At 46.8% G+C, this 71,586-nt stretch overlaps 2 protein-coding genes across 5 annotated transcripts; one reads left to right on the top strand and one right to left on the bottom strand.

The window, feature by feature from the left end:
• Positions 1-12,030: 12,030 nt before the first annotated feature.
• Positions 12,031-52,668, top strand: LOC149360490 (uncharacterized). Its single transcript, XM_089572346.1, has 9 exons — positions 12,031-12,191; positions 21,222-21,342; positions 22,673-22,800; positions 23,995-24,133; positions 30,448-30,602; positions 32,176-32,341; positions 39,713-39,861; positions 41,289-41,415; positions 51,996-52,668. Exons 1-9 carry the CDS (start codon positions 12,143-12,145, stop codon positions 52,213-52,215), a joined length of 1,254 nt encoding a protein of 417 aa, XP_089428472.1. The 5' UTR covers positions 12,031-12,142; the 3' UTR covers positions 52,216-52,668.
• A 1,665-nt stretch (positions 52,669-54,333) lies between these two features.
• Positions 54,334-68,791, bottom strand: LOC149360489 (thiol S-methyltransferase TMT1B-like). 4 transcript variants are annotated; one of them, XM_089572348.1, is made up of 5 exons: positions 68,552-68,777; positions 65,525-65,589; positions 64,694-65,356; positions 61,671-61,820; positions 54,373-55,977 (listed from the first exon to the last, which is right to left on the bottom strand). In XM_089572348.1, exons 3-5 carry the CDS (start codon positions 65,066-65,068, stop codon positions 55,744-55,746), a joined length of 759 nt encoding a protein of 252 aa, XP_089428474.1. In that variant the 5' UTR covers positions 65,069-65,356; positions 65,525-65,589; positions 68,552-68,777; the 3' UTR covers positions 54,373-55,743. The 4 variants fall into 4 exon arrangements, with proteins under 4 accessions (XP_089428477.1, XP_089428474.1, XP_089428473.1 ...); XM_089572347.1 differs by lacking the exon at positions 65,525-65,589; XM_089572350.1 differs by lacking the exon at positions 65,525-65,589 and having other exon boundaries at positions 55,845-55,977; positions 61,654-61,820; positions 68,552-68,791.
• Between the last annotated feature and the right edge of the window lie 2,795 nt (positions 68,792-71,586).

Here is a 71,586-nt window from a genome sequence, read left to right as displayed (position 1 = left end):
AATGACACACAATGGAGGGCGAATACTTTACGCCACATGATGTGGGCAAGGTATTCCATAACAGTGATAAACTTTCTTTCGTTCACATTAACGCTCAGTCAGCATGCAATAAAGAAGACCAGATTTGTGCACTTATCGCTAGCTTTGGTTATGAACCTGATGTTGTAATGATGACCGAAACTTGGTACAGAGATGACGCTCATGTGCTTTGAACGAGTGGCTACACCAGCTATTATTTGAATCGGCCTTCTAAAAGAGGAGGCGGTGTGATGATAATGGCAAAAAATTCCATACGTTGCACTTTTGTCGAATCTTATTCCTCCATAACGGATGATTTTGAGTTACTTACTGTTCAAACTGCTAATGCTATTTTCTGTGTGATGTATCGACCCCCGGCAGGATGCATCACAAATTTTTTCACATTTCTTGACAGGTTTCTCTGCTGGGTAAATGAAAACTCCTATATGTTAGTACTGGCAGGAGATTTGAATATAGATTTACTTAAGATGTCAGCACAACAAACGAAACTGTGCCAATTGCTTGAAATGAATGGTTTTACACACTTAATACACACTCCTACGCGCATTCAAAGTGATGTATCAACACTGTTAGACATTTTTGTTACTAACATTGATGATCCAGATCTGCTGTCGGGAGGCATATGGGCACATATCAGCGATCATCTTCCCATATTTCTGGTTATTAAGCTGCACACCCACAAACCAAAATTTGCACCTATAGAACCGATAACTATCCGCAACATAGATACAGTCAGTTTGGAATCATTTCGCCATGAAATGAACCTTGTCGACTGGACTGAAGTCCTATCGATTACAGATCCAGAAACAGCTTACGACTGCTTCCATGCAAAGTTCAAACATGTTTATGGTAAATGTTTTCCTCTCACGACACGTACACCTACACGCAAAGGGAAAAAGCCATGGATAACAAAGAGATGCTTAAAAGAAATTCGTAAAAAGAACATATTATACAAAAAATTCCTCATACACAAAGGCAATGATGCACTACGGCAATTTAAAATACAAAGAAACAAAGTTAATAGCCTCATGCGGTATGAAAAAAAGCGGTATCTGCAGCAATTGTTCAATGACAGTGTTATTAAGAAATCAGAATTAACTTGGAAGCGTATAAATTTCATTTTGGGTCGGGGGCCAAATGACCAGTCTCGAATAAATGAAATAACTGTGGCCGGCGAAATCATTTCCGATACAAAATTAGCAAACTGCTTCAATGAACACTTTGTGTCCCTAACAAATAGCACTCATGATCAAAACTGCATGCGTTACTTGAAACATGAAACTACATCCAAAAGCGCGTTTTGTTCTCCCACTACGGCAAACGAAGTAATCAGCATTTTTGCATCTATAAAAAACAGCAACTGTTGCGATGCATACGGTCTGCAGATTACACCAGTAAAACACGTGTTAGATATAATTTCCTCTGTGCTAGAACATCTGTTTAATCTTATCATCAGCTGCGGGACCTTTCCAACGAAACTTAAAATTGCAAAAGTCACAGTTTTACACAAAGGTGGGGATCTAAATGATCTTTCGAATTACAGGCCGATCTCAATACTCCCGGTTTTCTCAAAGGGCTTAGAAAAACTAATACATTGCCGGATGACATCTTTCGTGACAAAACATAATATCATTACTAGCGCTCAGTTTGGTTTTATAAAAGGCTTGTCGACAGAAACTGCTCTTTTAACACAAAAGGAAATTATTCTAGATTCATTTGAGAAACAATTGTGCACATTAGGTGTATTTATTGATTACTCTAAAGCATTTGACCATATTAATCATATCACTCTCTTGGAAAAACTAGGTCATTATGGCTTTCGTGGCACTTTTCTACAACTGTTGAAGTCTTACCTGCAGAACCGTAAACAGATGGTGGTCATTAATAATAAAAATTCTGATTTGAAGTTAATTACTGCAGGTGTACCACAAGGAAGTATCCTGGGGCCTCTATTATTTTGCATTTACATTAATGACCTCATCAACATTAGCAGTGTAGTAAAGTTTGTCATGTATGCTGACGACACCACCATGCTTCTTACCGGATCAAACCCCGCTGACATAATTAAAGACGCCAACCAAGCACTCGTAGAATTATCATCCTGGAGTTGTTCAAATTCACTAAATATAAATACAAAAAAAACTAAAGCTGTTTTCTTCAGATCAAAAAACCGTATATTGGGCAAGTTACCTGCTTTAAAGCTGAATGATTCAGTAATTGACATCGTGCCTGCAGTCAAGTGTCTAGGAGTATTCTTCGATGAACACATGTCATGGAACTTGCAAGTGGAATCAGTTGCTACAAAGGTCTCTCGCGTGTCTGGTATTCTTTTAAAATTACGATCATATTTACCAAAATGCATTAAACTTCTAATATATAATTCATTATTTCTATCAAGTCTAAACTACTGTCACCTGGTATGGGGCACTACTACTGTTTCAAATAAAAATAAACTCTACATTCCTCAAAAGAAAGCAATTCGCGCCATCATGAACACTCCATTTGACAGTCACACACAACCACTTTTTACTGAATTAAACTTACTTCCTATCCCGGACATGTACGATGCTAACTTGTTCAGGCGCTATGAAGCTGGCATAAAAAAGAATAATACCACATTAGTTAAGATTGCAAACCTAAAGCTAAAAACTAGTATTCGTACTACACGACAAGCTGAAACCTGGGAAATTCCATACTCACGAACAAATTATGGACTTCAAATGTTGCGTCATCTCCTTCCCTCATACTTAAACAAATGTAGGTAGAAGTTTCTTTCTTTTTTTTTCGGTTTTTCTTTTTGTTACGAATTTTATATTTCTTTAGTCATTGTTTAGTTTTTTATTGCAGTCATTCTCTTGTTGACATTTCATGCAATATTTCTATGCTATTAAGAACTGCCTTCATAGTAGATTTGTTTCATACATGCCTGTATTTATATTCCTAACAACTGTACCAAGTCGCTTACCTTCTGTGAACTTCCATTTGTGTTCCTTTTCTTTCTTTTTTTTTCTTTTTTCTCTTTTTTTCTGAGAGCTGTGTACAATTAACTTAGAACAATTTTCTCTTGCTGTATGCCATGCTGCCATGTAGAAAAGGGCCGTGGGCCTAGTCAAGCCCATAAAGAGGCTTTTTGTCCACGACCCTCAGCATTTTTGCGGTGCTGAAATAAAGATTTGATTTGATTTGATTTAATCCGCCCTCCTCACACTACCTCTCCCTCCAGACACCTCCCCAGAAGCTGCAGAGGAAGCCGCCATTGCACTTGCTATCACCCGCAGGGAAGCCCGGTACATTTTAAGTGATTCTAAAACTGCGATTCTAAATTTTGCTCGAGGCCGAGTCCATGTTCCTGCTTTTGGCATACTTGACTCGCCCGATGCACCCCCGCCCCGCCAAGTGGAACTGATATGGGTGCCCGCGCACTCCGGGAATCCCGGAAATGAGGCCGCCAACCTTTTAGCCCGAGGTTCTTTAAACCGGGCTCAGGTGCCCTCGGATCGGGGATTCACGAAGGAGCGCATGCACTCATTCAGCGAGCTGACGCAGGCCTACAGAGCCTCACGCCAGCTCTACCCCCCGCCCCACCCCTCCCTAGATAACAAACACGCAATGCTCTGGCGCAGACTACAGACACACTCTCTTCCCTCACCTCTTACCCTAGACCACTATCATCCCTCCTTCCCCACTCCAGCATGCGGCCTATGCCCAGAACCCTTCGCCTCTTCCCTCCAAATCCTTTCCCTCTGCCCCCTCTTCCCCCGCGGGACCTAGAGAACCTCAAGACCTGGGAGGACTGGGAGACCCTGCTGCGCTCGGAGGATCCGGCCGTGCAGACCATCGCAATCGGCCGGGCTGCCAGTGTTATGGACCTTAGGAACATAAACACTAGAGTACAGTGGGGTCGTGCGTGGACCCTGGGGCGTGCCCCGAATTCCTTGTACAATAAAGTTTTCTCTCTCCCTCTCTCGCCCCGACCACTGAAGCTCCACATCTATCTATCCCCGACCCCCTACTCCCTAACTCTTCCTTTTGTGACAATAAATGTTTTTCCTACTACTACTCAGGTGTCCAAAAAATATGCGAGACAGTTACTGAGTCATTTCCTGTCCTCAAAACCAATTTTTATATTTATTCTAAAGCTGCACCTCTCTTGTTGCCCGCTAAAGGTATCCTCTCTGACTGAACACCGGGTGTTGGTGCCGTTAACGCATTTACCGCCCATAAGCTCATGCAGAAGAAAAGCATCCATCATGCCTAAAGGAAATATTTCTAATAACAACTAAATGCAGTCCACTGAGGGTAACGTCACGAATGGCCAGAGGGACAATATTTTTTATATTTCTTCTAAACGCGGGAAATAGGTCTACACAGAGCAATGAGATCGTTGTGCGTTGCCTATGAAAGGAAGGGACTACCGGGGCATTGAAGTAGCGGTTTGGAAATCTGTGGAACGTTTTTGCTCTTGTAGCGTTTGTACGGCTTTTTTCCAGTTACAGCGAGCTGTCCGGCGCCCTCCTCAACAGGGGCAAGAGCAAGGCTCTGCGTTTCGGGGCCTTCGCGTCGGACCTGCTGGGCGAGGTGGAGTGGGTCCCGGCTTGTAAGGTGCTTGGAGTCGTGTTCCTCTCCTCGGGGGAGGTAGCCCGCGACTCGTGGACCGAGTTGAGAGCGACCGCTGAGCGACGCCTGACGGTAGCAGCGCGTTTCCGCCTGTCGCTGTCGGAACGCGCGTTTATCATCAGGTCATCGGTGTGCGCGCCGCTCTATTATATAGCTCGCGTCGCTTGTCCGCCGCGAACCTTTACGCGCCGCTTGGCCACTCTCTGTGGCAGTTTTTTCTGGGCGGGAAAAACGGAGACCGTCGCTCGCGCGCTCCTCCGTCTTCCCACGCGCATGGGCGGGTTCAGCCTGCCCAACCTGCGCACAATGTGCAGCGTGCTTGCTGTTAGAGGCGTCCGCGACCTGGTCGACGCCACCGACTACCCGGGAAGAGGGCTCCTCGCCTACCTTCTCGGGACTTCGCGGCGCCTCTTTTTTGGTGAACTCGTAGGTCCTTCAGCCGAACGGCAGCCGGCGTTCTTCCGGTATGTCTGTCGGACGGCCGAGTCTCTCACCGCCACCCTGCCCGAGGTCGACGTCTCTCAGACGCAGGACTCCCGCGTTTGCGAGCTCCTTGCCATCCAGGAGGCTACAGCTGAACAGCTAGAGCGGAGCAGGCGGGTACGGTGGCGAGACTTGACGTCGCACTCGATACCACCAGACGTCCGCGACTTCGGCTGGCTGCGAGGCTGGAGAGTCCTCCCAACGGGGGTCCGCATCGCCGCGTGGGGCATCGCTCCTTCTTCTCGGTGTCCCCAGTGCGGTGCGACAGAGACCCTCGAACACGCGCTTTTTGAGTGCGTCGTAGCGCGCACTTTTTGGAGGCTGATGTCGCGCATGCTTTTTGTTAGCCTCGACTCGCACACCAGGCCGCGCGACGCATTTGTGCGACTCTTGCTGTGTGCCGGGGCCTTTGTTTTGTGGCGCCAGAGAGGCGTCGCTTCCTTGCAGGGCCGGCCTCAACGCGCCATGTTCCCCATGCTGCAGAGGGTTCGGGCGCGCCTGTTTCAACAGGCGTGTTTAGATCATGTGACCCTCCCAGAAGACGAGTTCCTGCGGCGGTGGAGCACCCGCTTCATCGCCGCCAGCGGGGGCCGCGTGACGGTGCGGCTCCTACCGTATTGAGTGTGTGGTGCGCGGTGTCGGTGCGCGTTCATCGTATTTAGTGAGCGTGCTTCCCCCCGCGATGCCTGGACATTATGGACCCTTTGAACATTCTGTGCTGTGAATGATTTTGTGTGAACGGCGACAGCAGTCGCCATCGTGTTCTTGTTTCATAGCTTGTTTGTACCGAGCGACACTAGTCGCTGCCTTGTTGTTTTTGTCTTTGTGAGGGACTATGGTCCCTTTGTATGAATAATCAGTCCAATAAACTTCTCTTCAAGGAGAAAGTGCATTTAGGCCAGGTGGACCTGGTGTGGGCCCCAGGTGGGAGCTACTTGCTGAGCCCACGAAACGAGTACAAGTTGGGAGTTCTTGTCTGGCCTTTTGAGGAGTTCGTTCCATCCCTCATCGGAGTGAGCTGGCAGTAAGGTTCATGGGGAGGATTTTCCGGGGCAACCCCAGAGGATGTGCGCCGAGGTGACGATTTCTCCCTGGTTCCAATTTTGGCAGACAGGGTCGTATTCCCCATCTGGGATGAGTCTAGAATGCCTAAGGATTGAGTGTGCCTGCAACCTGCGGAGCAAGGTAGCTTGAGTGGGGAGGCAGGAATCTCAGGGGGGGTCGGTGTTCGTGGGGCCACTCGGTTAGTTAGTCCGTGGGCTAGTCGCTCGACCCCTTCGTTCCCAGAGTTTCCTGCGTGGACGGGTATCCAGACCTGGTTGACCTTATGGTCGGCAGTGCATCCGCGAAGGATGCGTGCAGCGGGGTGCAAGATAAAACCTGCGGAGTAATTTCGGTTCGCTCTTTTGCAGCTGCTTAGGACTGTGCGCGTACATGAGTCAGCGATGGCAGTGCGATGGCGGTTTATTCCGCCGCTGTGGGAGAATGGGCTCGTAGTGTGGCGGTGGCGACGAGAGCGCATTCTGGGGTGGTTGCAAAAGCAACGCATGTGTTTGCATTTTGCCGTGCATTGTCCACGCATACTGCGTGCTTGTCGGGAAGGTATGCGGCACCTAATGCTCGGGCTTTCAGCTGGCGGCGCTTACCATGGCGGCCAGGTAGCATGTTTTTAGGAATTGGTTTTATGACAAGGTGGCTATGGACCCGTATCGGAATGGGGGCCGTGGTGGGGACGTCGCATATGGGGTTGATGTTGAGACGGTCAAGTATGAGCCGGCCGTGTTTGGTGCGGGAGAGGCGGGGAAGTTTGTGGTCTTGCGAGCCTCTATGAGTTTTGTGAGCGTATTGTAGACGCCTACTTCGAGGTGATGCTGTGTGCCGGCGTACGCAAAGGCGCCTATGTGTTGTGCGAAGTTAGTGCGCATTAAAGATCCCAAGGTGGTCGAAATTTTTCCGGGGACCACTACGGCACACATACATGTGGCAGTTCTTGCGTCGTTTCCTTTCTTCAAAAACCAATTTTCATTTTCCTTCCTCTCTACACGACACCACTGCGGTGTCTGTGTGGTTGGAATCACCCGCTGTGGCCCCTGCGGCGGATAATGATGACCATTTTTTATGCGAAGCATACTACTTTAGCTGCCACTTCAGCCCTTCACCGTGGTTATGCGCCTCCAAATCACGTGATACATGACGTCACACCACGTGACACGATGACGTCACGACAGTAGAGAAACGGGGGCCCACCTCGCGCCGTCGCTGTGGTTGTGCGCCTCCAAATCACGTGATACATGACGTCACACCATGTGACACGATAACGTCACGACAGTGGAGAAACGGGGGCCCAGCTCGCGCCGTCGCTGTGGTTGCGCGCCTCCAAATTACGCGACACGATGATGCTTCGCATTCTCCAGGCTTAACCAAGTTAGGCCTCAGCCATTTTTTTTGTCTAGCTGTGAGAAATCTGCAAAATGAGGCAAGTAAAACAGAATGCAGGCTGAAAGTTGATGCACCCTAAACAGGTATTCTAAGGGCTACAAAAGCAGACATGCACACGCAAAAGCAAACGAATGTAATGAGCAACTTGGGCGTCAAAAGAAAAGACGAGATGGGCGTAAGCTGCAGACACAGTTTCAGGTCACGGATTTTCTCCAAGCTGAACCCCCCCCCCTCTCAGACACTCAGGCAAGCTTTAGCGACGTGTTATCAGAACAGAAAAAAAAATAGTTCTACTAGGCTAAAATAAAAAAAAGTGCTAAGGCCCTGCAATATGTTTAAATAAATAAATAAAATAAACCAACATACCCTGACGACGTTGCCTACGGAAACCCAGAGATCAAATAGAAGGCTGCAACAGCTGAAACCATGAAATAAACGTAGCCTTCTGTCCTGCGCCTTCTCACAGCACAGCGAACGCTCAAACATACGCGTTACACCTTCGTAACGATCCTGGGAGTTTTATTTTCTTGCGACTATGTATGGGGATAAGACTGCTTGAAGCCAGGCGGGAGGAGGTACTACATCTTGAGGTGGTGCGGTGGCGCGCCGCACCCATGGTGAAGCAGACAGCGCATGCGGCACAGTCCGGCTTGGGAGTCGAGATCAAGGCACGATTAATCCCTTGGGGGAGAGTCAATAAGCCACGCGAGCAATGCACAAACTACACCGCTGCGACAGAATGCCTGGGAAGCGGCGAAGTAGGTAGTGCAGGCTGATCCATGGCTACTCGCAGAAAAAGAGTGGTGGGTCTCCGAAGGCCCTTTCCGCGTATGACCATAGTAGACGGCCTCGCTTCCACCACCAACGTGCTGCAGTCGTCGGAGGCGCTGAGGAATGCAGGGTGCGTGCGAGGAGTCACCTATTGCCGCGAACTCCGCCGCCGCGAACGCCGCCTCGAACAGCGGCATCAGTAGGGCCGTGGAGCCGCGCAAAGGACTTGCGATGCGCCGCAGATGCATCAGTTCCAGAAGGAATGGTATGGGCACGCCGAGGTGCGCGGGACAAGTGCCATGAATCCGTAGCTACGAAGTCCACGACAGCCCAGTTGGCGCAGTTACGAGAGCAAGAACCGCCGCGCGCTGGGGCTTGTACTCGAACGGCTGGGGCAGCGCAAACAAGAGCGCGCAAAATGGCTTCCGTCCAGCGAGGAAGCCCGGCGAGCGAACGGAGGCCATTACTGCACTTCTGCTAGACAGCGGCGCAGCGAGGAGCGCCGATAGTCGGAGATGCCTGGAGGGACCACCACACAATGTTGAAGTTTAACGGCAGCAGGGAAAACGCTAGAAGACGGGAAAGCTGGCGACCGCCGCTTCTGGCGGCGCGATGAAAATGCAGGCCGCCGTGCCTGCCTGCAGCATGGAGCCGACGGGCCACGTGCGAGAAACGCATGCGCCGAGAGAGAAGCGGGGTTAACCGTTTCCTTCGGCTGTTCGAATGAAACCGCTGTTTCATCTCTCAAAACGACGAGTGCGAAAGCAAAACCTTCTCTCCCCGCAGCTTGTGGCTCGAGGGAGAGACAAAAGAGAGCGAGCAGTGGATTTTTATTTCTTGTTGAAAACCAATGGTCCCGAAAACGTTATACCCAGTTACCTTTCTGGGACCAAAAACCGCTAATTCGTTTTTGTTGCTGCTTAAAACTTCCGAAAAAACGTTTCTAGACCTTTAGTGGGAGCACTGCCTTTTTGCTTGTGTTTCTATGTCTTGCCTTTATGGTCTGGAAACGTTTGATAAACGTTGTACTGGGACTGGGACATTCCATCCTTTTTGGGCGCACATGGGGAGGTGCGTTGCTTGCTGGGACCTATTCGGACGGCATTGCCGAGGCGTCTGAAAGATTAAGCAAGCGTTCAGTTTTGTTCCTATTTCATGTTCTCTCATGTGTCGCATCCTCTCAAAGTGGACGGGCCGTTTCGGTTCGAAGCCAAGGAAGCACTCTCGGGGGAGCGCATATTCTGCGCCGAAGCTTGGTTTCAAGTTGCAACGGAACTGCCGTAGCCAGGCGGGACCCTTTGAGAGATTTAAGCAAATCACTCTGGGTATGTCTGCGTATTTTCTTTCTACTTTTTAACGTGAAAACGGTTGTACTCCCATCTGGGAAAAACTTGTCCTGCGTCGGCAAGGCCTCTTTGTTGTTAGCGAACAGGACGCTTCCATCGGAGGTCATGGGATCGGATCTCACCGACGACGTGTGGTTGTTTTTTCTTCTGATTTCTAATTACCCTATTAATCGCTCACTGATGAACACCACTAACAAAAAAAAAAATACGTCTCCTATGCTTCTTGGTAACGGAGAGTGTTGGCTTGCGTCATAAATATGCAGCATGCGTAACACTTGAGGGAACACGAGGAATGATTAAACAGGCTCTTAACGCAGAGAAAAGTAGGCTTCACCGCGCAGCGAAAACCGGGATTCAGGCTGCTCTTGTCGAACACTCTGGCTTTTTTACGCTTCAAGGCGAAGCCTACCTTTTTTGACCACACAGCCAGTTTAACCATTCCTCTTCTTCCCTCTAATTATGACCCACATGGTACCTTTGGGAAGAAAACATTATTTTTCTATTGGCACTAGCTGCAATGCAGCACTTGTGAGTGAATACGTCGATCTCTGAGCGGTCTATTTTTCCGGACGAAAAGGGCCAATATGCATGCGAAGGGATGTTTACTAACGAATATCGTTCAGCACGGTAACTAACAGGCCCAAGCTAGTGTGAGAACATTTTTGTGCATGAGTGCTTGAAATAGCGGCCGCGCTTATTACGGAGGCTTCAGAAGTCTGTGACCACCGTTGCCTGTATGGTATGCCTCTGCACCATCGAAAAGCTAAAGATTATTTGACTCATAAGAGGCTGCCCTAATCGACAACCAAGCACGAGTTAATCCTGCAGTCTAAATGCAATCGCAGATATGCCTAGGCTGACCACAGTCGCAATCCTCCTTAACGCCGCCATATTGAATCGACAACGTGCCTCTCCTAGTTCGCGAACATCGCCAGTAGAAACCATGGGTTCTGGTAGAATGCAACCGTCTCCACAGCCGCCGTTCTCGCTCGTGATTTCAAGCCTTCAAGAAGTTATGGGGATGCTTACGTAACCCTAAGAGTGGAATGCTACAGTGTGCTGCTACACATTCCTGTGTCTGAGTCACTTCTTTCATGTCACATACATAATGTTGTCCCCGTCATCGTGTCTTTCTGTTCCAACCTGGTTGTTTCCCCCTTTCCTGGTTGCGCCTTCCCCACTTTTATTTCAGTTCCGAGTTTTCGCGCTCCGGTCACGTGACCTTGTGATATCGTCTTCTCGACCACTCAGCGGCTTTGGGACCAACGCAGGACACGAAATTGCATGATCTCAAGTGCCACGTAACACAGGTGGCAGTTGAGTTAATTTAATTGAGAACCTCTCACTTCGAGCAGGTTCCCGCTTGCCATCCTAGGCAGGTTGTGATGACGTCACGAGGCCATGTGATCACGTGACGTCCCTGCCCTTTTAGCCATTCATGGTATTTCTCGTGATAGGCAGCGCTGGTTTTTTCAGCTGGTGTGGATTTGTCACATTATTAATTTGGAATAATACTCAGGCCGAAAAATTAACGTGCCAGCATAATCTCGACAAAGTCATTCCAGCCTTCTAAATGCGTTTTGTTCTGGGAACTGTGCTTTTATTACCAATCTGTATTTTTACTCGCTTACACGGGCAGTTTACGCACTTGAGTGTGCGCTCACTGAATGTTTGGGCTCCTCCTTATATCACCTTCTTCCTCAGAACAGGTACTCGTGGCCCGAGAATAGGAATGACGGGTTGTCGACTTGTAAAAGAGATTTAAAACGAAGCTCAACCCTAGCCACCTGTTAAGTAGGCCCAAGTCGTTGCAGGAGCAGCTGATTTGATGACAATTGCGACCTTTACCATGGAAGCTGTTTCACATTGAAATGAAGGAAATGCGAAATGGCATCAGCTCGTTTTCAAGGGATTATAAAGTATTTCTGTTCACCAGGGACTTTTGGGAAATCTACCCGTTCACCAACTTCCGATTGTAGGTTTTCAAATATCGAAGTGTGGCAACCACGTCAAAGTTCTGGTTTTCACTTGTGCTCAGATCGAATCGGATTGTGGCCTCGGGTGACAGCCGAACGAGTCAGCGGCACGGAAGTTTGATTAGATGCCTTCCGTCCGCCGGCTGAGATGTGATAGCGGAGACAGCCGACGAAGCCGCTGGATGGACAAAGCCGCGTTGCTTTGCGAACCCAAACCCGCGGCGCGGGCGTCAGCGCTGCACCCAGACAGAATGCGTGCGTCAAGGAGCAGACTTCCGCCACAGCACTCGGCCCAGCCCTGGAGGATGGCGGCGCCTCGGTCCTATCACTTCCGGTCTTCCGTTCCGTTTCCGGCGCCCGTTGTCGTGCTCTACCTATACGCCCCGAAGCCCCGCCAGAAGAATCTGTCCGCTGCAAGACCCTGTGTGCCGCGTCGTCTACGCTGTCGTTGAGAGGACACCGTAACCAACCATGGTTATTCGCCTTTCCCTGTCCGTCTCGGTTCTGGCCAGCCTGCTCGGTGAGTAACTGAGATGGAAGCTACGAAGGAAGTGCTCGCCAAGATTCGTTGTCCTTTGAAAAGGCTTGATACGAAGTCCGGATGGTCAGGGTGAACTCCGTCAGCTCGGTGTTGCGATTTGCCTGAAGATCCTTTCCGCGGGGCCTCAAGGATAAATTATGAACACTGATTCGCTTTCGGAACTGCTTAATTTTAATTTTATTCAGTCGGCTTGATCCTCTTCATTCTGCGGTTGAGTGAATTGGATAAGTGAAAAACCCGCCCATATGGCGACTTGACAAGCTCAAGTCCGTACTCGAAGGACAATGTAACAGCTCTTGTTATATAGTCGTTAGCTTGCTGTTGGTGAAAGCCTGCTATGTTTCTGCATTGCTAGTGTGAGCATGAGGTGGGTGAAGAGTGTAATACCTTATATGATTTTACTACTAGAAACAGGCTGGCAGTTCAAATTCGTGATGACTCTACTGGCCACCATCGTTATGCCAGCTGCTATGGGCAATAAAAACTCGGCTGACGAGCTGTATGACAGCTGGGAATGTTATTGAGAAGTTCATATAATGTTACACCATTCTTCATTTTCTACAACGCCGCTGAGCCGAGTCAGAGGCGCATGTCAATTAATTGTTTCTTTTTGCTAGTAACTAGTATTGCCTTCAATTTATTTACTCTCAGTCGCCGAAGTGGTATATAAAGAGGCAGAGAAAAACGGTAAGAGCACAAGCAAAAAAGAGCAAGGTTACAAACAGTGTTTAGATATGGCGGTTTGGAATATGATGTCGTCTGTAATGAAGACAATGGAGACGGGGGGCAGTTTTAGTCATCACATGTCTTGGGCATAAAAGATGCAAAATCGTGCTGCTGTCTGGTACCAGAAATTTGTGGCGATGGACACTAGGATATGTATGAAGGTGACTGAAGAAGAAAATCTCAAAGGGATTGCTCAAATGCTATATTTTATTAAAAATACATGGGTAAGAAAGTCTAATGCGCAGTGAGAGGTAATACAAGTTGAGGTGATATTGCGTGGGGTTGAAACTTGCACTGCGGTGATTGTTGAATAAAATTAATGCTAAGAACGACGGTCAATGGCTTCAATGCTCTGTAGGAGGGAGTTAATACGAGGGTCCCAAAGTGATGATGCATGTACAAGCTATGGTCGTATTGATGCTTTGTAGGGTAAAAGTTTCGTTTTAGATGGAGCAATATTAGCAAAGATTCGAGAAGTTATTGCGTCTTACACATTCACTCTTTCGGGGAGGCATAATAAAAGCCATTAAGGAGCTGTATATGTCTCTGGCACCATATTAGCGCTATTGCAAAGGGTGGGCAGTGTTAGGTATAGAAGAAATTAAGATCAAGCAAAGAATCGCAGATGGTACTTGTATAAAAACTTTTATTATTACCTGAAGGTTCTCAGGGAGCTCCAATTTCATGAATAAATGTAAGCAACGAGTCTTTCATTTTTGTCGACCTATAAGCGCAGTGATAATTGTATGTAAATCAAATGTCCCCATGAAGTTAACTCTCCAGGAGAGCAATGTAATGAATTTATTTTATTACATTCCGTTCATGAATTCATGTACTTTTAGTAATGCAGAAATATAACTTATTCGCTGGTGTTGCAGCAGGAGCGTCCATATTACAATATTTAAATGGAAACTGTCAGGGTCGTATCACTTAGTTTAGTTTATTGGGGTTTAACGTCCCAAAGCGACTCAGGCTATGAGAGACGCCGTAGTGAAGGGCTCTTTAACGTTCACTGACATCGCACAGTACACGGGCCTCTGGAATTTCTCCTCCATCGAAATTCGGCCAGCGCGGCCGGGATCGAACCCGCGACTTACGGGTCAGCAGCCGAGCGCCGTAACCACTGAGCCACCCCTGCGGGGTATCGCGTCAAAGAGTACGGGATGAAAGCGAATGGAATTGTTTAGATAATGCTGTGCTGACACATGAGGAGTACGTGTAAATAAAAACATGGCAGCAAAAATAGGACCATGGAAGGCCACAGGAACGGAAAAACTGCGGCAAGGCAAAAAAAGAAAAACATATAAAGAAGAGAAAAGTTCGCGAGAATCACTCCTGTAACCGCAATCGTAATTCAATGGCACTGTAGCGAGCTGTAAACGCGGTAATGTACAAAACCAAGAAATGAACACAGAAGACAAATAAATAGAGAAAGCATGCCCAGATATCCTCGACGCCACCAGCTGGCGCCATCTGTCGACACCTAATACCGAACAACGCGTAACTGAGAGAGAACATTTTTATTCGTGATTAAAAAAACCAAAGCCTCGCGTGAAATGGTGCGCGCAGGTTTTGATACTGATAACTTACTCTCCCTACGCTCTGCATAATCGTCATCATCATCATCCACCCTGTCCTTTGCCAGTTGCGGCCTCCGTATCCCCGGCAACTTCTTAATCTCATCCGCCCCCCTAACTTTCTGCCACCCCCGGCTACGTTTGCCCTCTCTTGGAATCCGCTACGTTACCCTTAAGAACCAGCTGTTAACTTGCCTTTGCATTACAAGCCTTGCCCCAAGCCCATTTCTTCCTCTTGATTTCGACTAGGATGTCATTTGCTCGCGTTTGTTCGCCCACTCTGCCGGCTTCCGGTTTCTTCATTTTACACCTATCATCTTCCTTTCCATAGCTCGCTGCGTTGTCCTCAACTTAAACTGAACCTTCTTTGTTAGCCTCCACGTTTCTGCCCCATAGTTGAGTACCGGTAAGACAACTGTTGTATACTTTTCTCTTTAGGGTGATTGGCAAACTGCCATTCATAATCTGAGAGAACCTGCCATATGCGCTCCACCCCATTCTTATTCTTCTAGTTATTTCCCTCTCATGATCCGGATCATCGGTCACTACCTGCCCTAAGTAGACATATTCTCTTACTACTTCCAGCACCTCGCTACCAATTGCCAACTTCTATTCCCTTGCTAGATTGTTTAACATTATTTTGGTAATGCTAAACATAATCTCACTTATATATACTGGGTGCATTCGTGCTGATTAATTTTGGCGGCCGTACGTAGGAAGGTATTGGGGGTATCAATCATTCAAAATTTCCGCGGCGATTTTTGATGCTCTGCTTCATGCTCCACGTGGTTTCAGCCGCACAAACGCTTCTGATGATTTCCTGGGCTTGGAACAAAACAGACACAGAAAGAAAGAAAGAAAGAAAGAAAGAAAGGAAGAAAGAAGGAAAGGAAGAAAGAACGAAAGAAAGAAGGAAAGAAAGAAGGAAAGAAAAAGGAAAGAGAGAAAGAAAGAAAAAGTTAGAAAGGGAAAGAAAGAAAACAAAAAGAAACGCGCAAAGAGAGAGAGGAGAAGAAAGAAAAGAAGAAAGAAAGAAAAAAAAGAAAGAGAGAAAGAAAGGAACAATGAGAGAAAGAAAGAAAGCAAGAGAGAAAGAAAGAAGGAAAGAAAGAAAGAAAGAAAGAAAGGAAGAAAGAAGGAAAGAAAGAAAGAGAGGAAGAAAGAAAGGAAGAAAGAGAAGGAAATACACAACGAACGAAACGTATATGTCGGGATCATGCTAATCGAAAAGAAAGCGGTCAATGGTGTGTTTTGCCAACGAAATCACAGAAGCCTTTATATTATGCCATTAAGTGTTCTTTTCCTTAGTTGTCGCCAAATGCAGTCAATGAATGCAGTATTTAGTCTCAATGCTTAGGAGGCGTTGATAGCGTCGTCATCATCAACCTCACTACGCCCACTGCAGGGCAAAGGCCCCACCCATGTCTGTCGAATTAACCTTGCCCTTTCGCTAGCTGCAGCAATCGTATCTCCCACACACTTTTTGATCTCATTCGCTCACCTAACATTCTGCCACCCCCTTCAACACTTGTTTTCCTTTGAATCCAATGTGTTACCCTTAAAATGAGCAGCGGTTATTTTGTCTTCGCATTTATGCCCTGCTCAAGCCCATTTCTGTCTCTTGATTGTGACTACAGATGTCCCTCACCCACTCCGCCAGCTTCCGGTCTCTTAACGTTACACACATCATATTTCTTTCCGTAGCTCGCGGCGTTCTCTCTAACTTAAGCTGAACTCTTTTCCTTAGCCTCCACGTTTCTACCCAATGGGTGAATACTGGTTATATGCAGCTGTTGTATACTTTTCTCGTGAGGGATATTGGTAAATTGCCATTCGCGATCGGAGAAAATCTGTGACAAGTGCTCCAGTCCATTCTTGCTGTACTAGTTATTCCCCTCTCATGATCGCGAACAGCGGTCACTATCTGCCCTAAGTAGACACATTCCCTTACCACTTCCAGCACGCTACCAATGGTGAACTGCTGTTCCCTTGCGAGACTGTTGAACATTACTTTAGGTGTCTGCTTGTTAATTTTTGAATCACTGTTCTACTCTGCCTTTCTAATTATTTACCATGCTCTGCAGTTAATCTCCCGAGTGACTTCTTAAGGTAATGTCATCAACGAATTGCAAAATTACTTAGGTGTTCTTAGGTTGATAGCGTTGTTATGCAAATATAGTTTGCTAGACAGGCAATGTGCGTAGCCAGATTGCTGCGTTACAGGCACAATGGTCCACTCTTGTTTTCATCATGTTCTGATCCTCACAAGTCTCCTCGCAAATGTTCTCATTTCGGGTTATCGCAGCATGTTTAACTTCCAACACATGGCACTCTCACTACATCATTCTTTCTTGGCGTTGTCCTAGCATCACCACTAGACAGCGTCCGCTATCATCCTTCCACCTTGGCTAAGTGACCAGATGATAAGTTATTTCAGTTGTCTCTACAGGCGACATTTTCGCAAAGGCGCCTGAAATGCATCAGAGATAACAGCAAGGCCGGCTATCATGCTATTAATAACAAACTGTCGAAATGTTTAGATTAATTCTCGCCTGTGTGTCTAAACCATAGTGTCCATCGTAACTGAGAGACCTTGAACATCAATAATTCCAGGTGTAATAAAAAACCGTGTATCTGTTCGAGGGTGTTCACTAGCGGTGCTGCATCCTGGTGCAGGTATGTCAAGCGCCTGTCCAATAAGAAAAAAAAAGAGAGACTTCCGCGCGGCGGGCACGAAGCCGTCCGCTACCACATGGCGTGTATATAAAGTTGCTGCAGCACTACATTCAAACGCACTAAAATCCACTAAATTCAAATTATTTGATAACACTTTCCTAGCTACACTAAAAATATATCCAAGCAGTTTTGGAACAATGTCAAAGAAAACAGAACTAAAGCCATATGACTAATTGCCTAGGAAGGTGATCCAACTGCGAGGAGAGCTTCTAAATGACTCTTTTATCTCCACTTTCTCGAGCCCCATGGTCGCCTCTCCACTACCTTCGCTACAAGAGTGTGCTTATTATCAACATACGCCAATGTCTTCTCCTCAGAAATGATCAGCACTGTCGTCAACGAACGTCGTACATTGGGTTGATGTCGACGGCATCACTAAGAAATTCTTGAAATATACTGTAGAGTATTCTTTCATTGCAATATAATGACTCTTTTCGCAGTCTTTACAGCAACACACTCTTTCTAATGACTGGCTCACCAGTAAAGTGATTCCAGTGTACAAATCTGAAAAAATACAGGATCCACGTAATTACCGTCCCATTTAACTTAATTCGGTTCCATGTAAATTTCTAGAGCTGCTCATATTCAGTCATTTCGTTAACTTCTTAGAAGCTAACGAATTCTATACACCAGTCAGCATGGATTTCGCAAATTCTTTTCGTGGGAAGGCCAGTTCATAGTATTCACTAATGTCCTGCTTAGGCTGGATTTATAACAGATTGCTTATTTTTGAGGTTTCTCGAAATGTTTTGATAAATTCAGTCATTCGCTTCTACTTTTAAAGCTGAGCCAACTTACAGTGATCATAACACACTCAACTGGATTCGTTCCTTGCTTAGTAACCACACTCAGTTCGTCTCTGCCAATAATCACGGCTGACCACCAGCGCCAGTATATTCGGGTGAACCGAAAGGGTCGTTCGTTGGACGATTATTACTTTTAATCTGTATAAATGACTTGCCTCTCGACATCTTATCTAATAAGTGTCTGTTTGCAGATGATTGTGTCATTTACAGGCTAATTATTAACACCAATGACATTTTTCACATACAAGCAGATTTACACAAAATTTATGACTGGTGGCAATCGTGGAAAATAGAATTCAACATAATTTAATGCAAATGAATTCGAGTAAACAGTAACCAGCAAACAGGTCCGGGCTATTTTATTAATGAGATTCGTCTCGATTCTGCGTCGTGTTATAAATACCTTGCCATTATTAAATGTTATGACCTTTTTGGTATTTTAATATTAAATCCATTACTTTGATGGCTAATCTCATGCTTGGGTACTTTAGTAAAAGTTTTTCTTTATCTCCACCCTCACTGAATATATACTACACTTATTCGCCCGCAGGTTGAGTATCCATCTTCTGTTTGGCACCCTGCCACCAAAAAATTCATCAATGAACTACTGGGTGCACAGAATCTAAGCGTCCGTCTCATCGCTAGAAATTACCATCGAACTGCTAGTATAACGCATATGAAACATAACTTTCTACTTCAGCTATACTCGCCGTAAGGTCTCACGCATTTGCCATTACTACAGGATTTACTATCACAACCCTCACTTGAAAGCTACCTGTGTTAGGTCACCATCTTTCATGCCACATCTCGTTGACAACAGTCGTAAAGTAGCTGTTCCTCACTGTAGGATAGTGGTGTCATTCCTTCCGCCCTAAAACTTCCAGTGAATAGAGTATTAACTCACAGAGAACTATTTGCGTCACCAACCATGCGCGTTTTAAAGGTAAATTAAACATCCTGTTTGAATCCGACTAATTGTTATCTGTTGTTCTCCGGTACACAGATATGAATTTAAGATGTTTGTTTTGTAATTTCTTTATTCAATGCTGTAACCTGTATCGTTTTTGTTTCTTTGGGTGTCTGTGCCTGTGTGTATGTTGGGCTTGCTTCAGTATTAATCCCACGTATTCCGTTCCCTCCTTAACAGTATACTTTATTTTTGACTTTGCTTCAATTCCCCCTCACCCTCTGTAATGCGAAAGCACTGAGAGTAAAAATAAATTTAATGAAATGAAAATGTAACGGGCAAAATAACCACTGCTCCTGTGCAGTGAGTTTCTTTTCTCGTTTACTCAGGGTCTCTTTATAAAAGAAAAAATATAACGCGCATCAGCAGCGGCTATTGGGAGCTTCTCAACGATGCTCGACGTTCATGCTTATTAAGTACGGCGCCATCTCCCGAACCCGTTTACTTTACTTAATCCATAAAACAGAGTCCGGCGCATCTATAAACTATTGAAGTTTTTTCTGGTACCGTTTGTCGCCAGCACGTCTCGCATGTGCAGGCGGTCTCGCTATAACCAGACGTTGCTATCATTAAACTTATAATGTTCGAATTTCGCAAAGTATTTGCACCCATACAAACTTCCAAGGCGTACACGCATTCGTACGCTCCTATTTGGAGCATCAAAAGCAGATTTTAATATGCCAATAGAGCGACGGGGTTAGAGAGGACTGGCCGAGGCTGTGAATGAGTATCAATTTTGAGCCGACGCCGATTGCTGTCTAGGAGCTAACCGTGAAGCTTGACGCTAATGGAATCATACTGTGCGGATATTTTTTATCGTCGCATTTCGTTGCCAGCGCGACACCCAGCTCAGTCGCAGTTGCTTTCGAAGTTCCAGGGCTCCGCAGCCGCGAGTTGCGCAAAGGAAATGCAACTTCTTTTGCCAGACTCCACGCTGACGTTCCTTTTCCTGCTCCTGCTTTTGCTGCGATAGGAATTCAACGTTCCTGCTTTCTTCGGTGGTGTTTCGTGTTTTCTTTACAGCGCCTTCCTGTCTGAACGACATGGAATCTACCCTGGATGCAGCCTTTGCTACTATTTAAAGCTTTCATAGAGTGCTTGCCTGTTTCGGAAGTTCTAGAATGTTTCTTTCTGCAAGTGGTTTTGGCCATTTCGTGACAGTCTGCCGCCACCATTCGTAATGAGGCAAATAGAGTTAATTCGGGAGCAAGACTGCGCCGGCCGACACTGCAAACATCCTAACAGTAATGTAAATGTCAGTCTGGCCATAACAAGACAGAAGAGAAATTGCCTTCGCAGAGCCAATTTCCTTATTCGGTTCTATCGGTTCTGACGATGGCGGTGCAAGCGTCCAGCTTGCTGTTCACAGTATTTTTTATTCCACCGTTTTCCGGCGCTTTATATGACTTATTAGGCAACTCACCATTCGCAATCCTTGTGTGGTTTTAAGACGGCGGGAGCAATTCAACCGTGTCCTACAACCTACGCCTTGACATTCCTCATAATTGAGATCCCTTGGTCTCATGTTAAGTCGTACCTTACAGTTTCTGGCATTTCATTTTTCACTTTTTACTCATAGAATGATGGACAGTCTTCAGCAACCTGACACGAAAAGTGACTCCATATTGTCATATACATAGGAGGAGGCTTGCGACACCTTGCTTCTTTGCATAGAGTATTTCGGCTATTTCTTCAAAAAGCCACCTTCAGTGCCCGGCTTGACCAATGCATGGTGGCTGGGAGGCTTCGAGCCTACTGTGATTAACCGCCTTCAGGTCGCGCGTATTCCGTAGGCTCCGCTGACTTCTACGAAACTGTAGATCCTGCGAGTAGCTTCCAGCGCGCTTGCTTAGGCGCTATTTGTACGGGTTTTTCAGCTGTTACGATTCTGCTTGTGCGTGTGAATACGGGGCGCGAAGTGTCATCCTTCGGCGTTCTCATCTCGACAACTAGGGTGTGCGTCTGACTTCAGTGACAGAGTGTGACCAACCCTGCAAGGTTTCAGTGTGGCCTCACATTTGCTGCCGATGACTCTTTTGCCGCTCGTGGGTCACCACGAAGGCAAGCTTCGCGAAGCTTACATGAACCTAGCCCCACGGTGCCCATGATAATGATGATGATGATGATGATGACGATGCCCTGAGACTTAATGGCACCCTGAGGAGGCTAAACTTTCTCATCTTCACTTCATCCGCAGCGCTGTGTGCTGGCCAGGTGATCCCGGACGGCTGCACCCTGCAGGACCAGTGTTACGAGGCCGCCGCTGAAGAGGCCCTCCAGTTGCTGGAAAGGCACGACCAGCTCGCGCCGCTATGCGAGTAGGTGGTGCATCTGTTAACATCTTGCAGGACACGCGTACCATTTTATGTTTGCTGGAAATCTGAATTAATGAGCATCTGCTAGTACTGTAACTTTAGAACACCAGGAAGAATAAATGGGGCATAACTGGGCCTCCATTTTTTTTTAAAGAAAAGCTTTTTATCCAAGCTCTAAAACTTCCTGAGTCGTTTTGTTTGTCAAGAAGGAAATAATAATTACCAGCTGTTTAAACCCGCCTATAGGCAAACACTACGGTGATATCATTCCTGTTAACAAAAAAATGCGCTAACCGCACGAACGCAAGCTTTCAACTGACTTTACTGTCTTCAAGTAACAGCTCATATAGCAGCGATAAAAAATACACCCCAAAAGAGTGACAGCAAGTCAAGCCTGTGCGCACGTCAAGTTAAACGCCGCAGAAATTTTTTCGCCGTATTGTATATATTATCTTATGTGTCATCCGGTGGAATTTCGAGAAGAATTGTCCCACCGTTTAAGCGTAATTTGAAGAAAAAAATATTTTCTGCAGTGTTTCACCTTGTTTTCGGGTGGCCCTAAGCTCGAAAGCATATTGTAACGTGTTTGGGCCTTCCGAAGCATCGTAAGTTAAATACAATGCCGGAAAAGTAGCTGTGTCATACTGACAACGCAGTGCCAGAAGTAGTCAGTGGGATCCAAAACGCGGCTTATGAGCCCTCTGTTCGCATATAAGCGTGCGGAGAACTGCGAACTTAAGCGCTTTTATGAAAAAAGTTAGAGGCCCGATTGATAGGTGGCACGGCGAAAACAGAGCGCCCGAAGCCAGCGCACAAAAAAAGGCCTCCAACTTCGGCCTCTGCGTAACGTAAGTGGACAGAGTCCTTGAGCGCACAGCGGAATGAGTGAGCATTCTTTTGTCAAGACTTCAAGAATCAAAGCTAGAATAGTTTGCGCTGTGAAGGTAAATGGCATCTGAAGATAACCTAAAATTGCAGCTTAGAGTTTTTGTAGCAGTATGGCAATATAGCTTCTGTGAAGTTAACACGAATATTATAACCGGATATTTACTTCGCATAACAAACAGCTCACTGGAGTATTAGGGTTTATTGCGGAACATGCAGAACTGTACAAGGCTGCAGAAAATCACACCTAATGGTTAGACTAGGAAGCTTCCTGAGTAAAGACAGCTGCTATTGCCGACGATGTTCGCCTTACGGAGTAGGCAGCCTCCATGGTGAGGGTGAATAATATTCCATTAAGTGGTCATTACTTCATTGCCGTGTGGTTGGCTACTGTGCCCAACGTTACCGCCAAGCGCACGTTAGTGTATCTTTTCTCTTTTCCGTCCAGGGCTCTGAGGAATGATACAGGATTCAAGGACTGCGGCTCACACTACGGCAATGACAGCTGCGACTCGAACCCTTGGTCGGAGCTCGGCAACGCATTCGTCGACAGCCTTTGCAGCGAAGACAACCTACGTTAGTGCATGAGACAACTCGCGTGTCTCAAGAGTAGATTTCTTCTCATTTTTGGAGGGGAGTTGGAAGATATGTTGGAGTTGGCGGAGGGGGCAGTCAGACATGCATATGTTGCTGTAATAGTTGCTAAAAGAAGCGGTATTGCTGACTTTTTCATAAAAGTTCATTCACTCTACAGGCGGGAGGTGAAATCGCAAAAGAGAGGGTTGGGAGAGCCAGTGCTTTCAAAAAACGCTTTACTACAAGTCACACGAGGGTGTGATGCGTATTAGATTTTTATTAAAATACACTTCCTAGGTGTATAAAAGCGCGCACTGGGAAGTGTAGGTTTACAACGCAAACACTGAGAAATAAAGATTTACCAAGCCTAATTGTTTTTCCTATTCGGTTCCGAGCCAAAAATTGGTCAGGAGAATTCATGCCTGGGACTAGCGATGTCGTTGGCTGACAGCCACAGAGCCGCAACATCAGTATTCTTGCTTCTCCACTTTATTGTCTCTTTGTGCCTAGTTATCCACGAATTTGGGTGCCTGTCGAATATTATGACATAAACTATGTCACTATTGGCTAGATAAATATCTGCCTCCACGTCTGTGTGCTTGACAACGGAACCATTTGTCGAGGTTATTGGTGGGCACAATTTATGTTGTAGTAATTTAGGTTCTTTTCTTAGAGGTGAATTTTTACTAACTTTCATTAGTTGTCATTTAGATCATTTATAGCTTATTTAATACAAAATCGCAAAATCGCAAACGGTTATATTGCATATTAGATTCGTTATTAAAACCTTAATATAACTCGAGCCTGCTTAAAAAACTGACACTCCTCAAGTCTGCGCTGGGAAAATGGGAGGCACCAGACATAGCAACAAAATGCAAGCTGGTTGGCTTAAGCGATCCAGAAATAATGTTATTTTAAGAGTAAAAGCCGAGGGAGGGGATTCGAAGGCACATCGCAGTAAAGGGCTTCGGAACAGTTTTGACTTCTTTCAAACGTTACACCCACCGTATTCGCAGTAAGCCCTTTTTCCTGCACTCATTCCATATGAAAATGGCGCCGCAGGGTCGAACATCGAGCCCAACGACATCTTTATTAATATAAAAAGGCTGTAGCGGTTGAGTCCCTGAGGAGGGAGGATGCGGTCTTGTGTTGTACAGAGGTGTCATGAGCCCTCTTCTGCTCTTCTGCGCGCAGGTGTATTCTCAGCTCCCCAGTTGCAACACGTCCAGTGTTTCCACTTCAACTATGCCGTCGAGTGCACGGCAAAGTCGCTGAGTCAGTACGAGAGCCTGGCAAAGTTCCTCCGGTCGGCACGCAACGACAGCTTCTGCAGGTGAGCGACGACGCACCCTCAGCAAACTTATGCGCCTGGATTGAGTCTTGGTAGGTAAAAGGAGGGAAACGGTCCCTGAAATGACTACTTCCAGGCGTCATGGCGCTCCTGTATACATCCTGGTATTTCATTTTTAAAGTAGGCCTATACGAGGTGTGCTCTAAAAATTCTGCGGAGTGGTCGTATTCGATATCCTTGTTTTAAAATGTTAGAAGGTGTTTTAGCGCAATCTGAGAATGTACGTAGACTCCTTCGTGCATGACCCGGATAACTGCGCCGAGTCGTGGATTATTGCACACTTCAAGTAAAACATTGAGTGCACATCTAAACATGACAGGCATGACGCATCTGCACTGTTTTAAAGAACCAGACAGAGTGTATGAATGAATAACTTGAGCGAGGAAGCTTTCTGGATCATCAAGTTGCAAGTTCATCAAAAATGCTTTTTACACACACTCGTCACCCCTTGCTAAAAGAAAAAAATATCTGATAGAATAACATTCTTGACTCTCTCAAAGAAAAAAATATCTGACAGGTAAACTTTCTTGACTCCCTCGAGGCAGGGATGTAGCAAAGGTTTCCTTCCCTACCACACGGCAGTTGCATTAAAGGCTCGTAAGCACAAGTACTTTTTTCATTTCATTTCATTTATTTTACCCTCAGGGCTTTCGCATTACAGAGGGGGTGGGACAGTGAAGAAAACAATACATAGATCAAAAACAGGGCTATATATACGAACAATATTGAAAGATCCTAGAGACATAGGACGAAAACATTGAGAACAAAAGTACAGGAGTAAAAAGAAATAAATAAAAGGATTACAAAAAAAGAAACCTTATGTAGTCTATATATGAGTAAACAACATATCACAATTGGTCTGATTCTAACAGTGCGAGTAATTTGCTTTTAAAACGCGCAGTGTCGCTAACACAGGTGGCTGTGGGTGAAAGATTATTCCAGTCACGACATGTTTTAGGGAGGAAGGAATTAGAGCAAGTCACTGTGCGGCAGTGTGGAACAGCTACTTTTTGATTGTGGTCTATGCGAGGCGAGATGAAAGATGGTGCCTTTACACAGATGGCTTTCAGGCAAGGATTGTGATAGTAAATTTTATGGAAGAGGCAAATGCGTGATAGCTTACGGCGAGTGGAGAGTAAGGGGAGTTTAAGATTAGATTTCATTTTTGTTACACTGGCAGTGCGATGGTAGTTTCCAACGATGAAACGGACGCTTCGATTCTGCACGGCCTCGAGTTCATTTGTTAATGTGATGGTGTCAGGATCCCAAATTGAACATGCGTACTCTAGTTTCGGACGAATGAGTGTAGTATATAATAGCATTTTCAATGAAGGTGGAGAGGATGAAAAATTTCTGCGGGCGTACCCTAGCATGCGGTTAGCCTTTGAAGTGATGAACCTGATATGAGCTTTCCAAGAAAGGTTAGAACAAACATTAACGCCAAGATACTTGTAAGACGAGACTGGATTCAGCTGAGTGTCGTTAATAAAATAATCTGGGCTCGTTTGCTGGTTACGGGTTACGCGCATGCATTTGCATTTAGATATGTTTAATTCCATTTTCCACGATTGACACCAGTCATAAGTTTTATTTAAGTCTGTCTGTAGCTGAATAATATCATCAGTGTTATTAATTACTCTGTAAATTACGCAGTCGTCAGCAAACAAGCACATGTTAGATGAAATCTTTAAAGGTAAGTCATTAATGTATATTAGAAATAATAACGGGCCAAGAACCGACCCCTGGGGCACACCTGAATGTACTGGCACTGGTGATGAGTCGTGGTTATTGGCGAAGACGAACTGAGTACGGTTACTAAGAAAGGCACGAATCCAATTGAGTACATTAGGGTCAATGTTAAGTTGGCTCAGTTTTAAAAGTAAAAGAGAATGACTGACTTTATCGGAGGCTTTTGAAAAATCTAAGAATAAGCAATCAGTAATGAGTCCAGAGTCTAAAGAAACATGCAAGTCGTTAGTGAAAATCATTAACTGCGTTTCACACGAGAAGAATTTGCGAAAACCATGCTGTTTCGGAGTAAAGAACTGGTTTGATTCTAGGAAATTAACAAGATGACTAAATATGATGTGCTCTAGAACTTTACATGGAACGGAAGTAAGTGAGATGGGACGATAATTACGTGGATCTTGCGTTTCCCCTGATTTGTGCACTGGGATTACTTTGCCGGTGAGCCAGTCATTAGGAAGGGTGTGATGGTTTAAAGACTGCGAAAAAATACAATGTAGAATAATGGAAGAATATTCTACGGTATTTTTCAAGAATTTAGTACTGAGACCATCGATACCACAAGAGGATGACGTTTTAAGTTGGTTAATAATGCCACGAATTCCTTCTGAGGAGATGACGATGGGATCCATTGGTAGAAAGTGATATTCTATGAGCGAAGGTAGGACGGAAGTGTCGGTGGGGCTAGAGAAGGCTTTGATAAAAGTGCTATTCAGAAGCGATGCGCACAGGTGGTCAGGAACTGGATCCCCATCCGGGGTAAATAGTTGTATGGTGGTATTTCCTTTGCCTTTCACTGTGTTCCAAAACTGCTTCGGGTCATTGCTTAGCATAGCTGGAAGAGTCTGATTAAAGAAGGTAAATTTGGTTGATTTTAATGCCTTTGAATAAGCGACTGCAGCGGCTTTATACGCGGACCACCTGACAGCAGTGTGTGGGAAGCGAGCTGTCCTGAAAAGTCTTTTTTTCTTATTGGAAAGCCTATTAAGATACCTGTTGTACCAGGGTGCAGCACTGTTGCTATATACCTTTTTGATTGGTATGTATTTATTTACGAGGTCAGAAACTTTAGATTTGAAGATCTCCCAGTTACGATGTACGCTACGGTCGAGATAAACACTCAAAAATTCATCTAAAAATAAAGACATATTGTTATTAATAGCCTGGAAGTCAGCCTTGCTGTAATCTCTGATGTATTTGAACTGCTTACGTGAGCGGGATAGGGGTAGAGAGAGGTTGAAGTTGATTATCATGTGATCGCTTAACCCAGGCAAATGAATGATAGAAGACACGATGTCTGGAGATGATGTGAGGATGAGATCAAGAAGGGATGAGGCAGTGGCAGTGACACGTGTGGGGAGCTCAATAAGTTGCGATAATCCGAAATCGGAACAAATGTGAAGGAAGTGGTTAGAATTGGAACACGAAGAAAGAAAGACTGGACTATCATGATTCCACTCAATGTCTGGGAAGTTGAAATCTCCTAAAAGAAAAATGCTCACATCCGGAAAGCGCACAGAAATTGTATTGAGGCAGTCGTGTAAATCTTCACAGAAACTAATGGGGCTTGACGGTGGTCGATAGCAGACACCAATAACAATTTTCTTAAAACGGAAAGTTATACAGCACCACACAATTTCTAAACTAGTCACTACGGCAACACGAAAGCATTCAATTCGGTCGTTGACAGCAAGTAAAACACCACCACCTTGCCTTTCATATCTGTCACATCGAAATATGTTGTAATTTTTTTCACAAAAAAATAGTTCACTGTTGGACACGTTATCAGACAGCCATGTCTCTGTTAAGGCAATAATATCAGCGCTACAATCATTTATCAATGCACTCAAGTCATCTCTTTTGGGCAAAAGACTTCTTATGTTAGTAAAAACCACACTCAGACCAATGTTCTCAATGGCAGTACCACCACCCCTGGCGGGCCCCTACGTTCCAGTACCAGCTAGAGTTCGACCAGAGCGAAGGGAGCGCGGAGACTGAATGGGTTCACTGTTTAGAGCAGGTCCAATTTCAAACACTAGGTCAGTTTCCGCATTATATCCATAGCATTTGCCATTGGCAATTAGTTTGTTGTGCCTTAAATTGACTTTTAAATCAAACTCCTTCGCATAGTCAATTAGCCGCTTTCTCGCCTTACGTGTCGCCGCAGAAAAATCTTCACTCATAGATACTTCCTTTTCCTTCAGCATCGATCGCTTTGAGTGCACCTGCACCTTGGTTTTATGCGCGGCGAATTTTTCTATCACGGGCCTGGTTTTGTTCTCGTCGAATCTACCGATTCTGTGCGCACGAGCAATGCAGTCACTCGTTAAAGAGAGTTCTAATGTTTCAGCAATTAGGTTAAGAACTTTTTCTTCACATTGCTCGTTAGTCTCGGTAGAGCTATCATCAAATCCATAAAAGATAAGGTTGTCACGCCGTGAGCGGTCCTCGCTATCATCTAAACGAGCACGCAAAGCATGTGTTTCCTTTTGCACAAGTTCAAGTGCTTTACGTGTATCGCAAAGATCCCGTTGCAAGTTTTCAAAACCAGTCGCTACGTTTTCTACAGCTTCGAGACGCTTTCTGATATCGGCAATATCGCGTGTTGCCGCCTGTTGGTCTCGCTTCAACTCGGATAAGTCGTCAGACATTGTAGCCTGGGCTGCTTCTATGCGAATGGACCTTTGACGTATGTCATCCAGGATTTTCGAAATTTCCGGGAGCGAAGCATTTCCAGGACCAGGGTTACTTTCTATATCACCACATATCAACAAAAGAAGAACACTGAAGGGCTGCAGCACTGCTTCTGGGCGTGGAAGCACAACTAAACACCGGTCATCAGATTTAAAACATTCATATTGGCACATATACGAGGGGCGGTCGATAAGGATTTCCCCTAACTCACTTCTGCTTATTGCAGGATGCTGAAACTGCGCCTGTGATATGACATAAGTCACTATAGGTCACGTGCCAATGTGCAACTCTGAACTAATAACGGTCTTTCTTTTACACGTGCTTAAGTGGTGTGAGGTGTGATAATGGATGCAGTGGAACACAGAAAATTCACCAATTTCCTGTACTTGAAAGGCCGCACTCCAAGGGAGACGTTCGGTGAGATAAAAAAGGTTTATGGGGAGAATCCATTATATGATTAGTGAAGAACTGGCATCGTCCATTAAAATGTGGTCGGACTTCGATGGAAACTGCTCCGATTGCAGGGCGACCCCACTCCGCTATCGATGAACACACCATTCAGTAAGTGGAGGCCTCCATTTTGGAAAATCGTCTCGTAACCGTTCGAGACCTAGCCCAAAATGTCGAGATTAGTGCGGGGTCTGTGGACAAAATCATTCAGGACCGTGTTCATATGCGCAAGGTATCCGCTCGCTGGGTTCCCCGGCTGCTCACACCTTTCCAAAACTAGGAATGTATCGAATGCTCCCAGACTCTTGACCATGTGTCATGGAAAGCAGGAGGTCTTTTTGAACAGACTGATTACACAGAATGAAAGTTGGGTCCATCACTATCATCCGGAGCCTAAAGTCCAGTCGATGCAATGGAAACACTTGGACTCACCGCCTCCAAAAAAGCTCGCCAGAAAACTCTTCTCCAAAGAAGGCACGCGCCCAGCCCTCGGCGGGCAAGGTCATGCTCACAGTCTTTTGGGACCAGCACGGAGTAGTCTTGATGGATTTCCAAGCAAAGGGTGCCACGGTTACTGGGGCATACTATGCTTCATTGCTGCGGAAATTGCGGGAGGCCATCAAAAGCAAGAGACGTGGTATGCTCACCAAAGTTGTACTCCTCCTGCAAGACAATGCCCCAGTTCACAACTAACATGCTGCCCAAATGGGAGCACGCTGCTGCGGATTTGAAATTCTACTGCATCCCCCTTATCCACCCAACCTCGCACCATCGGACTTCTACCTCTTTCCAACAATGAAATCTTATTTGAAGGGAAACTATTTTCCAGATGATGAGACTGATTTCTGAATTCACAACATGGCTTTTGGAGCAACCTGTCGACTTCTACAAGCGAGGTGTCTGCAGTTGCATAGAAAGATGGGCGAACTGTGTGTCCCTGGGTGGCACCTATATAGAGAAGGGCTAATGATTCTGCAAAGTTTCGTTGCTCTTCGTGCAGAGGAAGTGGGTCAGGGGAAATCTTGATTGAACGCCCCCCGTAGTCGCCAAGCTCAACTTACAGGCAAAAAACTTCAGCTCTGTTCGTTCTCACTGTTCCCGTGTAGCAAAGCCGAACATGGTCTCATAAGTGAAACGCATAGGAAGGATATTTTCCTATTGACACACTGTCATTTCTGAACTTAACTGCAATCGACGAACAACGCCCCAAACCGTAGTTTAGTAATAGACACTCAACCTTCGAAGCATCTCTTACGGTCGGACACTTGACTCAATGTCGGTCCTGTGAATACTCATCGGGTCATATCTCCCTGCAAGGTCCGCAGCAAACAGGCGCCTGTCGCATGAACGAATGCGTTAATAATTAGCCGTTCCTTGCGTCATTTTTTGCTTCCTTTTGCGCATAGCTCGGTGTCTACGGAGCTGCGTCGCTGCGCCGCGGGTGTCTACGAAGGGTGCCAGCAGAAGGATGCAATGCGCGCTGCCCTCTCCCGTGTGGTGAAGGCGCTCCTGGGCGCGATCAACTGCCAGGCCAACGCGGAGGATCCCGCAACCCACCACGGTTAGTGAGCGCGCACATCATGCACTTGAAGGCTTTTCCGTCATGTGCGCGCTTTGGAGTCACTGTTCTGTGGGGACATCTGGAGGGCTTAGAGCTTTACTCGGAGCACAATAACTCATGAACGAAACGGCACATGCCCCGAAAAGAAGGTCCTCCAGCCAATGGCGTCGACCGATTCTCTCCTCTCCCCCATGGTCGATCCCGTTAGAGCTGCTAGAGTGAAATCGCAGGGGGTGCCAGATGAATGGTTTGGTTTGATTTGGTTTATTGGGGTTTAGTACGTCCCGAAGCAACTCAGGCTATGAGGGACACCGTAGAGCAGGGCTCCGAAAATTTCGACCACCTGGGGTTCTTTAACGTGCACTGACATCGCACAGCACACGGGCCTCTAGAATTTCGCCTTCATCGAAATTCGGCCGCCGCGGCCGGGATCGAACCCGCGTCTTTCGGGTCAGCAGCTGAGCGCCGTAACCACTGAGCCACCGCGGCGGGTCGCCAGATGAATGGGGAGTAGGCCCGGCTTAATCGGATTAAAGGCGGCGTCATGAAGATCGGTCGACGCTAGTGGTTGGAGGGCCTCATTTCAGGGACATCTGCTGCTTCGTTTTTTGAGTTGTATCCGACTACAATTTCTATGACACCATCTAAGCACTGGCCGACTCGAATCAGATTGCTACACTGCTGCATGAATGCATGGCGTCGAGGCACATGCTGCCAAATCAAGCGGTTCACATGCTTGTCTAGTACTTCTAGTACCTTAGTACGCGTGTGTCCGTTTTTGAGCTGGCAAGAAGAATGACTATACCCCTTATCTCTTTTGCAACCTGCCACGCTGTTCGGAAGTTTAGTTTATTGAATTTGTGCGCAGACAGAGCGCAGAAGATCTGCCAGCAGTTTCTGATGACACACCTCTTCCGAGCGTGTAGCTAGTGATGATAATAAAGTAAATCTCGCTTTTGTATCACATCCACCAAACGAGAAATATTGCCGACTGTAAACTTCCAAGACGACGAAGTATACTAGATTCGAAAAAAAAAACGGCAGCCGAGGCCTCGACCAGTCATTGCTTATTCAGTTGCATGATCAGTAACCTGCCGCACCACATGCAAGTACTCCTACTTATTACAGAACCATTGTCGTACATTGCGTTCAAAATTCAAGTTTCAAATACTAACAAGTTCCGCTTTCAGTTAATACTTTTGAAGAGAGAACGTCTTCATTGGCACCGGAAATGGGCCCTCGCAAGTCGGGGAGTCACTCTTAGAGCAGAGGTAACGGCAGACGCTTAACACCAATGTGGCCTCAGCTTGTGCGCAACGCATGGGTTCTAGGCCGCACGAAGTTTCGCAAGCAGGGAGAAATGTTCAGTGCCCAGCGATATTACGTCATTTGTCTGTGTAGGAGACCTCTATTGTATTGGAGACCTCTTATCGCTACCAGTCCCCTGCGTAATCTACGAAAGGCTCTATAGCACTTACATGCAAGTTCTCAAGATGTTGCTTGTACTCTCCTGGGAAGTGCGACTCCGTGTGTTTTCGGGAGATGACAGAGCGATGTCGACGCGGTGGCGCAGATGACCAGAGGCCCAAGGCAGCAGCTCCGGAGAGCAGCGACTGTGAGGCACGCATGACCCACGTGATGGATTGCCTGCGCGATATCGTTAGCCCCAACACGGTGGCCAATGAGCTACTCGAGAAGGTGCGCACCCAACCCATGGACTACGACGAGACGTTCTGCAGGTAAGGCCACTAGTGGCGCTACGTAGCTATAGAAAGCACTCTGATCGTTTCACAGGCATTTCGAACTTCTTCACGAGGCCAAATACAGAAGGATGGCTGGCTTATGGTTAAGTTCTGAATTTGAATGAACACGAAGTACAAACGAAAGAATTCCTGGCAGTTTAACATTGCTAATCACAAAATATTTTGCGAAAACAGGTTTTTGCAGGTGGTCACCAACGCCATGAACTTGACAGCGCGATTGAAAGCGCGTTTTCTTTTCATTAGAGACTTGAGCACAGATAGAAGTTAACTGAAGACGATGACGTGCAATGCACAGCGCGAGAGTGTGTTGTATCACACGAGGCGTCATCGGCTGCGGCAATAGCCTAGTGCTCTCGTGCAATGGGAAGCCGATCTGTTTGTGCCATCACGGGTTTGGAACCACGTCGCGGCAATATTTATTTCATTTCTCCAGGTTGGGCAAGGTCACCGTCATTCAGTCTAGTTTATTTCTCGCCTTTTCCGGCATCACGTTACTAACTTCAGAGGCTTCGCCACACACCGGCATTTTTGAAGTTGGAAGGCCAATAGCGCTTTCGCACTAAAAAGCAGAAGCAGCTGTCATTCTAAATTTTTAGCAGAGTACTGCCTGAATGCATGCAGAGCTTGCAGTTTAGGGAATAAAATCGCTGACTATTCCATCAAAATTACGGTTGGTTTAAAGCTGTGACGCGCGTCTTTTCAAAAATGCTCTCAGGTTGGTTATGGCGTCTTTAGAATATCAGCCGCCACACGAGTACAGATGTTCTTTTTTTTAAACCTTTGTCTAAATTTCAAGAACGGCACGTTAGTGCTGCATTTCTCACTTGAGGGCTGTTGCACAAAGACAATGACCTTTTTGTTTATCTCGCAGAGAGGTTTTCTCACACTACATGAAACTTTGCCACAGCATGAATGCTACGTTTGTCGCGTGCAGTCTCTCGTAGAGTGGTTTACGTTCCAGTGCTTCTGACACTAAATGAGCATTTTCCCAGAAATTATATGTTCTATAAACAGTGCACGCCTTGATGCATATTAATTGAACCGAATATAACTGAACGGCATCTCTACATTAACAGAAGGTTCAGTGGGTGGATGAGATTAAGAAGCTTGCTTGGATACGGTGGCCGCAGCTGGCACAGAAGGACGGGGTTAATTGGAGAGACATGGGAGAGGCCTTTGGCCTGCAGTGGGCATAGTCAGGCTGATGATGACGATGAAGTGTACTCACGGCATTTTTTCGTACTACATTGTTAGGAGCAGAGGTAGTAAGGGGGTTTGTTTTAAGAGCAGAAGATGGGAAAAACACTGCACGGAAGGCTTCACTTCAGGAGTCTCGCATTGCAAAGTCAGCAAGCTTCCAACAGCAGCTTTCGTTAGTATTTGCTACTTTTTATAGTAGGCTGTCAGTCGTTTGTATTTGATAGGGGTACGTAAGCTGTATTTCTTGTGAATGTTTGACTAGATATCTTTTTTTGCCATGTACCATACTCACATATTTAGCTCAGCGAACTGTGCTCAAAAAGAGGCGATAAAAGAAGACCAAAACCGGCATACTACTGGAAAGACAAAAACTTTCTGGGAACGAACAGTTCCTGTTGTGCAAACCTTTCTTTACTCTTACACTATGGTCTGGTTATACCTACACCACCTCTGCAAGTTGTCTTGCAAGACCCACTAGACTGCTACGAGGCACTTTCTGTGCTCCTGGAGGAGCAAGCGCATATACAGCTTCTTTTAAGCAATAGAGGCAAGGCTGTGACCGGAGTCCATCGATCCTTTTTCTGTTCACGAAGTGGCTCTGTGACGCCAGAGGAGAGCTTCATACGCAGTCAGAGGCAGTTACGAGGAGGCGCTACCTTCAGGAAAAGGACATAATTTAAGCACCGTAGCTTTGGCCATTTAGAAAGAAGGCCAGGACTATTAATCTTAGTACGCGATTTTATTTCTGTTGTTTTGTGCGCCTATATATTGGCGTTTACAGAAGGTATACAGAAGAATAGATTGGGAAGGGTCATGGATAAATATTTATAGAGATTGTCTCAGTAATTTCCTATTTGCTGATGACGTTGCCTTGCTAAGTAATTCAGGTGGCGAACTGCGAAGTACGATCGAGGACCCAAACTGGCAAAGCAGGAAGATTGGTTTAAAAATAAGATGGCAGAATTTAAAGTAATGTTCAATGGTATCAAAAAGGGCACAGCAGTTTACGATAAGCAGCGATGCATTAGAAGTGGTGAGGGAGTGCGTCTGCTCAGTGAACGCATTAACTGCTGACGCAGACGACAAGAGAGGAATGACTTGGAGGATCAGAGTGGGGTGGAGCGCATTTGGCACCAGTATCCTGCAGATGGCATCCAAGAAGAAACCATACAACAGTTGTACTGTTCCGCTACTCATCTATGAGGTGGAAATTTGGAGTCTAACCAATAGGCTTGAAATAGAGTTGAAGACTGCGCAGCGAGTTTTCGCCACAAAAATGGTAGGTGTAACGTTAAGATACAGACGATGGCATAATGTGTCAGGGAACAAACGCCAGTGAGTAATATCCTTGTTGAAATTGAGAAGAAATGGCATGGCCAGAGCATGTAATGCGAATGAAAGTTATCCGATGGCCCTATAGGCTAAAAATTCCAAGGGGAGGCAAAGGTGGCAAAGATGTCTGAGAGTCCTGCCAGCGGATCAGTTTAGGAAGGGGTACGGAGGCTGCAGCTGTCACAAGGCATACCTAATTGGAGGTGCTTTTGTCGTGCACTGTCCATAAGGTGGGCTGCTGATGATGATATCTACAAAGCAATGTAACTGGACCCATCCGAGCTAGAGACAATGCCGAATATCCGAAGTGTGCCGGTGTGCCATTGCTGCTAAATAGGCGCAACCACGACGGTGTCATTGGGTTTCTGGTGGTGGTGGTTTGAGGCTCCGTCAGGTAGCCATGAGCCCTTGGTGCTGGGCGATCTCTATGGATCGTCTCACTACACGGAGTCCTTGAACTGTTTGCCCACTGTTCAATGAAGCGTGATGGATTGAAACGCAGGAATAAACGGGCGTCTTCATTTCCTATTCTAATTTTGCTTGCGCGTGAAAGACCCTTGGACGCCACGTGCATTCTTTCCAATAAACTCACTGTGGATGTGAGCCCAGTGTCACTGCTACGAGACACGCCTTCTGCCATGTTCAGAACGTCTCCATAGATTCCAGCCAATTGCTCTGTATTATTATAGGTTTATTTATATTAATTTCTGTTTGGTTGTAATTGGCCTGTTATTGCCAGCTTTAACATAATTAAGGATTTCGTATGATATAAAATGCTTAATAGCACGTTTCTTCACGTGTGTCAGCTCTCGCGTTTTGTTAGCACCTCCGTACTCCCATATTATTCGCATATCGCAGTTATAATAGCGCCTCCTTTGCTCATTATCTATGCTTGCTTCCTTTCTTGCTAAAGTGAGTATATTCTATGAATCCGGTTTAGCTTTTTTATTTAATCACTGTAAGCAGCATTAAAACTTTCTTTCTCTCGTAAAACATGTACCGTAGTGCTCGCATTTTTGTAATCGATGCGTAGTATTGATGCTCAGTAGGGTAGGAGTGCGGGCTAGTTGGTGATCCATTATATATAAATACCAGCGCAAACCAGCAAGATACACGATGAAGAACGAGGACACACAAGCGCTGAGCGCTTGTGTGTCCTCGTTCTTCGTCGTGTGTCTTGCTGGGTTGCGCTGGTATTTATATGTAGTATTGATGGATGTGAGATTCACCAGCTTCCTGAAGCTTGCAGCCGTACAGAAAGCTTGGCATTGTTACTGCACAAGAAAAGGCACCTTGGTGTTCTCCCGAGCGGCAGTATCTGATCCATTACTGGGCCACAAGAAACTCGCGTGCTAGGGGAAAATTTTATGACGCCTCCGCGCGTAAGTTGCCGCCTCTCTTAACTGCTTCCGAGTACGATCGCCCGCGTTTAGGATGCACGGCCCGCTGCGCGGCTGAGTGACTCGGAGCAGTATATCTCTTACAACGTGGCCACGAAACAGCGTGCTCGGTGCAGGGTTATGCCGTGTTCATCTTCACATCGGCTCTATCGTGCAGGTTTCTTGAAAAGGAAGGGGCGCGTCAAACCTCTATGCAGTGACGGTGGTAGCGAGTGGCATAGTGACTACCAGCTCAAAGGCCCCGAGAGCACATTACAGCACAATACATCCTGCAGTCACATTGTTGACGTCGTTTTCTCCGGTCGTTCCCTGCGCTTGAAGCCGGCTTTAAGCCCCGCCCTGCCTGCGATTCGCCTATGGATCGACCCCGCGAGGTGGGAGATCGCGATTTTGAAAACGTGATTTACCTATACGCGATTAATTGCGGCAGTTGCTTCATTCGGATTGCAGTTGTCACGCAAAAACGTGAGTTGAATGACAACAATCTCATCTTGATTGATGAAAACACTTTGCTTGGGCTTAGTTAGCATTGCACTCCACAGGCATGCCGCGGCCGAATATAACGCTGTTCGAGCTTGCTGAATTAATAATAGCAGTCAAAAGGAGGATTGAACCAATCCGACAAGCAAGCAGTCAGAGCGCATTGATTCATTGTAAAACAATTTATTCTTCGTAAAGAGCTTGGTGCTAAGAGGTCGCGTTAAGTGGTCGAGAGTACTTAGCCCTCGACGATTTTGTCAGCCCACACTACCGCCAGAACTTTCGTTCTGGAGTCAGAGCTAGCAAGCATGCTCTCCTCGAGAGAAGGAGCGGTAACTAGATCACCCGGAGGTGGCTCTCATTTGCAGTCCCATAAGATATGCTCGCAGTTAGCTCGTTGGCCGCAGTATTAGCAGTTCGGGTTCTATAGACCAGGATAAATGTGCGCAAGCGCGTTCGATCATGAATAATGATTCAACTTTGTATCCGTCCTGTTTTCATACCTTTCCGTCTTCGTCCTTGCCTGAAGCGATGCCACGCCTACGCTGTCACTGTTATTTGCCACATTGCGCTTCGGTGCAAAAGAGTAAATTAGAGCAGAGGCAAAACAATTGTTTTTTATAGCATCACTGGAGCTCAGGTGTACTTCAACATCAGTTTGGGCGTCACTCTTTCAGGTTGCCCCACAAAAGTCTGACTTGAAACGCAAAATGCGGAAACCGTATTTCTCAGCCGCAAGAGTTGGGGAATGGCATATTTTCTTTGGTTTCATTTCGAACTGCATCAGTTAAGCAAAAAGTAAAAAGGGCTCCCCTCAGAAACTAGGTATCGGCGCAAACTCTTGCCCCAACTAAGGAGCTAGAGTGGTTTTTAGTTGCATATGGTATGTTGCGATGACTTACGGCGGAAAATTTGTGTTGAATAAAATTGCGCTTCAGAGCCGAATCAGTGGCATGCCCTGCACAGCGCTACAGTTTCACCCAACTCGTTAGCGCTTTCATCTTGCACTACTTACCGTAAAGCCGCTCTTTTAAGGGCAGCTGCGCATCGCGAAAAGTTTGAAATGTCAGTTTTTGAGGACAGGAAATGGCGCAGGGTCTGTCTCGCACCTCCGTGGAAAGAATAGGGATAAAGGAGGGAGTGAAAGAAGAAAGAGGAGCCGTAGTGGAGGTGTCCGGAAAATTTTGACCATCGATATTTAACGTGCGCTGACATCGCGCAGCACACGGGCGCCTTTTCTGTTCCGCCTCCATCGAAACGCGGACGCCGCGGACGGGTTCGAACCGAGAAACTCCGTCTCAGAAGACGAATGCGTTAACCACTGAGCGACCGCGCCGAGTGCCAAGACTTTTCACAGCTGATTTGCGGACGTCGAGCTATCGGTAACATCCCACAAGATTTTCAGTCGGAGAAGAACAAGTGAAAGCGTAGGAGAGCAAGCGGCGTGTAGATTAATATCGCTTTTGACTGGCCATGCTCACCCTTCTTTCCACAGACTGCAAGGCGTCGTTGTGAGAGGCCACGTCGTCCATTTTAGTTGAAAACGGAGTCTAACTCTATGCAGCTTTCGTTATTAGTGAAACTCTATTATGTGGTGTTTTTCTCAGCATGTTGATATTTCTCTGCAGCAACATACTCATTCATCGCTGAGAACCTGGCGTTTAAAAATTTTGACACCAATCGATTTAGACTTATGACTTAAGAGCATTCCTTGATCACTGTCTTGAAATTACTACCGGTGTAATTTATCATCTGGAATGAGCGCGAAAATAAAACTGCGAAGACGCACTGCAGTTAACTTGCAAAGCCCGCCGGTGATCGCGGGTCCCGTGTTTCATTTCTTGGAATGTTATAGCGCATAAAAACTCAGTTTTCAGTTAAATAAGCCTATTCGTCGTTAGAGTGTGTGCGGTAATATATCGATAAAGACCAAGTCAAGCTTGTCTTCAGTTTTCCGTTCAGGACGGTCCCTCCGGAGTTTTTAAAAAATGCCGCCACTTAGTTATACTTCCATCGTCTACTCCAGCATGCCATTCAACCATTTAAAACAAAATACATTAGTTTTCTACGTACTTTGCATTACAGGAAGTCTTAATTTATGCTCCAAGAAAGAATACTACAAAACAGCCCGACGCACGACAGCCGATGCCAGTTGAGAACGCTTTTATCCACATAGCGTAAAAATATAGCGAGTTTTAGCGAATCATGCAGAAAAAAAATTATTAAAAGTTTGTTTTCTGAGGTATTAGAATGGCTTTTTCAGCACAGTAATACCAGTGGTGGCAGACTTCAGAAACCAGGCCATTCATTGTAACCGGTAAGGAGATAGAGTAATTACTAATAGTTAACATTTTAAATACTACAGTCAGGCGCCTGGATGCGTATACAGGTTTATACCCGGCCATTAGTAATAGCCATATAAGTTTTTATAGTTTCAGAGCGCGATTACCCTCGGCTCTGTGGCTCAAGAAATTCTGGCCATTCCGTACGCCGTTCAAAAACCGGGCTTCTATCGAGCACGATGAATAACGCACGTGTCATGTAAAATTCTCCCTGCCGTCTTCTCTCGAGTAGCGAGCACCGCAGCGCGGGCAGGAGAGATAGTGATTGAAGTTCCTTTCTAGTTCAGTGGGCCCTTCTTTTTGTGTGTCCTCCCCTTGTTCTCCTTCCATCATCAACGCATTACTGAGCCACACCATCCATGCTACGTGCCGCGCAAAACTGTACGGGTTCTCCATCCGTAAAGGACTCGTCCCTAGCGCTTGTGTGTGTCTCTGTGTCTTTTCTTTGTGGTTCGTCCCGTGTTTGCGCAACCTACACCTTCACAAGAACACGTACCAACTAGGCCCAACCGAAGTTTTATTGGAGATAGTGATATGGATGGCGGAAGTTTCAGTGCAGCAAGTACATTTTTTGCGGCTTTACTTGCGCACAGGACGTACGAGAACGTGATCGAGTGCAAGAGCAAGATCCTGACCAGCGACTGCTACACGAAAGCTGCTCGTGGCGCCCTCGAGCGGAACATCAAGGCGTTCTCCACGGCACGCACTTGGTTGTGCGACGATGGACAGAAGAAGCTTCGCGGTGCGTATGCACACTGCTTCCGCTATTGTCGCTGACGCAACTTCGCGTCGTGTGAAACATGTCTCACACTACAATGGCAATCATTCCAACAAACTAGGGTATATTTGCGTTGTGACTAAGTAACACCGAAAGTAACTTCCAAAAGAAGCTGCCCTAGTGACTGCCACTGTTATTCGTGCCATTAGTACTTGTTTTGGCAGCCACATTAAAAGCAACATTGCTCGAAAAAACAACGCTGATGTCACACAGCTGGTCCGCTGTGGGAAGCCACTGGAAGCTCCAGGAGGATGTGTTGGTGACAATTAACTTAATTCATTACTGACAGCCGGGCACCGTACCCAGATTACGGCACAGCATCTGCCGTAACCGCCAGACTGAAATATACGATTTGCCACCGCGGTGGCTCAGTGGTTATGGCACTCGGCTGTTGACCCGAAAGACGCGGGTTCGATCTCGGCCGCGGCGGCTAGAATTTGGATGGAGGGGAAATTCTAGAGGCCCGTGTAACGTGCGATATCAGTGCACGTTAAGGAACCCCGGGTGGTCTAAATTTCTGGAGATCTTCACAGCGCCGCCCCTCGTATCATTAGTCGCTTTGCGACGTTATACCCCATAAACCACGAAATATACTTTTTTTTTATTTCACCGCCACAACGGTCATGTGCGAGTTCTTTCTTCTTCATTCAAGGCGGCTTGTGCCAAATCTACAAATCGCCGGCTGTTTGGAAAAGGCGAAGTGAATTTCTTTATTAACGCCTAATACGACAGTACAAGTGGACTCACGCCAGCTATCGGATTCCCTCTTCCGGAAAAGACAGGACTTGCCAATCTCTTTTATTCGATCCTCACGGAACGCCGACAGCTCTCCGAGCACAGAAGAAGCGCTGCAAACGCCCCACATACCATAGTGCTTGAGCCCACGCGTTCTGTGAATGACGGCTGAAAGCTTCATTTTCCCTAAATTTTAATTTTTTTTCCCACCGCAGATCTCACAGTTTGAGACAATGTTAGGATTTCTCAACATTTTTGCTCTTTTCCAAGTGGCGAACGCTCATGCACATGTTAAAATCAATGAACTCGACCTTTTAACAAAATATGCGTCGAGCATAATGAATGCGGACTGGACGGCATTTCGCCATTTTTCGGCTGGTTTTGGCGAAACCTGCAGAGACGGTTCTGAGGAATCATCAGAAGCTGACGGATACACGAAATATTTTTGGCCGACACCGCAGTTTCGCAATGTGCATTAAAGTGATAGTAGATGGTCCAAACCTTATTCAAAGGGTGGAGCCGAACAAGGTTACTGTTGTAGTATTGTTAGTTTCATTCAACTCATCACTATGAACGTTACGGAGCAAGATTCCTGCAGTGCTATTTATTTTGTTTGCCTGGTCTACCGCGTAACGATTAAAATGCATCCTTTGCAGATTTCGCTATGGCCTTCCAAGCTGACGGCTGCAATCCGAATGACGACGACATCACCGAGTGCTCGAGCACTTTCGTGCACAACGTGTCCGAGTCGGGATCTGCCCTGAGTCCTGAAGCAACTGACAAGTGAGTCACCAGTGCATTACACCTATAGGCTCTTGTGAAGTGCTGAACTCTCATAGAGAAATGTAGAATTCTTATATTTGTAACTGTCTTGTACGGAAACTTCTCTGCGAAACTATCGTCATCAGCAGAAGAATTTGCAGTTTTACTGACCGCTCAGTTATGGCAGCTCTTGCCTTTTCTCGAGGCTTAAAATGATATTTATTTATTGACTGTTGTTAAATAGATCCCTTGTGGGAGATTACATGATCGGTGGGGATAACGCGGCAAAAATGTCATTATACATTATTTACAGTGATGGAGGATTTGAATAGTCGATGGTTTATGGTGGCGGGCACTTCATTCGGGAGGTCATTCCAGTCGCGGGCAGTTTTTTTTTTAACATTTTACTGGAATGTTGTTGTATGTGCACAGTCAGAGTATAAAGCGTGCGGGTGGTTGTGGCTGCCAACGAGCACACTCATTTCAGCGCCGCAGTTTTTGACACATTTTGTCCTAATGTTATTCCTCAGCGCTATTTCTGTTTCTCCTAATAGACATTTATCCTCCACTGCCACCACCGAGAACCAAAAGTCATTTGACAGTTTGTGATAATCGGGCACGAAATTTTCAATGAAAGTATCAAAACTTCCCACCAAATGCTCTCGTAAGCAACAATATATCTGATTTCTATTCTGAGACGCTTGTTTATCACATTCAGCTTCAAAGAAGCTAAAATTCCATTTACAGTTGAAGGTGATGAATATTTCTGACAATAGCCACCGGATGCAGAAGCGAATAATGATAACCAAAATGACTGACTTGGGGACCGGTCAACTTCGCCTTACTGAAGACAGTGGGTCGTCTCGAGTGTTCGCGTAAAAGAGTAGGCTTAGAGCCATTCGATGCAAAACGCCCCATGTCGAGAATGTGCAACCGTAGTAAACGTGTGTAGCTACACGACAACACAGTGATCACTGTCATTGGTAAATATGGTATTTAATATTTCGGACAGGGATTCCCCCATCGCTCACACAGCCGCACGGAAAATAAAATTAGAACGATACAGAAAGAGAGGAAACAGGAATGTTAACCAGAAAGGTTTTTGGTTGGCTACCCTGCACTGGGGAAGAGAATGAGGGGATTAAAGAGGGAAGAGAGAAAGAACGGGAAACACGGTCGCAATCTGTCAGTCAAGGCAGTCTCTTCAAATGGTGCAGAACTAGCTGCCCTACGGGCTGCATTTCGGTTCATCAGTCAGGAATCTGCACTTGACTGGACAGTTTTCACCGACTCTAAAGCAGCCCTTCAAGGCCTGCAAGCTGCACTACGCCGTGGGTCACACGAACCACTCGTTGCAGAAATACGCAGCTGTACCATGACGCCACTATTATGATACATTCCAGCGGCTAAAAAGACACGGACGAAGGTAGACGAGACAGGACGAACGCCGGACTTCAACTGAGGTTTATTTCACAAACAGCGATAATATACAAAAGGGGGCGCAAGGAAAAGTAATCCGTGACAAGATTAACCCATAATCAAAAAAGTGCAGAAGGCTCCTTTGCCATGCCACTCATGTTTTCCACATCGGCGCACCTACTATCTATCGCCTACCTGGCTGAATCCACCCGTTTGCCTTCAGGTAATCTATTTCTTTTTTGTTTAGCGCCACAGAAGGGCTGCTGACGCAGTTTTCTTTGTCATTGAAAATACTGAACGCTTCAAAAATTTCTCGGCTCTTTTGAGTCTTAAATCTGCGCATCACAATTGTCCTTTCTAAAAACGCCTTACATGCTGGCTTGTGTGAGCAACGGCGAATGTGGTCGGCTAGGTGACCTCCGCCAGATAACGAATGGGCTGTCCGGCGATGCTCTAGCAAGCGTTCGTTGAGGCAGCGTCCCGTCTGTCCGATATACCGTCTGCCACAGGCGAGGGGGATGCTGTATACAACACCAACTTCACATTGAACAAGAGGTTTGATGTGCTTAATTTTGCACATAGGCCTCTTTTTGGCGTCATTCACCAGGCGGCACATGCGTCCCAGCTTTTCCGGGGCCGAAAATACTACACGCACGCCACACTTGTCGCCGACCTTCTTGAGGCGGTGTGAGACCTGATGCCAGTAGGGCACAACGACAGGTCGCTGTTTGGTACGTGCATTTTCCCTTGGCTTGCACCGCCCACCAGATTTCACCTCGCGAATCTGGGTTTCCACCACAAATGCCAGAATTTCTCCTGGATACCCAGCCTTATCCAATCGCCTTAGTTGGGCATGGACGCTGTCACGCACTTGATGTTCGCACGACTTGGCAAGAGCAGACCGGACGCAATTTTTTGCTATAGCTCTTTTCACGAGCTTGGAATGGGCCGAATCATAGTTCAGAATTTGTTTCTTCGACCGTGGCTTATACTGCCAGCACACACGCGTTTCTTCAAAAATAAGGCACACATCAAGGAACTGGATGCGACCTTCCTGCGGTAATTCGTGAGTGAACTTCATTCCGAATGCATTATCAGCAAATATTTCCAGAATGTTGTTCACATCGATACCTCTATCCTGAGCAGCAATCACATTTACTACCACCAGGTAGTCGTCAACATATCTAAACACTTTCTGCACGTTGGCGTTGTAAAGGGACGCCTGAATACGCTTGTCAATACTAGATAAAAATATATCACTTAAAAGTGGTGCTAGGCAGGAGCCTATGCACACTCCTTCTTTTTGTATGAAATGGCGCTCATTAAAGGTGACAAAGGTAGATGACAAGTAAAACTTTAAAAGCTCTAAAAAGTTGTCGGTGGATAACCCTGTCCTGTTCTGAAAGGCCACCGGCCCAGTGTCTTCAATAAAATTCCTTACAGCGCGGAAAAGTTCAGGATGAGGTATAGAATAGAACAATTCTTCAACGTCAATAGAAAACGCGAACATTTCTTTGCCTGAAGCATCAGATCGAGAGAAATAATCAATAACATCGTTAGAATTCTTAACCAGAAACGGATCTTCTAGCGGAATATCTCTAAGGTGCTTCTGCAGGAACCGGGACAGGTTGCCCTGCCAAGACCCTTTTTCTGTCACAATAGCCCTAAACGGTACACATTCTTTATGTGTTTTTGCCGAAAAGAAAACACTCAGTGATTTTTCATCTGCAGCGTTGATGCTCTTTCTTAGTGAATCCAGGTTGAGTTCTTCACATAAAGCAATAGCCATATTCTTCGCTTTAGCTAGCGACACTGTTCTGGGAACGAAATTTTTACACATTGCCTCATTTGCTTTTTGTGTAAACAATGTTTTTGGCATTACAACAAAACCACCCTCTTTGTCTGCAACCAAGAGAGCAATATCTTTGCTTTTCAGGTAATTAACGGTAGATCTAACGGGGAGATTGGCGGCAAGCGCGACGCCCCTATGTCGTAAGCAATCTACTCCTTCTGCAATACATCGATCCTGGTCATCTGGGCTTGCTGCTGCCGCCACATCTCTGACAGTGGACAGGAACCGCACGGCATCTTCTTTAGGCTCAACACAAAACTTTGGGCCTTGGCTCAGCACTGCTTCGACCTTTTCAGGCAAGGGACACTCACCGATGCAGGTCACTTTGTTAGCTGCGGATTTCTTCCGCACTTGTGCTTTCCTCAAGGCGCACAAATTTGCAAGACACACATTCCACAGCAAATCCGTAGTCCTTGCGGCTTCACGAGTAAGCGTCCGGAAAAGCGGTTCACCATTCTGGCCAGACATGTGCGAAGCGGTGAAGCTGCGCAGTTGGTTTTGCAGATGCCTGATCTGTCTCCACAGCTCGGAACGCAGAATCTTCATCATCCTTCTAGCATGCCGCGCAGATGGAAGGCACGGTGTGAAGAGCGAATTGACGCCAGGTAGAACGAGGTGGTGGTCAAGAGCAAACGTGAGTTCCCTTGCACGACAAGTGGTCACGGCTAGAAGATTGACGAGCGTCGAAGAAGGATTTACACACAAAAAACGAGGAATCACAGGGCCCATTGTACTAGAAAGTATGTCATTAAGCGTAGAAAGTTGGGCTAGTTGGTTGGTAGTACTATTATGATACATTCCAGCGGCTAAAAAGACACGGACGAAGGTAGACGAGACAGGACGAACGCCGGACTTCAACTGAGGTTTATTTCACAAACAGCGATAATATACAAAAGGGGGCGCAAGGAAAAGTAATCCGTGACAAGATTAACCCATAATCAAAAAAGTGCAGAAGGCTCCTTTGCCATGCCACTCATGTTTTCCACATCGGCGCACCTACTATCTATCGCCTACCTGGCTGAATCCACCCGTTTGCCTTCAGGTAATCTATTTCTTTTTTGTTTAGCGCCACAGAAGGGCTGCTGACGCAGTTTTCTTTGTCATTGAAAATACTGAACGCTTCAAAAATTTCTCGGCTCTTTTGAGTCTTAAATCTGCGCATCACAATTGTCCTTTCTAAAAACGCCTTACATGCTGGCTTGTGTGAGCAACGGCGAATGTGGTCGGCTAGGTGACCTCCGCCAGATAACGAATGGGCTGTCCGGCGATGCTCTAGCAAGCGTTCGTTGAGGCAGCGTCCCGTCTGTCCGATATACCGTCTGCCACAGGCGAGGGGGATGCTGTATACAACACCAACTTCACATTGAACAAGAGGTTTGATGTGCTTAATTTTGCACATAGGCCTCTTTTTGGCGTCATTCACCAGGCGGCACATGCGTCCCAGCTTTTCCGGGGCCGAAAATACTACACGCACGCCACACTTGTCGCCGACCTTCTTGAGGCGGTGTGAGACCTGATGCCAGTAGGGCACAACGACAGGTCGCTGTTTGGTACGTGCATTTTCCCTTGGCTTGCACCGCCCACCAGATTTCACCTCGCGAATCTGGGTTTCCACCACAGATGCCAGAATTTCTCCTGGATACCCAGCCTTATCCAATCGCCTTAGTTGGGCATGGACGCTGTCACGCACTTGATGTTCGCACGACTTGGCAAGAGCAGACCGGACGCAATTTTTTGCTATAGCTCTTTTCACGAGCTTGGAATGGGCCGAATCATAGTTCAGAATTTGTTTCTTCGACCGTGGCTTATACTGCCAGCACACACGCGTTTCTTCAAAAATAAGGCACACATCAAGGAACTGGATGCGACCTTCCTGCGGTAATTCGTGAGTGAACTTCATTCCGAATGCATTATCAGCAAATATTTCCAGAATGTTGTTCACATCGATACCTCTATCCTGAGCAGCAATCACATTTACTACCTTTAGGTAGTCGTCAACATATCTAAACACTTTCTGCACGTTGGCGTTGTAAAGGGACGCCTGAATACGCTTGTCAATACTAGATAAAAATACAAAAAGAAGGAGTGTGCATAGGCTCCTGCCTAGCACCACTTTTAAGTGATATATTTTTATCTAGTATTGACAAGCGTATTCAGGCGTCCCTTTACAACGCCAACGTGCAGAAAGTGTTTAGATATGTTGACGACTACCTGGTGGTAGTAAATGTGATTGCTGCTCAGGATAGAGGTATCGATGTGAACAACATTCTGGAAATATTTGCTGATAATGCATTCGGAATGAAGTTCACTCACGAATTACCGCAGGAAGGTCGCATCCAGTTCCTTGATGTGTGCCTTATTTTTGAAGAAACGCGTGTGTGCTGGCAGTATAAGCCACGGTCGAAGAAACAAATTCTGAACTATGATTCGGCCCATTCCAAGCTCGTGAAAAGAGCTATAGCAAAAAATTGCGTCCGGTCTGCTCTTGCCAAGTCGTGCGAACATCAAGTGCGTGACAGCGTCCATGCCCAACTAAGGCGATTGGATAAGGCTGGGTATCCAGGAGAAATTCTGGCATCTGTGGTGGAAACCCAGATTCGCGAGGTGAAATCTGGTGGGCGGTGCAAGCCAAGGGAAAATGCACGTACCAAACAGCGACCTGTCGTTGTGCCCTACTGGCATCAGGTCTCACACCGCCTCAAGAAGGTCGGCGACAAGTGTGGCGTGCGTGTAGTATTTTCGGCCCCGGAAAAGCTGGGACGCATGTGCCGCCTGGTGAATGACGCCAAAAAGAGGCCTATGTGCAAAATTAAGCACATCAAACCTCTTGTTCAATGTGAAGTTGGTGTTGTATACAGCATCCCCCTCGCCTGTGGCAGACGGTATATCGGACAGACGGGACGCTGCCTCAACGAACGCTTGCTAGAGCATCGCCGGACAGCCCATTCGTTATCTGGCGGAGGTCACCTAGCCGACCACATTCGCCGTTGCTCACACAAGCCAGCATGTAAGGCGTTTTTAGAAAGGACAATTGTGATGCGCAGATTTAAGACTCAAAAGAGCCGAGAAATTTTTGAAGCGTTCAGTATTTTCAATGACAAAGAAAACTGCGTCAGCAGCCCTTCTGTGGCGCTAAACAAAAAAGAAATAGATTACCTGAAGGCAAACGGGTGGATTCAGCCAGGTAGGCGATAGATAGTAGGTGCGCCGATGTGGAAAACATGAGTGGCATGGCAAAGGAGCCTTCTGCACTTTTTTGATTATGGGTTAATCTTGTCACGGATTACTTTTCCTTGCGCCCCCTTTTGTATATTATCGCTCTTTGTGAAATAAACCTCAGTTCAAGTCCGGCGTTCGTCCTGTCTCGTCTACCTTCGTCCGTGTCTTTTTAGCCGCTGGAATGTATCATAATAGTACTACCAACCAACTAGCCCAACTTTCTACGCACCATGACGCCACATTGAAAGGACATGACATGATTTTCCAGCGGCCTCAGGCCACTGCGGTATTCATGGAAATCACAAGGCAGACGAAGCTGCCCGTTCTGCCCACAATAGAATTAGTTGCTCCACTAACATACGAGCTCTGTTAGAAAAGTATCCGACTTTATTTTTGTTTTTGCGAACACCTGATGGATATGAAACAAGCGCGCTTGCATCACGTGACCTTGAACCTTCGTGCGCATGCACGAATTTTTTCCCGCCTGCCGGTAGCGTCAGTCGCTGGGAAGCAGCATTTGAGTGAGGCGGTGCGCAGTGCTCTCGTCGTTTTTTTTATTGCAAGGAAAATGGCGGAGTGACAGGAGCAGCGCTACACCATCAAATTTTGCCATGAACTGAGCGACAGCCAAGTGGAAACCATTCGGAATATTCAGACTGCTTTCGGTGAAGATGCTATGAGTAGCACACAGATTAAGCAGTGGTACAATTGATTTAAAGATGGCCGCACATCGGTGGAGAGCGAGCCACACTCCGGTCGGCCATCAACATGCCGAAATGACCAGGTAATTGCCGAACTGAACGCTGTGGTGATGCGGGACCGTCGCGCGACTATTCGAGAAATTCAGGAAGAGGTGGACATGAGCAATTTTTCCGCACATTCCATTATCACTGAAGATTTGGCCATGGAGAGAGTTGCGGCGAAATTCGTGCCGAAGCTGCTCACGGTGGAGCAAAAGCAGCTTCGTGTTGAAGTCTCACAGGACCATGCTGGATTCCGCAAACAGTGACCCCGACTTAATCAACATCATAATAACTGGTGACGAGTCTTGGGTGTACAGGTACGACCCGGAAACCAGATCCCAGTCGTCACAGTGGAAGCATTCCACGTCACCAAGACTTCAGAAGGCCCGCCAAGTGCGCAGCAATGTGAAAGTGATGCTGACTGCTTTCTTTGGCACCCTCTGTGTGGCAGACCACGAGTACGCACTCCACAGGGTCAAACAATGACCAAAGAGTGCTACAGGGATGTCCTTTGTTGCCTACGTGATGCTGTGCGGTCCAAGAACCCGGAGTTGAGGTCAACAGGAAAGTGGCGCATCCATCACGACAATGCTCCCGCACATTCCTCGCACTTGATTCAGACTTTTTTGGCGAAATCCAGACTCCTGTAGTTCAACACACTCCTTACTCTCCTGATATGGCCCCTGCGATTTCTGGCTGGTTCCCAAAATCAAAAGGCCATTGAAAGGAGCGCGATTTCAGACAAGGAAGAACATTATGGCTGCAACGACAGCTGAGCTAAACTCCATTCCGAAAGGGGCCTTTTCGGAATACTTCCCAAAATGGCAGTACCGCTGGGAGAAGTGTGTGGAGTCCCAAGTAGACTACTTTGAAGGTGACTAGGTTTGGAACGCTCCAGTTATGCAAGTTTTTTTTCTACGGCCAAAGGTCGGATACTTTTCTAACAGACCTCGTACGCACCTGTAACATTTCACCCGCGGGTGCATTGGCCGAGGAACTTTCGCTGCAATGTCGCATGCCGTGAATAACAGAGAGTGGCACCGTAGAACACTACAGAACAAAATTCACATCTTTCCACTTGACAATAGTCTGTGTGCATAACAAAATTGTGCCCCGGCCGATTACAGAGAAGTTGCATTTTGTTGCGTTCGACCGTTGATTGAAACAGCAAGAGAAAAAACTTAAAGCTGATGTTTTCTCGAGTTTTCTTAGGAAAAAGATGCAAACCTAGTGTTTTAGAATGGCTACCATCTGCTCGAAGGTCATTTTCAATGAGTGCCTTATTCGAAGAAAGCACTTAAATTGTATGGTTCGCGAAAATAAAAAAGTGAACCCGTAAATGCTTGCTGTAAAGAACATGTCCTACTACATTAAAAGAAGACAAAATGGAGAATAAAATAATACAAAATTGAATGAGCTAGGTGGTGTAAATACTGAGAAAATTGGTCCCAGACATGCTCAATATACTTGGGAAGTATACAGCCTGCTACTTCTTACTACCTACATTTGTTGTTTTCCTGTTTTATTACTATTTTCGGAACTGTACTGCTCTCATGGGTTTGTGCGACAAGCTCCTGAAAATTGCAATACAGGACGCGTAAAGATTTCAAATAAATAAGAAAATTACGTTCCTAGTCTGATTCTAAGTCAGCGAATACGGGTTGCAGCAAAACTAGGGCGTACAGCACCACCCTGCAGGAGTTTAAGCACATGTTTAGGCCTTTAACAGCGTGGCCTTTTAAATCGCTGGTACCGCTTTTAGCAGAGAAGGATGGTAATATGACAGCTTGTAAGGGTGCATGTACAAAAGAAACCAAAAGTTAGTGAAATTGCAGAAAGCTAAGGGGAGAGTTATCGACTGTGGTCCAGATTAGAGACAGAAATAATTTGCGTAAATTTTGTATAGGAAACAACTGCAGAAAGTAGATGAAGAGAGAACCATTAGCCACCAAACAAATTCCATCCGACCGTCGGCATGCTTCCTTCTATCTGTAAATGTATCCGGACCTAAGCTAATTTTGCTATAGGTAGCTTGCACCGACGTCACATCCGGTGGCCGTCGGCTGCTAGTCGCCATGCTGCCGAACCACCGCCAGACCTCCTCTAGCTTACCGCTGCCTATGTTAGCTCGCATCGTGCTGGTTCTCGTCCATCCGTAGATTCAGTATGGTTTTTTGTGCCACCCTTGGCTGCTCCGACCGTAGCGACACGTCCAGGTGAAACAAGAAGCCGATTAACACGAACTTCATCTGCATTTGTCACATAATCGCAGGCATGCAAGTGCGAGCGCTCCATGACTCAGTACGAATCTGCGCGAGCTGTGGCTGGCTCGCATTAAGCGCGACAATTTGGACCCCGATAACTCAAATTTACTTGTGTGCGGAGCGCACTTTGTGACAGGTAAGAGGCTTGTGTCGTCAACTAGATGTTTGCGAAAACGTGGGAAGCAGTGGTTACACCCTGAAGTGAATGTTGCTGTTTTGATTGACGCCACCCGATTTGTCTGACAACACAAACCCAGACTGGGTCCCGCGTCGCTGCATCGTAGCTACAGCACTAGGCAAGCCGGTTCGGATTGCCACGACCGCAGCGAGCAATGACGGCAGAGAAGCGGCGTGCCGAGGCCGAGCTTTTCTTCTCGTAGGCGCATCGCAGACAGGCTTCTCACCTACCTACTGTAGAAATCGTTGTGTGTCTCCATTGATTAGAAGGCTTTCATTTCTTCCAATTTCACAAAGCTGGAAACAGTGCACGATATCCCCCTGGGTCACTTCAGGGAACACATCAACGCCCATCGCTGCGTCGACTCCCGGTCGCAGCGTGTACGGACCTATATCGTCGCAAATTTTCACTTTCTGTGCGTAGCGTACGCGCGCCGATCGAATAAGTTCAGAGCAGTAGCCTGCACTGAATGGCTCATTCATCTGTGGAGTAGGCATCGCGCCCGAAAGATGAGAACATAATCCAAAGCGTCCGAGGAGTGGCCAGGCGTCGCAGGGCGGACGGGCGGGGACGGCCGAATGGTTCGGCAGCATGGCCGCAAGCGCTTGATGGAGGCGGAAGTGACGTCACGTGCAAGCTATGTATACATGTCCGCCCCTAGTCAACACTAACGCACACAATCAACATTACTGTGATCTTTTAATTCTTTTATTAACTGCCCGCTTCTCTCGTACATGAGGTTTTTATAGGAGTCTCCAAATTGCATTCGATATTAAGCAAGGCTACCACGTCGGACCCGACACTTCATAAAGATTTCAATAATTTTGATATTGTTAATGTTACATTTGCTTGTTATGAAACAATCCATGAATTCGGCCGTTATTGTGAGCTGTTCTTAAACCCCCTCTGCCATGTGCGCGTCGCAGGCTGTTTCAGACGCAGCTGGACTGCATCCGGAGTCAGTTCCAGACGTGCACCACAGCTCTCCCGGTGGTCGACGCGTACCTCGAAGCGACCCGCACGGCGTTCGTCAAAGCCGACGTCTCTGGTGCACCCACAACCTCGACGAGCCTCTGCCTGCTGCTGCCATTTGTACTGGCCGTTGTACAAGGCACAACAGGGCGCCTCTTTTCACGGAGTTCGTAGGGCGCAGAGCATGCGAATGGCAACACCGTTCCGCTAAGTGAGAACAAGGCCCAGAATAGATACATTTAGCATAGCGCGTACCGCCAGCCTCCACGCGCATGCGCAGATCTCCCTTTAGGCGTCAGATGGCGCCACTTTCCCGTCAAGAGCACGCGCGCCTTGCGCGTCGGGACCAATCAGCGCGTGCGTAGTGGACGGCCGCTGTGAGCAGTTACAGTACGCGATATGCTAAGAGTATCTAATACCTGTTTCACTAGCGCTGATCTCTGCGAGCATGAGTTCGTGTCGTAAACGGGCGGCTGGGGGTATTTTCGCTCGAATATCGTGTAGGAATTATTTGTGTGTAATCTTAATAGAATACTTGCACGATGGGGATGGCCTTTCTGGATGAATCTGTTTTTATAGCCTTTGAAATCTGTGTACATATTTTTTAATAAAGGTACTATTCTGAAATTCATGCTTACTATTTTTCTTCTGAAAGGAAACAACAATTTTTCATGCCTCGTCTGTCAGTTTAAGCTTGGCAGATCAGTTTCTTGAGGGATGTGGGCGGTTTTATTACTGTCCTAATCACAGTGACATTGCAGGAAATATTCGACGGGTTGCGGTGTAGGTGTTCGTAATGCGCATAAGCTAAACATCTCGCCTTTGCGAGAAAGAAGAGACAAATTGTATAGTGCTCAGTGGTAGTAGTAGTGGTTCATTAAGAGCAGTGCAAAACGGAAGGAAAAGATACGGCCGTCCATGGCAATACCCACGACATTGACCGTTTAGAATCAATTAAAAAAAAAGCAATACACTTCATCTTCGGCCGGTACGATCGTAAGTTTTCACCTTCTTCCCATATGCACAGTTTATATTTACAAACGTTCGAACATAGGCGCGCACGTGAACGCATCATTATGCTGCACAAGATCGTTCACACGTCATCTGGCATTCAGGCACCCTTCACATTTGGGTCCTCAAGCGCATGTGCAACCAGACGGAACCACCCGTTAAACATTGTTCCTTTCAAACCACATATAGATTGTTTTAAATTTTCTTTTTTCCCTCTAACTGTTGAAATTTGGAATGGATTGGACGGCTCACTTCGCTTATTGCCAATTGAAGAGTTTGTTGTTCAGTTGCCTGACAATTTGACCTGTTGATCTGTTTTTAATACTTCGGTGTTATATATTTTCTATGCTACGCATGTTATTTCTTTTTACAAATGTATGTACCCACCCCTGCTATGTCTCTCTTCCGAGACAGCAGTATTTCTAAATAAATTATAAATAAAATATATATTTAATATCCTAAGCACCCGCGCACCAGCAGGCGGAAATAGAAGGGACAGGGAGAGCAAGAGACAGAAGTACACAGTGGAGCGATAGCGAGAAAGGACAGTTGCGAGCTGTGTTACACTATTTAAAAAGACAAAAAGTAAAAATGTTGGTGCCGCTCAAGCGTAATTATTCATTCACTGTCCGAAATACAATAACTTGCGAAAAACCACTGCACATAATTAAAAAAAACATAAAAACAGTGCATATACAAAGACAAGCGTATGCAGCGACTTGCCACTGTGTAATCGCGCGATAATCGCGCATGCAGCACACTGCACAAACCGCCATGACGGTGCACCCATCCATATCACAATACTTACGCTATGTTTCGTACACAGGGAAAAAAAGTGAGAGTTGTGCAGCGGTCTGTCCCTCAAGCGTTCGCATGTCGGCACATTGCCGTAGCTGCGCCGGCATGACAAGCCGGCTCAGCTACATAAAACAAAGCAGTAAAGAGGGCATTTCTAAACAATCAATACAAGAAATTGAAGATGGTAATAGTTTTGAAGAGTGGTCATGTAACAGTGTTTTCTTTTTTTACCACTCACCGTGGTTTCTGTGCGGGTTGCAATCGCCGCAGTGGCGCAGTGGTTAGGGCGCCCAGCTACGGAGCCGGAGCACCCGGATCCGAAACGTGCCGCGGCGGCCGTGTTGCGATGGAGGCAAAACTCAAAAGCCGGTCGAGTGCTGTGTAATATCTGTGAGCGGTAAAGATCCGCGTGTGGTAGAAATTGAGCTAAGGCAAAACTAGCACGTCTAAAGTATTGATAAACCTTTAATTTTCTGATGAGAGAAGGCACATGGCATGCCGGCCGGTGGCTGCGTAATTGCAGCGCGAATAATTGCATTGCTGCTGCTCTAATATTCAGCATATCTTTAAAATATGCGCACTTGTAATGCTTCGTTCGTTTTCCCTCTTCGTCGATGCTGCGTCAACCAACGTTTATAGCGTCAACAGCGTCGTCTGCTAGGGCGCGCTACACGACGGAATTGCACCGCGCTCCACCGTCGGTCTCCACGGTGGCGTGCACGCGTGTCGTCCCAGCCGAACGTACGGCTCTGCACAAGTGGCATCCAGCCGAACGCGGGGCACCACACAAGTGCGTAGAACACTCCACGAATGCCGTCAGCCGAAGACACCATAAATACCTAGGCATAATGAGGTGCTTGGCTTCCGAACGCACAGTGCGCGACGTTGTCATATCTCTCTCCTGTTTCCACCTCCTATTTACAATCCTAGGAAATTTCTCTTAAATATCGCCTTGGAATAGCTGCGATGTTTGCGCTCAAACCTAAGGTGTCATAAGCCAAAATTTCTGCGAGTGTTTTGAGCATGACTCGAACCAACCGGTGATACAATGGGTACAAGCTTCCACTGGCCTGGTGCTCGCCTTATTCAGGGTGAAATGCTTGGGAATTTGGTCTTTGACCCCAACCTTGAGTAAACGGAAATGCCTTGTGCCATGGCGCTCTTTGGCCGCAGATGCCCTTGCGCCATAGAAATTCATCATCATCAACAACACTTTTTCGAGTGCAATGACGTATTTATTCCATAACGCCCTTGTGTGTGTACATCGCACTTCGCACCCATACGTCACAAACACTTCAATCGATGTCAGCCGAAGAGGTTATGAATATGCTTTGTTAACGGCACCAGTGAAACACTGGGGCTTTTGCACCGTTGTTATATGATCTTGACAGAGATTATAAATTCCTCACCGAACAAACGAGATTCATCCACATACTTGATTTGTCCATTTAGAGTACCCACCACTGGGTCTACGACAGTGTAAGATCACGTGGCTTGGGTAGGGTTGTCCAATCGCAGCTATGTGGGCTGGTGATTGGCTGTGTTTGGTGGGGAAGGGAAAGCGTGGCTGCAGTGCTACCCTCATTACTCTTTCGCCATGACAAGGACTAGGAGTCTGGAAGTTATGTTTTTCACTGAGACAGCTCGTGCACAACTTTATCCTGGCTATAAGGGTTCGGCATCGGCAGGGTGTAATGTGTTGTAACCGAAACCTCCGCCACGTTCAGCTACTCTTCACACAGAAAGATATTCACGTGATGTTCAGTCGTAATAAAGAAGCAAGCCCAGGACAGGGCACTTGGACAACGTACCCGTACGGTCATGTATGTCGTCTGCGTCGCTAAACCAAAATACTCAGGGAGGAGAGGCATGGCTGTTTTCACTGCCTAGGTCTCAGGCCATGGCGCCACCATATATCTGGCAGCTGAACGGGAAGGGTATGTCCAGTTCAATTTTTTCCATCTCAACGCTGGCAAAGCCAGCTGCCTTGATGAGGTCGCCGGTGTCCCTGTTCAGGTGACAGCCGCAGGCGAAGTTGTAGGTCAACAGCGTGAAAAACTCCTCGAAGTACCTGGCCGTGGTGCCCACCGGGTGTCCCACGTGCTCACTGTACAGCAGCAGCCCTCCCTGCGGGTCAGAGTGGCAGTGCCAGTACGCAGCCAGCAAGACAGTGATAGTTCAATGAGCGCAATTTACAAAACATGAGCTTGTTGCAAGCATGTACTCATATTTGTAGGAGCCAGAGTGGCCATGCAATATGAAGAAAAAGGATGCCGCGAGGAAAGGACATGCGATAATCTGTCCTGTAGCGCCTCTAGTGTCTCTTTCTCTGCCTCTTTGACTTCAATTTGTGCTGGCACTCTGCCTTCTTCAAAATATTGTGCTGCCACCTTGCATCATCGGCGCCAGGGGCGTGACTGAGCTGCCCTGTAACCCTATTCGAAGAAAGGCGCCACGAACTGAACAGCCCTTTTCCTGATAACAGCTGCGAGCTTTACGGGCCTTAAAGCAGAACGTGGTAATGGCCCGTTTTACAATCTTGGAATAACTGATTTGAAATGGCAAGATGTCTTTTCAGGGTCGTGGCGAGTACATCTAGCACGTCTGATTTGTCGTGAAGGTGAAATTAAATGTAAAATCTGCAATCTGTTTTCTTCAGGTAATTCATGCGTGAAGGTTAGACCCTTCGCATCTCTTTTAAAGACATAAATTCTGTCACCCGCCCTCAGGTTTCTGCGGGAACAGGATCATCAAGCTTGGAAAAGAGCTTGGAAGTTTTCTCCATTTTTAAAGAAAATGAGTCGATTCTTCTGCAAGCAGACAAAGAGGCAGGCTTCGGGGATGCTTAAGGACGAAACTGTTCAAGCTGTCACGAAACACTTTATGCCGAATTTAAAACGTCATAGGTTACCTGAAGCGATATAACTGAGCAAAAACTAGTCTTTAGAAAAACTGTAGAGAACTGTTAGCAACTGCCTGTAAGCAAAAGAGCGTATGTGAAGAAGAGCGACGTGATTAAACCCTCAAGCAGTCCATGGGATTCGCCAGTTGTGCTTGTCAAAAAGAAAGACGGCTCCATCCGTTTCTGCATAGACTACCGCCGCCTTGAATTTCTTTGGAGGAGAAATTCTAGAGTCCCGTGTGCTGTGCGATGTCAGTGCACGTTAATGAACCCCAGGTGGTCGAAATTTCCGGAGCCCTCCACTACGGCGTCTCTCATAGCCTTTGTCGCTTTGGGACGTTAAACCCCATAAACCAAACCAAACCTTAACAAGATTACGCGCAAGAACGTATATCCCCTGCCACCCATCGATGACGCGCTAGACTGCTTGCATGGTGCCGAAATATTTTCCTCTTTAGATTTACGTTCCGGGTACTGGCAGGTGCCCATAGAAGAGGCCGATCGCCCAAAGACAGCTTTTGTAACACCTGACGGCCTATATGAATTTACTGTAATGCCTTTCGGTCTTTGTAATGCTCCCGCCACGTTTGAGCGGATGATGGATACTATTCTGCGTGGTCTCAAGTGGAAGACCTGCCTCTGTTACCTCGACGACATCGTCGTGTTTTCGCCTGACTTTGACACTCACCTTTACCGCCTGAAGCACGTTTTGACCTGCCTCTCTGACGCCGGCCTCCAGCTCAACTTAAAGAAGTGCCATTTTGCCGCTCGCCAACTCACAATTTTAGGCCACGTTGTTTCCAAGGAGGGTGTCCGTCCGGACCCGGCTAAACTTCGTGCTGTGGCTGCGTTCCCTCGACCTACTTCTATCAAAGAACTGCGCAGCTTCCTAGGGTTGTGCTCCTACTTCCGTAGGTTTATACGCAACTTTGCCTCAATCGCTGCACCTTTGACACAACTTCTGTCCGGCAGTTCCGATCTTTCGCAATGGTCCCAAGTGTGTGACGACGCCTTCGATTCCTAGCGCCGTATCCTCACTGCCCCACCGATACTGCGCCATTTCGACCCGACCGCACCCACCGAGGTCCATACTGACGCCAGTGGGGTAGGCCTCGGCGCCGTACTCGCACAACGCAAACCTGGCTTCGCCGAATACGTCGTTGCCTATGCCAGCCGCACGATCACACACGCTGAATCTAATTATTCGGTCACTGAAAAAGAGTGTCTGGCGATAGTTTGGGCCCTTACCAAGTTCCGCCCTTACCTCTACGGCCGCCCGTTTGAAGTCGTGACCGACCACCACGCGCTGTGCTGGCTTTCCTCTCTGAAAGACCCATCCGGTCACCTCGCGAGGTGGGCCCTTCGCCTCCAGGAATACGACATCCGCGTCGTGTATCGTACTGGCCGCAAACATCAAGACGCCGATGCTCTATCGCGCTGCCCACTTCCAGCCAATACTTCGAGCCTTTCAACCTTAGACGCCTCCTCACCGATGCTTCACATCAGTGCCATGCCTTCGGCACAGCGTGCCGACCCATGGATCTCTTCTCTTCTTGACTTCCTCACCAACCCTACGGCTGCTTCTCCATCGCGTGCTCTTCGCCGCCATGCTTCCGATTTCTCAATTCGTGATAACCTCCTTTATCGCCGCAACTACAGCTCAGATGGACGCAAGTGGTTGCTAGTTATTCCCCGTCACCTTCGCTCGGAAGTTTGAGCCCATTTTCACGCTGACCCGGAGTATGGTCATGTCGGTGTGTTCAAGATCTACGCTCGCATCCGGCTACGATATTATTGGCGTGGCATGTACGCCTTCATCCTCAAATACGTGCGCTCGTGCCTTACCTGTCAACGTCGCAAGTCCCCTCCTCAACGTTCTGCTGGAGAATTGCAGCCGCTACCCGGCCCGCCACGCCCATTTGCCCGCGTCGGCATTGATTTATACTGGCCCCTTCCGTACAGTTCGGCCGGCAACCGTTGGGCTATCGTCGCGGTTGACCATTTGACAAGATGTGCCGAAACCGCCGCCCTTCCAGCTGCCACAGCCTCCGAAGTTGCCTCGTTTATTTTAAACCGATTCATCCTTCGTCATGGCGCCCCTCGCGAATTGCTGAGCGACAGAGGCTGCGCCTTCTTATCCGATGTTGTGAAAGCACTGCTCACCAAGTGCAATATAATTCATCGCACCACCTCCGCATATCATCCGCAAACCAACTGTCTCACCGAGTGCTTTAACCGTACCCTCGGTGACATGTTATCTATGTACGTCTCTTCAAACCAGTCTAACTGGGGTCTTGTGCTTCCGTATGTCACCTATGCGTACAATACCGCAACGCAGTCCACTACTGGCTTCTCTCCTTTCTTTCTCCTTTACGGCCGTCATCCTTCTGCTACCATCGACACTATTCTGCCGTACCAACCCGACGCTTCCGAGTATACGCCTCTATCTGAACCCGCCCAGCACGCCGAAGACTGTCGCCGCATCGCCCGTGCTCTCAGAACTGACAACCAGTGCAGAGAGAAATCCCGCCACGACCTCAATCAAACAACGCCACACTTCCCCAATGGCTCCCTTGTGTGGCTCTGGGTTCCGACAAATACTCCGGGCCTGTCTTCAAAATTTCTCGCCAAATACCATGGCCCATATCGTGTCCTGGAGCGTATATCTCCAGTTAATTACACAGTCTAACCTGCCGCTGCCATGGACGCGAGACTGTTAACGTACAGCGCCTCAAGCCATTCTACGACCCAGCCACCCTGCCCGCGCCCTAACTCGCCAGGTTAGCTCCTCTTTTCCCCGGGGGCAATTGTGAAGACGAAGACGACCGTTCTGCTCAGCGGCGGCATTGCCATCGCTGCGCGTGCTGTGTTCTCGCCTTCGCCAACCGCAGACTGTTGCCGCCCTGCTTCTGAGGTCCCAGTGCCTTTAACAAACCCCCATCCTACACCTACAACTGTTTTCGCTCTGAAGACCGGCAGAGATTATAAGTTCGTAGGGCTTTCTGATACACGTACATCGCTATTTAGTTTTTCTTAAAGAGCTACTCTGTGTTACACACGCGGACTCCGTGCAAGAGACTTTATCGGTCTTTAAACGATGAGGGAGGGGTCTAACTTACACCCACGAATTTCCTTTGCTGCACCGTTTGCAGTTTTCAGATATTAACTTGACCTTAGCACCAGCCCACACGTGGTGTAAGAACTCGCCACGAGCCCGAAAAGACCTGTTGGTATTTGAATCCGGTCATTCTAAGACGGTTAAACGGGTCATTAGTAAGTTCTTCCTGAGAGAAGTTTTGGAAAAATCATGCGTTAACGTGGTGCATGACAGCCTAAACAAACAGGTTGTTAAGCTGCTGAAAGCTGGTTTTTCTGTTTCAGTCGTCGTCGCTATGACGGAAACTTTTGTGAAGATTGAAGCATAAAACATCCAAAGAAGTTGGCAGTCTAGAAAAAATCAGACCAGCGGTTGTCCCCTATGTTAATCGGGTGTTCCACAATCCGAAGAATCATGCTAATCGCTCTTGTTTTGAAGATGGTATTTTCTGCCACAAGCAAACTGCCCTCATTATGCCCCCGGATCGTCTCCGGAAGAAGGAGCGTGCGAGAGTGCATGAGGTGTCACGCCACACAGTTCGACAGGTGTTTGGCTGGGGTTGTGTATGAAATATCCCTGACCTGTGGTAAAAATTAATATTAGGCAAACGGCCGATGTATAAATTAACAACAAAACAAGCACCAGTTCTTATAAAGACAGGTAAAGGGTATTATTTACCATTGCACTGCGGTGTATGCTCTCTGGCTACCCAGTTCAGTGCATTTATTTCAGTCATGTACAATGGCTGAGGAGAAAGGAAAAAAAGCCGCGCACGCGGCTTGACAAAGCTCCCATCTCCCGTAGCGGCTTGGCACGGCGATGACAGACAGCAGTGATAATCCGCGGCGGCATTTGCTCGCAAGACGAGATATTTGGAGGGGAAGTCGAGACAGATGTGCGGCGAACACATACGATGTACGACGAACACATTTATTCAGCTCGACGACCGGCACTGGCAAAAGGTAGGCCTACCTAGCTGGCAGCAACTATTACCCAGTTCCTGAATTCCTGTCGTCATGCCGTGCCCTTTCATGTATACGCCGGCATACTCTAAGAAACACCTTTATCACACCACAGACAGGCGTTGAAATTGAGCTAAACTGCTATTTTTTTCATGAAACATGGTGTCACTTTCGTATTCAATTCTTGTTTCGAACCGAATTTGTTTAGCACAACATAAGGTCAGCGTGCTTTCTGCGATTGACTGTTTCCACTTGCTTCTTTGTCACGTTTGTGCTGGGGAGCGAATATTATGGGCGCTATTTTTCGACCTGAGCCTACCTTGGTACCCAGCTGCCAGATGCATCGCTTATTCAAGAGGCTCGACGTCCGCTCTCACGCGGCAATAGATATTTTCAGGGCTTGAAACGCGTGTTAGGCCGAAATAAGTTGCAACTGTTGGCTTTCAGCTCGCAGTGAATAGCGTACAGTGGTGAGCAGCCTTGTCTGGAGCGCTTGAGCAGTGCGCACTTGGGAACAAAAACCGAAATTAGAGAGCAGCCCCTCATTACAGGGCAAATTTTTCGTGCCTGCTTTGTTTACGAGGCTATCTGGCGCTACTTCCGTGCAAGCGTTGCAGCTGGACCCTAGAGGCTGCCACAAAATCTGGATTTTTTTGCAAGGAAGTGCACCGCCCGAGCGCTCTAGACAAGGCTGCTCACCACTGTGCAGTTCAGTGAAACACACTCTCAATAGCGTCCATGCTCATTCAGTAATTTTTAGCAGGCGCAAGTAAATAGGCATGCCGATGGACAACATGACAGCTGCACTCTTCATCCTGATTAACAAGGAGATCGTTGCTTACGATTTCGTATGTCTCACCTTGGCGAGAACTCGTTTGCATTCGTGAATCAGCTTGTGGCCGTCTTTGGCAGAGCAGAGAACGTATGTGAGCAACACTGCGTCGAAGTGGCCGTCGGGCAGCATGCTCATGTCTTCTCCGTATCCACAGATAGAACGCTCCATCTGCACCTGAGACAATAGATGCTTTTAAAATCAAAATTGGTTGTTGTGTGATTCGGAATGTCCCACCGGAAGTGCACGAAAGTCTAACGGAAATTTGCTGAACTGAATATTACAAGAGCAACCGTAGAAGTTCCTGACAGGTTTGCGTTGGGTTGCTTTAGCGTTCCAAAGCTACCTAGGCTATGAAGAATGCCGTAGTGTTGGGCTGTGAATCATTTCGACCACATGGACTTGGTTAACGTGCACTGACATCGCACACTACATGAGCCGCTAGCATTTCGCCACCATCGATATGCTACCATCGGGACCGGCATGGATCCCTCGTTTTTTGGGTCAGCATCCGAGCCCCATAACGAATGAGCCACCGCAGCGGTTTTTCCTGGAAGTAAGATAGGAGTTGTTTAGGCAGCGTGCAAAAGGAATATAGAGGGTACATCAGCGAATCCCGCCAGTAGTATTTAAGCGTGCATGTCGTGGGGTGTAAAGATAGTTTTGCGGCACAGTAGTTCGAGTGTTGGCGGATGCCATGAGCACAGAAATTATTTATTTATACTTATATATTTGGCCAATACTGCAGACATGGATTACACGCGCTAGTAATATGCATGCACAGCAGCAGCAGCACAGCAGGAGAACAAGCAAAATCAAGGAAAGCAATTTGCTCAAACTACGGTGGGCAGGTTATGACAAGGTCGCAAGGTCGCGTGACCTATGTGGCCCACCTAGTTCGCCGGAGCATCTGGGCGCTCCGGCTGCAAGGCTTCAACCAGTCTCCAACACCGATGTCCGGCAATATTTTATGACCTGGGGTACTAACGCCCGTGCCTTAAAAGTGTTTTCTTCTCAAATCGAACTTTCAATGCAAGAAATGCATGTTTTTCTGCCCACGAAAAAAGTCAGAAGAACCAGAAAAGCGAAACAATTGATTTTAACCGCCAACAAATACAATAGCACAGAGTTGTCCTGAGTGCTTCTTTTGTAAAACCCTGGAGTAGCATGCTACGCTAGCAACCAGAAAGTCTCCTCCTCCTCCTCCTCTATTGGAAACCCATCAACGGCGAGGAAGTTTAGATGCTTCTGCTCGAAGCTGGAGAAATGCCAGTTACACCATGCCAATGACTGCCCAGCGGGGAGCGGTGACTGTGCCGACGGGAACACAGGGGCAGAGGGCCTTCTTGACGTTAGGAGGAAACCTCAAGGGCAGCAGTTAAATACGCAGGTCCAAGCACCGACGACGTATTGACGATGTAAAACCTTGTGGGCCGAGCGCTTGCAGTTCGTGTGCACGTGGTGGAAGACAAACCAAACCACTCAAGGACGTGGAATGCGTACCCCCTGTCGCGTGCGCGGCGACGAACCTCCGGTTTTCCCCAAGGACGCACGCTTATGTTTTGGGCAGCGGGAGCACAAAGTGGCTGAAAAGGCACCGCGGACGGCCGGCAAGTATTGCTGGCTGCCGCTCGAGAATACAGCGTGACATTTCTGCGACGCGGGATCAGACCAGGATTTCCAGAAGGAGGGAGGTACAATATTTCTCGTCTTTTGAGCAGCTGCACAGCCGATCCTCGTTTGTCTGCTCTACCGACTATGCACTAAGTTTGTTTTGTGCGTGAGTGAGTGCTCTGAAATAAATTCTGCAGATTTGGAAGCCGTGGTATAGGGAAAGAGAGAAACTAACACCTGAAAAAATACTGGGTTGGGCTCATAGTCAAGCATAAAATGAAGGAAATGAAACACCTTGCTTCAAAAAAGACATGATTACACTTTTCGTAACGATTCACGCCGTGTTCAGGCAGCATACTTGGTGCCGAGCTTCCTGATTACCAAACATGATAAACACTAAATAACGATCAGATGCCTCTGAGCGTTTGTGATGAAGTTGCGAAGGTTACGAGCAGTTTACAAAGGAATTGTAAGTTATCCCCTGCAGTACTTCCCGGGGGTTTTGTACTGTACGGATTTTGTGTTTTTGGATTAAACACTCGAGCATGCTGGCTTATATTAAGGCGATGACCCTGCTTTTTAGTATGGAATGTCCTGCAAAAGACTTAAACATCTTCCGCTTCGACCACCTGGCAGTAGAGGGATGCCGGTTCAGAGTGAGGGTAGTATGCGCCTTCATGACGTAATCACTGTAGACCTCCATGGAAAAGCAGTTCCTGTGCTCCACAGAAGTGATAAAGACCGACATTTCCTGACGCATTCACAGGCATTCATCGCAAGATTGTCCAAGCAATCGAACTGCAGCCTGGCGTGGATTGCCTTCAATGCACTAATTTTAATCAAGAAGAGAATAATTTTTATTTCATTAAATTCTTGTTTCCCTCTTTGCTCTAAACAAATTGTAGCTGTTAGGAATACAAAAATCCCAAGCAGTCGAATAGCGTCCGGCATTAGCTGAAAATCCGCATTTGGTCGTCAGCGGTTGCGCTCGGAGGTTATCTTCGGAGAGTAGTGCCGTATTAGAATGAAAATATAACACGCCCACCTTCACGATGTCCATTTAAAGGTGTCTAGTTTCCGTGATGTAGTCCCCGGGGCGACTAAAATTGTAATATCTGCGCAGTGCACGACCTTTTACGCCACTGGTTGTACTCAATAGATCTTTTCTTAGTTTACGTTGCGCTTTTTTTTTTAATCTCAACCCAATATACTGATAATCTGCTTTTGTTCCTGTCTACTACCACCCCTTAGGCCTGTTCCTGTGTGCACCAACTTCTCATGGTAGAGTGTGCTCTAGGGACAAACCTTTGTAAATCCGTTGGGCAAAATGGTTATATCGCACCTCCTTGGCTATTTCCAGCTTGCCTTCTAATAGATAATAAAAACACTATAACAAGTAAATACGCATAACCACGCGTAGGAGGAAGCCCGCATACCTTAGGGTTAGCTTGTAGGTTTTTCTTGAAGTCCGCGTCGAAGGCCGTGTTCGGCTCCACCTTCCAGTATTCGATGGGGCGGCGAAAGAACTTTAGGTTGGGTCCGTACGCGGCGCCCACCTCTAGCACTCGCACGGCGCCGCGGGGTCTGAGCGTTGGGTCGTGCGACACCACGTGGTCCAATCGGGTGAGCAGCGTGCGTCGCACAGGAGCGAAGCTCTTCTCGCAGACACGCTGCACCAGCTTGTACATGAAGACGAAAAAGAGCTCTTGGAACCGGTGGCTGATGAGCAAAATCGGCATCAACACCAAAGCGCCGAGGCCGCCTGCGATCAGGACAGCGTGGCCCAGAAATGTGTAGAGCCACCTGTGCATGCCTGCGATTTCCTCAAGCCGTTCAATGACTCGCAGAGCTCAATTCCAGCAGTTCTTGACCATTCCTCGCTGCTAGGTGCTTCCACTCTCGTAGTATTGAGAGTTGTTACTCATGGTGTCCTCTAGCGGCACGCCTTTTGTCTAGGCCCAAGAGTCGCTATTGCAGTTCTTGCACGTGCTCTCAGTTATTAGCTAAACTAAGAGGTCTATGTTCGTTCCGGAATTTGTTTGCTTCATGCAGTTGCTATGGTCCTGGTTTGCGCCATGTGCAGCGTTTTTGACCAGTGACTGCGAACAGCGAGAAAAAAAAGACAGAAAGCAGTAAATCTGACAGCTTCTGCTGAAAATGTGGCCACAGGACATTTATTTAGTGATTTAGCGCGTGTTCCGCAATGATTGTGTACTTTTGTGGGCAAAAGTAAATAGAAGAAGCGATGCATTTGGCATCCTACTTACGCGGTATCTAATTGAAATGGGAAGATACGACGCGTGCAGGCGCCCAGCAATCCCGCGTCAGGCTTCTGAAGGACACACGACGTTGTTTTTAGTTTCTGGGAGGAAGAGTCCAGTTGCACTGGGAAGATCAGCAGTCTCAGTCTACGTATGTCCGCAACTCGTGCACTGACATCGCACAGTACACGGGCCTCTAGAATTTCTCTTCCAAAGAAATTCAGCCTACAGGCCGCGGCGGCTGAATTTCTTTGGAGGAGAAATTCTAGAGGCCCGTGTACTGTGCGATGTCAATGCACGTTAAAGAACCCCAGGTGGTCGAAATTTCCGGAGCCCTCCACTACGGCGTCTCTCATAGCCTTAGTCGTTTTAGGACGTTAAACCCCATAAACCAAACCATCTACACTACACGACAATCCGGCGTTCTCTTGCAGCGGAAGCGAAGTAAGGCGCACGAAATACATGTCTGGCACTATGAAAACACACGCAAGCACAACAAAATAAGTGAAAAGCAAAATGTCGCATACGTGCGCGACGCCACACAAGAAATTGACAGATATGCTTAGTCAGCCATGGCTTGTAAATTGAATTAATCACAGTTTCAGCCGTGATGACATAGAGTGTTTATGCTCGCAGCCGTATGAAAAAGGACGACTGGGAGTATAAAACTTTTAATTAAAAAGTGTAATTAGTTTCAGAGACATCAGGAAATGTGCTTAGCCCCACGAAAGGGAGTGCGATGCCATAAGAAAACTCCCTGGCGACAAGCAGCATATCTCAAACAAATTTAACGAGAGGCTATTGCTTAGCGTATCTCTGAAATTAATTACGGCTGAATGGTCCGAGAAAGCGACTACCTATACATGCCCATCCGGAGTACAAGCTATGGAACGAGTGGTTTGTAGTTTTTTGTCACTCTTACGAGAAACGCACTTAAGCTAAAGGTGCTGACTTGAAAAGGGTGAAGCGATACGTTAGAGATAGCACCGAGTGCTTGCGTTTAATTAAAACACAATAAAAGTGAATAAAAATCAGAGGGAGTCAACATTTCTAGACTAGGTACCGTTTAGAACTTGTACATGTAAAACGTGTATTTTAGTAACGCCAATTTCACTACTGTTCCTGTCTTGCGATTGGCTACGCTTCCGGCCTTTGATATTTCAGGAGTGTTTTTTTTGTAATTGCAGGGCCCTTGTGACCTGAATTTAATCGTTTCTTGGCATAGATCGATATCCTGTGCACGTTCTCTGGCCCTCGCTTCGACTCCAGGCCTAGCGTTGCTTTTTTTCTTTTATAATTGCTTTTTGATTTCAAATTATCTATTAATTTCTTTTACCTCTGGCTTCTTATTTTAATTTCTCTGAGCCTTCGCTCGCGTCAGTAATAATACTTTGAATGACTTTTATTTACCATCAAATGTTACATGACGGCGGCCGCTGAGAGTAAAAGCTTCCTTATGGCAACTTGACATAGACTTGGCAATAGCGATTGAAAACAATGGTCACAAGTACAGCGTCAAAATAATTTCGTCCATTCAACCAATATAATGCAATAATAAACAATAGAAAACAATGGTCACAAATACAGCGTCAAACTAATTTGATCCATTCAACCAATATAATGCAATAATAAACAATATAATGAAAAAATTACATGTAACTAATGTAGGAAACGCATGTTTCTGCAGGCAGTAAAAAATAAAAAAATCCATTTTGCTAGGGTAGCGAGCCCCTCACCTTTATATTTGTTCTCCTTTTGTTCATGCCTATCAAACAGACATTAAATCGAGGAAATGACGGATTCGGACTGGAAGCATTCCCCAGCGATCACTCTCATCTGAACGAACTTTACTGCGACTAGCCCCGCATTCGCTTCCTGCAAGTATTGAGGTTATTACGGAAGCATCATTGTTTCAAACAGCTCTTTCGTCATGTTGAGAATCTTACAGCCCTGAGTGAAGTGCGTTTTACCTCTTTTTTTACCTTTGGCCATTTTTTTAGTGCCTCTGTGCGTCCACCTTTACGCTTTCAGAAACCTTAGGTGCCATGTTTCGTAACTTCCGAGAATTGAAGCTTTTTTATCTTTTGCGGACTACTTTGTTTGCCTATCTTCCTATAAGTACATTTTCTCTTATTCAAGAACCTGTCCCGACCTTTTGTTCTTTCTCTTATTAATTCGTACCTGGCTTCTTAGCCTCATTATTCCTGCTTTCAGCTCTTTGTATTCTGTATTCTCAATCGGTTGTTTTCTTTGACGAACCCCCTATGTAATCCCCGTAAGGGCCCTTAGGGTATGGAAATAAATAATTAAATAACCGCGCACAGCCTGTGCGTTTAAGTGTTCACGCCATAGCAAGTAGGAGCCAAAACAGGCAAACGGGATGAGGAAGGAAAAATATGATGTGTAAACCGAGCACTCTGGGGTCTGGTTTGCGCAGACAACTTTGTCTCACAGGCTGGGGTGATGTGATTAACTAGCGAATATATACGAATGAATTGTAACACCCGATTCCGTGCCTCCTTATACTTTCAAATAGTTTTTGTCAGGTGCTCTTGCATTTCTGGACAAGAGACGGCGCAACAGTTCGCAACCATGCTAGGCGGAATGGATAACTAAGGTAAACATCACCGACACAAGCGAAATTACGGAGGAATGGGCATGGGTATCACTGCACGGTAAACTTTCAGAGGGCCAAAAAGCTGCGTGATAAGGCCTGAAGCATTAAGCCGTAGAAAAGGCTGGCCTTTGTAAGCAGACACCTGAAACGCTAAAGCCGCTTTGACATGTCTCGAGATAAAAAATAAGAATTCACGTAATGACCCGAAGCAACAATACTGTTCCTTCGGAAGTCGCTTATATTTTAGTGTGCTTAGTCAATAGATGCAAGCAAAGAACCGCCAGATTTCAGGGTGAGTCGCTCAAACACTGGACAGCAAGAAAACCTTCCACACATAGAAGTCCATGCACTCGAAAAAAAACGTAAAATTAAATTCAAAAGCTTGAAAATTGATGGTAACTAGCACGGGCACGTACCTCGATCGTACTGCTGTCGGTGCTCAACGTCCGTCCGCGAAACTCGTCCGCAACGTCCGCAAGCGAGGATGACGGCTCGAGAACGGCTTACAATAGTTGCGCCAGGCCTGCGGTGGACTTTATCGCTTTGCTGCGCTGTTTTTGTGCGGCTTGACAGCAAGGCACATAGAGAGAGTGAAACAGCAGCAAGACGCATCTGATTGTTGCTCTCGTGGCTTCCTTGTAGCGTACGCTTACTAGCTACCTTTGTCTGTTTTCGTTTATTCGTGTGACCGGTTCTGCCTCCCTGCGTGTCCAAGGTTGATACTAATGGTCAACAAAACCATGGAGAATATTCCGGCCTTCACCTACAAGGAAGTGTTTTGCCATATCTCGTACCCGGTGCCTCCCTCGTTTAATACAGGGCAAGTTTGTTTACCGACATTTGCTGGAGTCAAGAGGCTGAACCTCTCGTTATTATTCCCTTAAAACCAGTGCCCGCGACAAGCGAGTTCAGCGATGTGTGTCAGGTCCTTCTTACGTCAGACTAAAAGAAAAAAAAAACATAGAAAAAGTTACACGCGTTGGAGTCGAAACAAAGACTTTCTCATTGAATACGAGTATGGCATCTCATTGCCGCAACGAGTGCCGTGTTACACGTTGGATAGAGGCGGACCTATAGGCTTTGCTGCAAGACAGCAACAGTGGCAGCGGTACTTTCCATGACATCCTCTTAGGTTGCGGGTGCGAACAGAATGTGGAAGGAGCATGCAAATTCCTCCTCCACTTACATCATGGAAGGATATAGCGCGCAGTCCATAAAACCGACGAGCGTCCTACAATGAGACTAGCCACGCTCCAAATATGAACCAGGCAAAATTTGCAGTGTATTTGCGTGTCTTAAACGCGGTCTTTAAAAGGTCGCTGTTGAAAAAAAAAACAACAAAGAAGAAATATGATGCGGTGTGAACAGCACGGTGGTAGCTGAGGTTGCAGTGGTTCAGCAGAAGTTAAAAGTGAATTAAGCTGTTTCCAGAAAAATACCCAACAAAAAGTATTTCCAGTGGTTCGAAAAATAGCCATGCAGTCGTAATTGTTGCCGACTGCTTGCTATAGTCGGCTACAACTCAAGAACGCAGCGGCTTTCCCCGTCAAAGGACCCCCTTCAAGCCAATGGCGTCTGCCGGTTCTCATTACGCTGCTAGCGTGACAATGCAGGGAGCGTTGCCACAATGAATAGAAGGGTCTGTAGTGACCGTAGAGTGAAGGGATTATCAATTTCCCTGCTTTGTCACACTATGATGGTCGTGAGAATTGGTTGGAAAAGGTTCTTTGACGGAAGAGCCGCTACGTTCTTAAGTTGTATCCCACTATAGCACCTTGCTCTGGCAGAGTACGACCTGCCAGTTTTTATTGCGAAAGCAATAGTACTTTCACTTTCAAGCCTTTGCGGTGCGACGGCGGTGCACATGAAATGACCTTTCGCATGACCTCTGTGTGACGTCACGCCGAAGAGCTGGGCGACCATCTCGCGCCGTCCGTGTGCGACGGCAGTGCACATGAACGGCGGCCTAACATTAGATTACATTAGATTAGATTAGATTGGATTGGATTGGATTGGATTGGATTGGATTGTATAACCGATGATTACCCGCGGTACTTATGTGGAGCGGGGAGTCCTCCCTAAAGGACTCATCTACCATCTGTATAACCGATGCATCACCACAAGTCTAACCACTAGCACCACCACCAGCTACACTACCAGCTGAACCATGGCTTAAGTACGGATATTGCTTTCGCAATTACCGGGCTTAACGAAGCTAAGCCACAGCGAATTTTTATTCCCAGGCGCTGTGGAGCGTTGGGTACCAGCCGGCGAGTGCTTGCGTGGGGTTAATAGGTACTTTTAGCGTAGCGCGTACTACCAATTGTGGGGTGACACTTCCATAGAACCAATAGATCAGAAAAAGCGCTGGCGACGCAGCGGCACCTGGGTTTTTTGGCGTAAAACACTCGGACTGCTAAAAAAATAATTTCCCTACCCCCAAGACCCAGTGAACTTCTTAGAAGTTTTCTTCACTGCAGTATACAAACGAGTAAAAATAAAATGCTAGCATTGCAGGTTATAAGCGTCCAGAAAGGTAAATTATCTGACACGCGGTGTTCGAAAGTGCAGTAATACTGACGCCAAAGCCATATCAAGCTGAGCTAAATAAAGCTAGTTAAAAAAATTGCCGACGATTACGTTACTTCCTAATGCGAAATTGGAGCGCGGCTCATCAGCTGTTTCAGCTTTTCGATAGATTGAGGCAAAGAATTCGAGCATGACGTGTATGTACAATTACAGACAACTTGTTATTTTTCACACATATTCCTCCTTCAAGAAACACTCCACTAACAGTTCTTGACTGTCGTAAAGGAAGCTCTGTGGGCGGAGAAATAGATGGATATATGCTCGACTTGCTGCACCAATGCCTGGTTCTCAAAGACGAGGTCTGCGCAAGTATTTCGCGTGTTTGTCACAGCTGTGGGAGCCGTTAATAGGGAGAGGAACGGGATGTCCTACCGCATAAGAGGTAAGAAAAAACCGCTTGTCTTTGTATCTACATTAAAGTCCCCACTCACACTGCCACCCTGGTATGGTGACAGCGTTTCTGGCACAACGTTGTCAATGCCAACGCATGCAGTGCACATCTGTCACTGCCGCCATAAGATTAAAGCGAGATTGAGGTGTCCACTGTTCCAAGAGAGCAGTTATGCGCCTTCCCACTGGTTCAGGTGCATGTCCACCGAGATGTGTGAGAAAGATACTGCGCGTTTCCTTTCCTCAAAAACCAATTTACAAATTTTACCCTCTGCTTTCCAAGCCCTCGCTCTATTGGTTTCGCAGCTGAGGGGGAGAGACATTGCGCATTTCCTTTCCGCAAAAATTGTTCACTGAAGCTTAAACGGCTGCTCGGCCGGTCAGTGCCCTTCTCATATAGGCTCGGTCTACGTGTGTCTGTTCTTCGCGCCAAGGAAGGCGTGCACATACACACAGTGTCGGCCGTGCCGTC

Source organism: Amblyomma mixtum, chromosome 2, assembly GCF_055824585.1.
Source record: "Amblyomma mixtum isolate Tamu chromosome 2, ASM5582458v1, whole genome shotgun sequence".
Taxonomy (NCBI): domain Eukaryota; kingdom Metazoa; phylum Arthropoda; class Arachnida; order Ixodida; family Ixodidae; genus Amblyomma; species Amblyomma mixtum.
Note: the sequence above shows the minus strand (reverse complement) of the source record. Positions and strands in the feature narration are given on the sequence as shown.

Excerpts from the sequence above, each read along its gene's own strand:
- LOC149360490 (XM_089572346.1), top strand. The coding sequence starts at position 12,143 with ATGGTTATTCGCCTTTCCCTGTCCGTCTCGGTTCTGGCCAGCCTGCTC. Across the intron at positions 12,192-21,221 it reads GGTTCTGGCCAGCCTGCTCG|CGCTGTGTGCTGGCCAGGTG; the intron begins GTGAGTAACTGA and ends CTTCATCCGCAG. Across the intron at positions 24,134-30,447 it reads CGCAACGACAGCTTCTGCAG|CTCGGTGTCTACGGAGCTGC; the intron begins GTGAGCGACGAC and ends TTTTGCGCATAG.
- LOC149360489 (XM_089572348.1), bottom strand. The coding sequence starts at position 65,068 with ATGCACAGGTGGCTCTACACATTTCTGGGCCACGCTGTCCTGATCGCA. Across the intron at positions 61,821-64,693 it reads ACCTACAAGCTAACCCTAAG|GTGCAGATGGAGCGTTCTAT; the intron begins GTATGCGGGCTT and ends CTATTGTCTCAG. Across the intron at positions 55,978-61,670 it reads GCAAACGAGTTCTCGCCAAG|GGAGGGCTGCTGCTGTACAG; the intron begins GTGAGACATACG and ends TCTGACCCGCAG.